The sequence below is a fragment of the Dendrobates tinctorius genome, unplaced genomic scaffold (assembly GCF_039654945.1).
Source record: "Dendrobates tinctorius isolate UK_male_01 unplaced genomic scaffold, ASM3965494v1 ptg000015l, whole genome shotgun sequence".
NCBI lineage: Eukaryota > Metazoa > Chordata > Amphibia > Anura > Dendrobatidae > Dendrobates > Dendrobates tinctorius.
Genome location: NW_027361683.1, coordinates 58,953,308 through 59,025,396, shown reverse-complemented (window position 1 = coordinate 59,025,396; position 72,089 = coordinate 58,953,308).

The window sequence follows — 72,089 nt, the reverse complement described above, 5'->3', positions numbered from 1 at the left end:
TCTACCAAGAAATGTGTGTTCATTGAAACCGCTGGTTTTTGATAGTTTGGGCCCTATTGAATAATGAATGTTTTGAATTTTCTCCAAAAGTAAAGTAGTTGCAAACTCATCCTTTTAGAAACTTGTTTGGGTTGTTGAGAGGAGTAAAAAACCATCACAAATTTCAATCCTGCATGATTCTACCAAGAAATGTGATTCTTCATTCAAGACGCTGGTTTTTGCTATTGGGCTCTATTGAATAATGAATGTTTTGAATTTTCTCCAAAAGTAAAGTAGTTGCAAACTCATCCTTTTAGAGACTTGTTTGGCCTCATGAGACGAGTAGAAAAACATCAAAAATTTCAGTCCTGCACGATTCTACCAAGAAATGTGTGTTCATTCAAACCGCTGGTTTTTGATATTTTGGGCCGTATTGAATAATGAATGTTTTGAATTTTCTCCAAAAGTAAAGTAGTTGCAAACTCATCCTTTTAGAAACTTGTTTGGGCTGTTGAGAGGAGTAAAAAACCATCAAAAATTTCAATCCTGCATGATTCTACCAAGAAATGTGATTCTTCATTCAAAACGCTGGTTTTTGCTATTGGACTCTATTGAATAATGAATGTTTTGAATTTTCCCCAAAAGTAAAGTAGTTGCAAACTCATGCTTTTAGAGACTTGTTTGGGCTCATGAGAGGAGTAGAAAAACATCAAAAATTTCAGTCCTGCATGATTCTACCAAGAAATGTGTGTTCATTGAAACCGCTGGTTTTTGATAGTTTGGGCCCTATTGAATAATGAATGTTTTGAATTTTCTCCAAAAGTAAAGTAGTTGCAAACTCATTCTTTTAGAAACTTGTTTGGGCTGTTGAGAGGAGTAAAAAACCATCAAAAATTTCAATCCTGCATGATTTTACCAAGAAATGTGATTCTTCATTCAAAACCTGATTTTTGCAATTGGGCTCTATTGAATAATGAATGTTTTGAATTTTCTCCAAAAGTAAAGTAGTTGCAAACTCATGCTTTTAGAGACTTGTTTGGGCTCATGAGAGGAGTAGAAAAACATCAAAAATTTCAGTCCTGCATGATTCTACCAAGAAATGTGTGTTCATTGAAACTGCTGGTTTTTGATAGTTTGGGCCCTATTGAGTAATGAATGTTTTGAATTTTCTCCAAAAGTAAAGTAGTTGCAAACTCATCCTTTTAGAAACTTGTTTGGGCTGTTGAGAGGAGTAAAAAACCATCAAAAATTTCAATCCTGCATGATTCTACCAAGAAATGTGATTCTTCATTCAAAACGCTGGTTTTTGCTATTGGACTCTATTGAATAATGAATGTTTTGAATTTTCCCCAAAAGTAAAGTAGTTGCAAACTCATGCTTTTAGAGACTTGTTTGGGCTCATGAGAGGAGTAGAAAAACATCAAAAATTTCAGTCCTGCATGATTCTACCAAGAAATGTGTGTTCATTGAAACCGCTGGTTTTTGATAGTTTGGGCCCTATTGAATAATGAATGTTTTGAATTTTCTCCAAAAGTAAAGTAGTTGCAAACTCATTCTTTTAGAAACTTGTTTGGGCTGTTGAGAGGAGTAAAAAACCATCAAAAATTTCAATCCTGCATGATTTTACCAAGAAATGTGATTCTTCATTCAAAACCTGATTTTTGCAATTGGGCTCTATTGAATAATGAATGTTTTGAATTTTCTCCAAAAGTAAAGTAGTTGCAAACTCATGCTTTTAGAGACTTGTTTGGGCTCATGAGAGGAGTAGAAAAACATCAAAAATTTCAGTCCTGCATGATTCTACCAAGAAATGTGTGTTCATTGAAACTGCTGGTTTTTGATAGTTTGGGCCCTATTGAGTAATGAATGTTTTGAATTTTCTCCAAAAGTAAAGTAGTTGCAAACTCATCCTTTTAGAAACTTGTTTGGGCTGTTGAGAGGAGTAAAAAACCATCAAAAATTTCAATCCTGCATGATTCTACCAAGAAATGTGATTCTTCATTCAAAACGCTGGTTTTTGCTATTGGGCTCTATTGAATAATGAATGTTTTGAATTTTCTCCAAAAGTAAAGTAGTTGCAAACTCATCCTTTTAGAAACTTGTTTGGGCTGTTGAGAGGAGTAAAAAACCATCAAAAATTTCAATCCTGCATGATTCTACCAAGAAATGTGATTCTTCATTCAAAACCTAATTTTTGCTATTGGGCTCTATTGAATAATGAATGTTTTGAATTTTCTCCAAAAGTAAAGTAGTTGCAAACTCATGCTTTTAGAGACTTGTTTGGGCTCATGAGTGGAGTAGAAAAACATCAAAAATTTCAATCCTGCATGATTCTACCAAGAAATGTGTGTTCATTGAAACCGCTGGTTTTTGATAGTTTGGGCCCTATTGAATAATGAATGTTTTGAATTTTCTCCAAAAGTAAAGTAGTTGCAAACTCATCCTTTTAGAAACTTGTTTGGGCTGTTGAGAGGAGTAAAAAACCATCAAAAATTTCAATCCTGCATGATTCTACCAAGAAATGTGATTCTTCATTCAAAACGCTGGTTTTTGCTATTGGGCTCTATTGAATAATGAATGTTTTGAATTTTCTCCAAAAGTAAAGTAGTTGCAAACTCATCCTTTTAGAAACTTGTTTGGGCTGTTGAGAGGAGTACAAAACCATCAAAAATTTCAATCCTGCATGATTCTACCAAGAAATGTGATTCTTCATTCAAAACCTGATTTTTGCTATTGGGCTCTATTGAATAATGAATGTTTTGAATTTTCTCCAAAAGTAAAGTTGTTGCAAACTCATGCTTTTAGAGACTTGTTTGGGCTCATGAGAGGAGTAGAAAAACATCAAAAATTTCAGTCCTGCATGATTCTACCAAGAAATGTGTGTTCATTGAAACCGCTGGTTTTTGATAGTTTGGGCCCTATTGAATAATGAATGTTTTGAATTTTCTCCAAAAGTAATGTAGTTGCAAACTCATCCTTTTAGAAACTTGTTTGGGCTGTTGAGAGGAGTAAAAAACCATCACAAATTTCAATCCTGCATGATTCTACCAAGAAATGTGATTCTTCATTCAAGACGCTGGTTTTTGCTATTGGGCTCTATTGAATAATGAATGTTTTGAATTTTCTCCAAAAGTAAAGTAGTTGCAAACTCATCCTTTTAGAGACTTGTTTGGGCTCATGAGAGGAGTAGAAAAACATCAAAAATTTCAGTCCTGCACGATTCTACCAAGAAATGTGTGTTCATTCAAACCGCTGGTTTTTGATATTTTGGGCCCTATTGAATATTGAATGTTTTGAATTTTCTCCAAAAGTAAAGTAGTTGCAAACTCATCCTTTTAGAAACTTGTTTGGGCTGTTGAGAGGAGTAAAAAACCATCAAAAATTTCAATCCTGCATGATTCTACCAAGAAATGTGATTCTTCATTCAAAACGCTGGTTTTTGCTATTGGGCTCTATTGAATAATGAATGTTTTGAATTTTCTCCAAAAGTAAAGTAGTTGCAAACTCATGCTTTTAGAGACTTGTTTGGGCTCATGAGAGGAGTAGAAAAACATCAAAAATTTCAGTCCTGCATGATTCTACCAAGAAATGTGTGTTCATTGAAACCGCTGGTTTTTGATAGTTTGGGCCCTATTGAATAATGAATGTTTTGAATTTTCTCCAAAAGTAAAGTAGTTGCAAACTCATCCTTTTAGAAACTTGTTTGGGCTGTTGAGAGGAGTAAAAAACCATCAAAAATTTCAATCCTGCATGATTCTACCAAGAAATGTGATTCTTCATTCAAAACGCTGGTTTTTGCTATTGGGCTCTATTGAATAATGAATGTTTTGAATTTTCTCCAAAAGTAAAGTAGTTGCAAACTCATGCTTTTAGAGGCTTGTTTGGGCTCATGAGAGGAGTAGAAAAACATCAAAAATTTCAGTCCTGCATGATTCTACCAAGAAATGTGTGTTCATTGAAACCGCTGGTTTTTGATAGTTTGGGCCCTATTGAATAATGAATGTTTTGAATTTTCTCCAAAAGTAAAGTAGTTGCAAACTCATCCTTTTAGAAACTTGTTTGGGCTGTTGAGAGGAGTAAAAAACCATCAAAAATTTCAATCCTGCATGATTCTACCAAGAAATGTTATTCTTCATTCAAAACGCTGGTTTTTGCTATTGGGCTCTATTGAATAATGAATGTTTTGAATTTTCTCCAAAAGTAAAGTAGTTGCAAACTCATGCTTTTAGAGACTTGTTTGGGCTCATGAGAGGAGTAGAAAAACATCAAAAATTTCAGTCCTGCATGATTCTACCAAGAAATGTGTGTTCATTGAAACCGCTGGTTTTTGATAGTTTGGGCCCTATTGAATAATGAATGTTTTGAATTTTCTCCAAAAGTAAAGTAGTTGCAAACTCATTCTTTTAGAAACTTGTTTGGGCTGTTGAGAGGAGTAAAAAACCATCAAAAATTTCAATCCTGCATGATTTTACCAAGAAATGTGATTCTTCATTCAAAACCTGATTTTTGCAATTGGGCTCTATTGAATAATGAATGTTTTGAATTTTCTCCAAAAGTAAAGTAGTTGCAAACTCATGCTTTTAGAGACTTGTTTGGGCTCATGAGAGGAGTAGAAAAACATCAAAAATTTCAGTCCTGCATGATTCTACCAAGAAATGTGTGTTCATTGAAACTGCTGGTTTTTGATAGTTTGGGCCCTATTGAATAATGAATGTTTTGAATTTTCTCCAAAAGTAAAGTAGTTGCAAACTCATCCTTTTAGAAACTTGTTTGGGCTGTTGAGAGGAGTAAAAAACCATCAAAAATTTCAATCCTGCATGATTCTACCAAGAAATGTGATTCTTCATTCAAAACCTGATTTTTGCTATTGGGCTCTATTGAATAATGAATGTTTTGAATTTTCTCCAAAAGTAAAGTAGTTGCAAACTCATGCTTTTAGAGACTTGTTTGGGCTTATGAGTGGAGTAGAAAAACATCAAAAATTTCAATCCTGCATGATTCTACCAAGAAATGTGTGTTCATTGAAACCGCTGGTTTTTGATAGTTTGGGCCCTATTGAATAATGAATGTTTTGAATTTTCTCCAAAAGTAAAGTAGTTGCAAACTCATCCTTTTAGAAACTTGTTTGGGCTGTTGAGAGGAGTAAAAAACCATCAAAAATTTCAATCCTGCATGATTCTACCAAGAAATGTGATTCTTCATTCAAAACGCTGGTTTTTGCTATTGGGCTCTATTGAATAATGAATGTTTTGAATTTTCTCCAAAAGTAAAGTAGTTGCAAACTCATCCTTTTAGAAACTTGTTTGGGCTGTTGAGAGGAGTACAAAACCATCAAAAATTTCAATCCTGCATGATTCTACCAAGAAATGTGATTCTTCATTCAAAACCTGATTTTTGCTATTGAGCTCTATTGAATAATGAATGTTTTGAATTTTCTCCAAAAGTAAAGTTGTTGCAAACTCATGCTTTTAGAGACTTGTTTGGGCTCATGAGAGGAGTAGAAAAACATCAAAAATTTCAGTCCTGCATGATTCTACCAAGAAATGTGTGTTCATTGAAACCGCTGGTTTTTGATAGTTTGGGCCCTATTGAATAATGAATGTTTTGAATTTTCTCCAAAAGTAAAGTAGTTGCAAACTCATCCTTTTAGAAACTTGTTTGGGCTGTTGAGAGGAGTAAAAAACCATCACAAATTTCAATCCTGCATGATTCTACCAAGAAATGTGATTCTTCATTCAAGACGCTGGTTTTTGCTATTGGGCTCTATTGAATAATGAATGTTTTGAATTTTCTCCAAAAGTAAAGTAGTTGCAAACTCATCCTTTTAGAGACTTGTTTGGGCTCATGAGAGGAGTAGAAAAACATCAAAAATTTCAGTCCTGCACGATTCTACCAAGAAATGTGTGTTCATTCAAACCGCTGGTTTTTGATATTTTGGGCCCTATTGAATAATGAATGTTTTGAATTTTCTCCAAAAGTAAAGTAGTTGCAAACTCATCCTTTTAGAAACTTGTTTGGGCTGTTGAGAGGAGTAAAAAACCATCAAAAATTTCAATCCTGCATGATTCTACCAAGAAATGTGATTCTTCATTCAAAACGCTGGTTTTTGCTATTGGGCTCTATTGAATAATGAATGTTTTGAATTTTCTCCAAAAGTAAAGTAGTTGCAAACTCATGCTTTTAGATACTTGTTTGGGCTCATGAGAGGAGTAGAAAAACATCAAAAATTTCAGTCCTGCATGATTCTACCAAGAAATGTGTGTTCATTGAAACCGCTGGTTTTTGATAGTTTGGGCCCTATTGAATAATGAATGTTTTGAATTTTCTCCAAAAGTAAAGTAGTTGCAAACTCATCCTTTTAGAAACTTGTTTGGGCTGTTGAGAGGAGTAAAAAACCATCAAAAATTTCAATCCTGCATGATTCTACCAAGAAATGTGATTCTTCATTCAAAACCTGATTTTTGCTATTGGGCTCTATTGAATAATGAATGTTTTGAATTTTCTCCAAAAGTAAAGTAGTTGCAAACTCATGCTTTTAGAGGCTTGTTTGGGCTCATGAGAGGAGTAGAAAAACATCAAAAATTTCAGTCCTGCATGATTCTACCAAGAAATGTGTGTTCATTGAAACCGCTGGTTTTTGATAGTTTGGGCCCTATTGAATAATGAATGTTTTGAATTTTCTCCAAAAGTAAAGTAGTTGCAAACTCATCCTTTTAGAAACTTGTTTGGGCTGTTGAGAGGAGTAAAAAACCATCAAAAATTTCAATCCTGCATGATTCTACCAAGAAATGTGATTCTTCATTCAAAACCTGATTTTTGCTATTGGGCTCTATTGAATAATGAATGTTTTGAATTTTCTCCAAAAGTAAAGTAGTTGCAAACTCATGCTTTTAGAGACTTGTTTGGGCTCATGAGAGGAGTAGAAGAACATCAAAAATTTCAGTCCTGCATGATTCTACCAAGAAATGTGTGTTCATTCAAACCGCTGGTTTTTGATAGTTTGGGCCCTATTGAATAATGAATGTTTTGAATTTTCTCCAAAAGTAAAGTAGTTGCAAACTCATCCTTTTAGAAACTTGTTTGGGCTGTTGAGAGGAGTAAAAAACCATCAAAAATTTCAATCCTGCATGATTCTACCAAGAAATGTGATTCTTCATTCAAAACCTGATTTTTGCTATTGGGCTCTATTGAATAATGAATGTTTTGAATTTTCTTCAAAAGTAAAGTAGTTGCAAACTCATGCTTTTAGAGACTTGTTTGGGCTCATGAGAGGAGTAGAAAAACATCAAAAATTTCAGTCCTGCATGATTCTACCAAGAAATGTGTGTTCATTGAAACCGCTGGTTTTTGATAGTTTGGGCCCTATTGAATAATGAATGTTTTGAATTTTCTCCAAAAGTAAAGTAGTTGCAAACTCATCCTTTTAGAAACTTGTTTGGGCTGTTGAGAGGAGTAAAAAACCATCAAAAATTTCAATCCTGCATGATTCTACCAAGAAATGTGATTCTTCATTCAAAACGCTGGTTTTTGCTATTGGGCTCTATTGAATAATGAATGTTTTGAATTTTCTCCAAAAGTAAAGTAGTTGCAAACTCATCCTTTTAGAGACTTGTTTGGGCTCATGAGAGGAGTAGAAAAACATCAAAAATTTCAGTCCTGCACGATTCTACCAAGAAATGTGTGTTCATTCAAACCGCTGGTTTTTGATATTTTGGGCCCTATTGAATAATGAATGTTTTGAATTTTCTCCAAAAGTAAAGTAGTTGCAAACTCATCCTTTTAGAAACTTGTTTGGGCTGTTGAGAGGAGTAAAAAACCATCAAAAATTTCAATCCTGCATGATTCTACCAAGAAATGTGATTCTTCATTCAAAACCTGATTTTTGCTATTGGGCTCTATTGAATAATGAATGTTTTGAATTTTCTCCAAAAGTAAAGTAGTTGCAAACTCATGCTTTTAGAGTCTTGTTTGGGCTCATGAGAGGAGTAGAAAAACATCAAAAATTTCAGTCCTGCATGATTCTACCAAGAAATGTGTGTTCATTGAAACCGCTGGTTTTTGATAGTTTGGGCCCTATTGAATAATGAATGTTTTGAATTTTCTCCAAAAGTAAAGTAGTTGCAAACTCATCCTTTTAGAAACTTGTTTGGGCTGTTGAGAGGAGTAAAAAACCATCAAAAATTTCAATCCTGCATGATTCTACCAAGAAATGTGATTCTTCATTCAAAACGCTGGTTTTTGCTATTGGGCTCTATTGAATAGTGAATGTTTTGAATTTTCTCCAAAAGTAAAGTAGTTGCAAACTCATGCTTTTAGAGACTTGTTTGGGCTCATGAGAGGAGTAGAAAAACATCAAAAATTTCAGTCCTGCATGATTCTACCAAGAAATGTGTGTTCATTGAAACCGCTGGTTTTTGATAGTTTGGGCCCTATTGAATAATGAATGTTTTGAATTTTCTCCAAAAGTAAAGTAGTTGCAAACTCATCCTTTTAGAAACTTGTTTGGGCTGTTGAGAGGAGTAAAAAACCATCAAAAATTTCAATCCTGCATGATTTTACCAAGAAATGTGATTCTTCATTCAAAACCTGATTTTTGCTATTGGGCTCTATTGAATAATGAATGTTTTGAATTTTCTTAAACAATATTTTTATTGAATTTTCAAAATAGTAGAAATACATAAACATACCTCATATATTCATGTTCAAATAAGGTCGAGGTAGTGTACATCAGGACATCATCATATGATATCTGTACATCATATCAGCATTTAGAGTATGTACAATTAGCATTAATTGAAATAAACTTGAAAAGCAATTGCAACAGCACAGGCAGACACCAAATATATGTGAAGTTTTGGCACACAAAAAAAAAACAAAAATCAGGATATAAATTCTTCTTCTATCTTAGATTTGAGTTTCAACCATCTATGCCATCTGTCATCAAATAACTTTATTGACATATTGTCGATGTAATGAATTCTTTCATAAACACAATGTTTATCCACCAACATGATCAGTGTGATAATGTTCGGAGGTTGCTTATTGTTCCAACCTTTCGCTATAAGGTATATTGCAGACATGAGAATGTGGGCAACCAAATACTTTGTTGTTTTGAACCTACAAATATCTATAAGTAGTAAGGCTAAGGCAGGGTGCAACTGAACACGCCAGTTGCATATGATCAAAATCAAGTTGGAGACCTTAAGCCAGTATGGTTTCAATACCGGGCATCCCCAGAAGATATGGAGTAAATCAGCCTGAGATCCGCATCCCCGCCAACACAGATCAGATCCCCCCTCCCCAAAATGTTTAAGCCTGTTTGGAGTCAAGTAATATCTGTGGACTAGTTTGTAATGTGTTTCCAGAATGTTCATGCAATTTGTGGACCTCACTGCAGTTTTAAAAGATAATGTCCACTGGGGGGTATAAATCTGCTTCTGCAGAGTAGTCTCCCATTTTTCAAAGCATCCACCCTTAGAGAAGGTGTATTTGCCAGTCAGGAAGCTATACAGGGGTTTAAGAGAGCTCTTATGCCTGGGGGTTGTGCTAGTTAGGAAATTATAGATGGTATGACTGACCAAAACTATCTTGCAGAAATATCTCTTAAATTTATTATACTCCTCCTTGAGTATGAGGTATTTCATATATTCTGTATTAGGGACTTTAAATTTAGCCTTGACCAGCTCAAAGGGCATGACTTTATTATTATTCAATAAGTCATCCACATAAGCAATGGGGAATGTTTTCCAATTATCAAACATGGGTCTCAGAGAAACCTTGACAGGTGCCAAAAAGTGAAGCCTCAGTCTTTTGGTTGAAATAGGGGAGACATTAAACCTTCTCCTGCACATATGTGACCAACTCTGCATAGAGGCTCTGAGTATTGGGTTTTCTATGTTTCCAATCTCTCTTTTGTGCAGAAGAAAATAGGAAACATAAAGTGTCGGTTCTTTATTAGGCATTAAATCTCTTTCAATTTTTGGCCATCCCAACTCTGTCTGTTCTGTGAACCACATTTTTGTCAACTCAGTTATGGTGGAGAAATAATATGCCTCTAAGTCTGGAAGGGCTATCCCCCCGTTTTCTCTAGATTTAAGTAGTGTGTGTTTTTTTACTCTAGGCTTCTTATTATTCCAAATAAATTTGTTCATTTGATGAGTTAATTTTTGTATAGACTGCATTGATAGAGGCAGAGGAACATTCCTATACAAAAACAGCACTTTTGGAAGGCAGAACATTTTATATAATACTATTCTTCCCAACCAAGTGGCTGGGGTCCTTGACAATTCTCCCAACTTAGTGTCAAGAGACTGTAAAAGGCAATCCATGTTTATCTCGCTCGTGTGTGTGAGGTCGCTTGTGAGCCAAATTCCTAGATACGGGATCTTAGTACAGTCCCAAGTAAAAGGGTACTTATCTTGTAGCTGCTGTTTTATACGGGCTGAAACAAATAGTGACAAAACGTTAGTCTTTTTTACATTGAGTTTATAATATGAGATTGAACCAAACAACTCTATGATGTCCCAAGTCGCCTTCAATGACTCAACAGGGTCTGTCAGTGTGAGTATGATATCGTCTGCATATAAATTTATTTTATGCTCTATATCTCCCAACCGTACTCCCCTCACCTCACTCGAGTCCCTTATCTTTTGAGCCAGTGGTTCCAGACTCAAGATAAAAATAATTGGGGACAGAGGGCATCCCTGTCTTGTTCCGTTCGTTATGTCAAATTTTCCTGACATCGTGCTATTGACCAGCACAGAGGCAGACGGTTGAGAGTACAGAGCCTGAACACTCTTCAGCATCTCCTCACCAAAACCCATCCTCTTTAATACTGCGAATGCATATGTCCAATTGATGCGGTCAAAAGCTTTCTCCGCATCAAGGGCCACAAACAAACTGGGAATTTTTTTCCTGTTACAGAAGTGTATATGGTGCAAGACACTTCTTGAACTGTCAGAAGTTTGTCTAAATTTTACAAAACCCACTTGATCGGGATGTATGAGATATTGGATAACATCCTGCACCCTCTCTGCCAGTATTTTTGCATAGACCTTGATGTCTGCATTTAGAAGGGATATGGGTCTATAGTTTTCTATCTTTGTGGGATCTTTGTCCGGTTTGGGAATTACCACTATAGTGGCTCTCAGCATGTCTGCACTACATGCTCCTCTTGATTTTATAAAATTTAGGGTATTTGTTAGGTGCGGGACCAGATTTTCCTGAAATGCTTTATAATATTCCACAGGGAATCCGTCTGGACCTGGAGCCTTATTACATTTGAGAGTTTTTATTACCAGAGACACCTCTCCCTCAGAGAAGGGTGCATCGAGCATTTCCCTCTGCTCAGGAGACAGGGATCCCAACTCTACTCCTCCCAAGAAATTGTCTATCATCTCCTCTGTAGGAGGGGGATAGGTCCCATTTTTCCCTATATTGTATAAATTTGAGTAATATTTCTCAAAAGCCAAAGCTATGTCCTTTGGCTTTTCTATATTCACTAAGTTCTGGGAAATTTTTTTAATTAAATGCTTTTTATTTATGGGTTTGAATCTGTTTGCCATAGTCTTTGAGCTTTTATTGTTATTTATGTAAAACCCTGCCCTGTTAAACAGAGTCTTTTTTTCATAAATGTTTATGAGAAGATTTCTGAGTTCCAATCTAAGAGAGTATAACTCCTTATACTTATTAAAAAAATTTTCCACTTTGGACTGGTTTTGATTTGTTCAAGTAGCAGCCTCTGTTTGCTTTCTCGTTCCCTCTTTTGTCTTGAGGCCATCTGAATCAAGTGACCTCTAATGACACACTTATGTGCTAACCATAAGGTTTCAGGCGAGATTTCTTGAGAGTCATTTTCTTTAAAATAATTCATTATGGTGTTTTTTATTATTGCTATATTATCTGGGGAGTCCACAACAAATTTGCTGTATCTCCAGTTGTAGTGTCTTTGAGTCGAAGAGGAAACCTGTAGTGTTAATAGAATTGGAGCATGGTCCGACCATGTGATGGGGCCAGTTTGGAAATCTATATACGAATCCAGTAATGAAAAACTGGTAAATAAATGATCTATTCTAGTATAAGATCTGTTGTGTGGGCAGAATCGGGTGTATTCTCTTGAATTAGGGTTCAATATTTTACAACTGTCGTGTAGGTTGGCATCGCTCAACCACTTCCCCAAATTCACACTTCTGTAGTATGGAGCGGAGGATGAGCAATCAGTGTTTGGGTCAACAATACAATTGAAATCTCCCCCCCATATGATTTGTCCCTTGCTAAATTTAGATAATTTTCTTTTGACTTTATTGAGAAAGCTAATTTGTCTCACATTAGGGGCGTATACATTAACCACAGTGTATTCCACACCTTTCAAGGTAAAATTGATGGCTAAATGTCTGCCTTTATTGTCTCTATAAACATCTGAAATAACCACTGGTAGGTCTTTGTGGAAGGCAATGGCCACCCCAGCTTTTTTCTTTCCCTCGTTATTGGAGAAGAAAATCTGAGGATAATCTTTGTTTTTAAATCTATTATTATCAATTTCCAGGAGGTGGGTTTCCTGTATCATAGCAACATTTGCTTTCAATCTTTTGATCTCCTTCCACAAAGCAAACCTTTTAAAGGGACTATTAAGCCCATTTACATTAAATGATAGGATTTTCAACTCCATAATATATGAAAAAGAAAGAAATGTGTTAAATAACTCAATAAGATAGAATAGTCCATCTGGACATATATCCAAAAAGAATGGTATTTCTCTAGAAATTTGTTGTCAGTGCCTGATGTGCCTGTGAATAGAAACATGTTATAACCTAGAATAACCTAAAACAAAACAAAACAAAACAAACTTGTTAACAAGGAAATTGAATTTCTCAAAAGAAATGATACCAAGAGAAATCTCTCAGTTAGTGTTTGGGGATAAAAGTTCAGGCCAAGAGCCAGGGTCAGCACCTACCAAGTCCATTATCTTTTCTTTTGCGTGGTCCAGGACTGTGACAGACGTCTTGGCTGTTGTGAAGAGTTGCTCCTCTCTTGGTTGTAGGATACAGATGAGTTCTTCATTGGAGGAACACCTAGGTCCTGAAAGAATCTATCACAATTATCAATGTTAGACAAGGCAAAAGTAGTGTTTTCCTTCATGACCAATATTTTTGTAGGAAAGCCCCATCTGTATAGCACCCTGTGCTCCCTCAGGTGTGCAGTGATAGGGAAAAAGTCTCTCCTTTTTTGCAACGTGGCTTTTGAAAAGTCTGCAAAGATCTTAATACCCTCATATGGTCTTGGTAAGATGGGTGACTGCTTGCTTTTCCTCAGAATGTCCTCCTTTGTCAGGAAATAGTGAAAATATGCAATAACATCCCGTGGAGCCCTTTCAGGGGCATATTTGGACTTAGGGAGTCTGTGTATGCGTTCTATTAAGAGGTCTCCTTTGGAGGCACCTGGGAGCATTGTATGGAGCATTTTTTGCACATATGAATCAAGATCCCTGTCTTTGACATTCTCAGGTATTCCTCTGAATTTAAGGTTATTTCTCCTACTCCTGTCCTCTTGTTCTATCAGTCTTGACTTTAGGAAGGTAACTTCTTTCTCTAAGGCATAGTGTTCATCTATCAAGTTGTTGTGAGACTTGACTATTTCCTCCATTTTTGACTCCAAGTGATCCACCCTCTGGCCCAGACTGTCTATATTGTTTTGGAGGTTTGTATTATAACCCTCTAGTTGTTTTTGGAATGTCTTTGCAAAGAGGCATAACATATTTTTTATGAATAATTCTGAAGCTGCGCTGCTGGTGGCCTCTACCTCAGTCAAAACATGTAAAATGTTCTCAGGCATAGGGTTATCTGGGGAGCAGAAGTCCTCCATCTGCGTCTCATTTTGCAGCTCAGCCGAGCTGCTGCTTAATCTGCGGCTATTTTGTGAGGCAGGGGACAAAATAGCCGCAGGACTGAAATTTTTGATGTTTTTCTACTCCTCTCATGAGCCCAAACAAGTCTCTAAAAGCATGAGTTTGCAACTACTTTACTTTTGGAGAAAATTCAAAACATTCATTATTCAATAGAGCCCAATAGCAAAAATCAGGTTTTGAATGAAGAATCACATTTCTTGGTAAAATCATGCAGGATTGAAATTTTTGATGGTTTTTTACTCCTCTCAACAGCCCAAACAAGTTTCTAAAAGGATGAGTTTGCAACTACTTTACTTTTGGAGAAAATTCAAAACATTCATTATTCAATAGGGCCCAAACTATGAAAAACCAGCGGTTTCAATGAACACACATTTCTTGGTAGAATCATGCAGGACTGAAATTTTTGATGTTTTTCTACTCCTCTCATGAGCCCAAACAAGTCTCTAAAAGCATGAGTTTGCAACTACTTTACTTTTGGAGAAAATTCAAAACATTCATTATTCAATAGAGCCCAATAGCAAAAATCAGGTTTTGAATGAAGAATCACATTTCTTGGTAAAATCATGCAGGATTGAAATTTTTGATGGTTTTTTACTCCTCTCAACAGCCCAAACAAGTTTCTAAAAGGATGAGTTTGCAACTACTTTACTTTTGGAGAAAATTCAAAACATTCATTATTCAATAGGGCCCAAACTATCAAAAACCAGCGGTTTCAATGAACACACATTTCTTGGTAGAATCATGCAGGACTGAAATTTTTGATGTTTTTCTACTCCTCTCATGAGCCCAAACAAGTCTCTAAAAGCATGAGTTTGCAACTACTTTACTTTTGGAGAAAATTCAAAACATTCACTTTTCAATAGAGCCCAATAGCAAAAATCAGGTTTTGAATGAAGAATCACATTTCTTGGTAGAATCATGCAGGATTGAAATTTTTGATGGTTTTTTACTCCTCTCAACAGCCCAAACAAGTTTCTAAAAGGATGAGTTTGCAACTACTTTACTTTTGGAGAAAATTCAAAACATTCATTATTCAATAGGGCCCAAACTATCAAAAACCAGCGGTTTCAATGAACACACATTTCTTGGTAGAATCATGCAGGACTGAAATTTTTGATGTTTTTCTACTCCTCTCATGAGCCCAAACAAGTCTCTAAAAGCATGAGTTTGCAACTACTTTACTTTTGGAGAAAATTCAAAACATTCATTATTCAATAGAGCCCAATAGCAAAAATCAGGTTTTGAATGAAGAATCACATTTCTTGGTAGAATCATGCAGGATTGAAATTTTTGATGGTTTTTTACTCCTCTCAACAGCCCAAACAAGTTTCTAAAAGGATGAGTTTGCAACTACTTTACTTTTGGAGAAAATTCAAAACATTCATTATTCAATAGGGCCCAAACTATCAAAAACCAGCGGTTTCAATGAACACACATTTCTTGGTAGAATCATGCAGGACTGAAATTTTTGATGTTTTTCTACTCCTCTCATGAGCCCAAACAAGTCTCTAAAAGCATGAGTTTGCAACTACTTTACTTTTGGAGAAAATTCAAAACTTTCATTATTCAGTAGAGCCCAATAGCAAAAACCAGCGTTTTGAATGAAGAATCACATTTCTTGGTAGAATCATGCAGGATTGAAATTTTTGATGGTTTTTTACTCCTCTCAACAGCCCAAACAAGTTTCTAAAAGGATGAGTTTGCAACTACTTTACTTTTGGAGAAAATTCAAAACATTCCTTATTCAATAGGGCCCAAAATATCAAAAACCAGCGGTTTGAATGAACACACATTTCTTGGTAGAATCGTGCAGGACTGAAATTTTTGATTTTTTTCTACTCCTCTCATGAGCCCAAACAAGTCTCTAAAAGGATGAGTTTGCAACTACTTTACTTTTGGAGAAAATTCAAAACATTCATTATTCAATAGAGCCCAATAGCAAAAATCAGGTTTTGAATGAAGAATCACATTTCTTGGTAGAATCATGCAGGATTGAAATTTTTGATGGTTTTTTACTCCTCTCAACAGCCCAAACAAGTTTCTAAAAGGATGAGTTTGCAACTACTTTACTTTTGGAGAAAATTCAAAACATTCTTATTCAATAGGGCCCAAAATATCAAAAACCAGCGGTTTGAATGAACACACATTTCTTGGTAGAATTGTGCAGGACTGAAATTTTTGATGTTTTTCTACTCCTCTCATGAGCCCAAACAAGTCTCTTAAAGCATGAGTTTGCAACTACTTCACTTTTGGAGAAAATTCAAAACATTCATTATTCAATAGAGCCCAATAGCAAAAATCAGGTTTTGAATGAAGAATCACATTTCTTGGTAAAATCATGCAGGATTGAAATTTTTGATGGTTTTTTACTCCTCTCAACAGCCCAAACAAGTTTCTAAAAGGATGAGTTTGCAACTACTTTACTTTTGGAGAAAATTCAAAACATTCATTATTCAATAGGGCCCAAACTATCAAAAACCAGCGGTTTCAATGAACACACATTTCTTGGTAGAATCATGCAGGACTGAAATTTTTGATGTTTTTCTACTCCTCTCATGAGCCCAAACAAGTCTCTAAAAGCATGAGTTTGCAACTACTTTACTTTTGGAGAAAATTCAAAACTTTCATTATTCAATAGAGCCCAATAGCAAAAACCAGCGTTTTGAATGAAGAATCACATTTCTTGGTAGAATCATGCATGATTGAAATTTTTGATGGTTTTTTACTCCTCTCAACAGCCCAAACAAGTTTCTAAAAGGATGAGTTTGCAACTACTTTACTTTTGGAGAAAATTCAAAACATTCATTATTCAATAGGGCCCAAACTATCAAAAACCAGCGGTTTCAATGAACACACATTTCTTGGTAGAATCATGCAGGACTGAAATTTTTGATGTTTTTCTACTCCTCTCATGAGCCCAAACAAGTCTCTAAAAGCATGAGTTTGCAACTACTTTACTTTTGGAGAAAATTCAAAACATTCATTATTCAATAGAGCCCAATAGCAAAAATCAGGTTTTGAATGAAGAATCACATTTCTTGGTAGAATCATGCAGGATTGAAATTTTTGATGGTTTTTTACTCCTCTCAACAGCCCAAACAAGTTTCTAAAAGGATGAGTTTGCAACTACTTTACTTTTGGAGAAAATTCAAAACATTCATTATTCAATAGGGCCCAAACTATCAAAAACCAGCGGTTTCAATGAACAAACATTTCTTGGTAGAATCATGCAGGACTGAAATTTTTGATGTTTTTCTACTCCTCTCATGAGCCCAAACAAGTCTCTAAAAGCATGAGTTTGCAACTACTTTACTTTTGAAGAAAATTCAAAACATTCATTATTCAATAGAGCCCAATAACAAAAATCAGGTTTTGAATGAAGAATCACATTTCTTGGTAGAATCATGCAGGATTGAAATTTTTGATGGTTTTTTACTCCTCTCAACAGCCCAAACAAGTTTCTAAAAGGATGAGTTTGCAACTACTTTACTTTTGGAGAAAATTCAAAACATTCATTATTCAATAGGGCCCAAACTATCAAAAACCGGTGGTTTCAATGAACACACATTTCTTGGTAGAATCATGCAGGACTGAAATTTTTGATGTTTTTCTACTCCTCCCATGAGCCCAAACAAGTCTCTAAAAGCATGAGTTTGCAACTACTTTACTTTTGGAGAAAATTCAAAACATTCGGGGCGTGGCTTGAGCGCTGAAGATGGTGGCAGCTTGAGCGCTGGGCTCCTGTACAGTCATCCCAATAAAGCGACCTTCACGGTGCAACAGAAGACCTTTACCCCAGAGTACCTGAAAAAAATATTCACATACCCCTGAGGACCATCTACCTCCATTTCCAGAGAATTTGAGGAGCTATTTATAGAGTTACAGACCCCTGAAGTTGGCAGTGGTGAGAGAAAAGAAGCGGCGGGAAAAGCCTGCTCACCAGCTGACAGGGAATTACCTCACACGCAGAATTACCTCACACGCAGTGGCGACGAAGCAACAAGATCCAGGAAGCGGCTGTGAGTCGGGTCTGTGGTAAAGAAAGGACGGAGGGACCTGTGGAAGAAAGCAGTGCTCTGGAGACACTGAGCACGGCAAGACAAAAGGAGAAGCCAGAGACCAGACATAAGGCAGGAAAATGGCGGTGACACCTGCTGAATAAGGACCAGAGAGGCTGTGAGTGGCAGCAGCAGAGGCATAACTGAGAGACTGACATTAATCCCCTGTAAATAAACAGAAGGTGAAACAGCTTGGCTGCTTCAGAGTACACTTCTATTGTTAAACCTAGGGTCAGGCAGTGATTGATAAACCATACAATTAAAACTGGTGACCCTGAGGTAGGTTAGGAGATACATAGGAACTGATTTGGCAGGCAGAAATCAGCCTGATTCAGCGTGAGCCAGAGGTCAGCGATATAACTGGACTGAGATAACTAGTATAACACAGCCATACTGTGTTGAATTCATATATTCTATGAACTCCTCATCGTCCCTGGCATATTTACATATATGTGCTTAATAGATCAAGCAGTTAAATAGAGAAAGATATTATTTACAACACTGCCATCTGTTGCAGAAGGATAACATTGAAGTCCTTCTAATTTCTTCGAACTGAACTGTTATTATAGTACTTATATAGTGCCTTTTTACATATACAGTGACTAACTTACTTATTGTAGGATTGCTTTCTCCTAATAAGTGAAATAAGTAATAATCCCCTCCCGCAGTGGTCAAAACATTTATTCTGAAGAAAACCATTGAGTTCCTAGGAATTATATGTGGGGTTTAATGTACTGTTGGAACTATAAGATTTCTAGGACTGTGACTTGCTAAATTGCTTTCAGAAGGAAGACCCTATAAAATAGCTCATACTGTGAACCTGCGACAGGAGCCCTGTAAATGGAAACTGGGGCCAATAGAGTTAAATCCACAAAAAAGAGGGACTCCTCCACTGCTAGGGCTTCAAAATTCAGGGGTCCCAATAATACAAGTCCAACATCAGATTCTTTAAAATCTATTAACTCCTTTAGGTCCAGATCTCCTATAAAAAAAGGAAATATGACCTCTAAAGCCCTCAAAAAAAATTTATATATGACATCTTACAGTAAAGTAATACAAAAAGGGCTGGACCAAAGACCTCTGGACCCAAAATCTCAAAATGAGACACATGGTCCCCCACAAAACGCATGCTCTATAGATATTAATGTAGGGGGGCAGATATCTTTGGAGGAGGAGATGGACAGCTCTAAGTCATATAAAAGGATGGGACCAGAGGAGGCAGCTTTGGGAGGCAGCCCTCGAGCAACGGGTTCAACCTGTGCGTCGCATAGTTGCTCCCCCAACCATAGTCCTACTAAACCACAACCAAAAAGGGGGTGCCCGGAGTCTACTGACTTGGCAGATCCTTCATTTTTACCAATCAATTTTGATAAGTTTTTGACATCGAACAAGGTAGCTACTGAGGGATTCATAGCTAATTTCTGCAAAGCCCTGACCGAGTCTATTAGACTCGGCTTTGAGGCGAACAAAGACTCCCTACAAGACGTATGTAGGAGCTTCACACAGAGGTTTGAAAGCAATGAGGCAAGAATAATAAAAGTGGAAAATAAATCAGAATCCCTGGCAAAAGAAAATTTGGAATTAAAAATGGAGCTCCTATCCCTGAGATCAAAAATAACTGACTTAGAAGATAGGAGCAGAAGAAACAATATTAAGATCAGGGGAATCCCTGAAAATGTCTTGCAGAATGACCTTGCAGATTATGCCAAGTCCCTTTTTAAAAAAACAGCTCCTTCTCTATCTGAGCTACAGCTCACTATAGACAGGATCCACAGGCTGCCGCGTCCACGAGGCATCGCCGCTGACAAACCGCGAGATACTATCTTGCGCTTACATTTTTTCCAAACGAAAGAACTAATCTTGAAATCCATTAGAGAAAAGGGGTCCTTCCCACCTCCATATAACAACCTCAAAATTTACTCGGATTTCTCAAAAGCCACAATGGAGGCTAGAAAGGCTTTTGGAGAAGTAACGTCCAAACTTAGAGATCTGGGAACTCCCTATAGATGGGGATTCCCGACTAAATTGCTGATTTGGCACAAGGGAAAAAATATCCCTCTCTTTACAATAGAAGAGGGTTTAGACTTTGTACACTACCTCCAAGAAGAACTAGCCCACAAAGATAAGGGATGAACACTATGCCTTAATCTCTTTGTAGGTATGGTCTACATGCCTTTGGTCTTATTACGTATAGTGTTGGGGTGACTGGGCGGGTTCTTTTCCACAATTCTTGTTTGTTCCCCCAAACTAGAGAGAGGTCTCACTGGAGGTGTGATCCCTCAGGAGAGCTCTACTCGAGTTGAACAAAGTTTTGTTAGAAATATTACTGAGCAGGTTTAGGCTTAGTTAAGAAAGTCTTTGATATTCTTCTTTGATTGTTCACATCCAGACTGTAATTTATAACTTGTAGGAACGTAGGCAGCAAATATGAAAGTAAAAATTCTATCATACAACGTTAGAGGCTTAAATAGCCCGTACAAACGTTTTGCCACTTGGAAAGAGATAAAACAAACACAGGCTGATATTATTTGCCTCCAGGAGGTCAAGTTAGCCAGGGATGGCCACCCTTACTTCCAACACAAAAACTACCCCCACATGTACAAATCACTTAATGACAAAAAAGGGCAGGAGTTATCACAATTATAAGCAAATATATCCCATTCCAACTGATCAGTGAGGAGATTGATCCTCAGGGTAGATTCCACATCCTGATTTGCAGCCTAAATTGTAAAATATGTACAATAGTCAATGTGTATGCTCCAAGTAAGAGACAATTTCCCTTCTTTAATAAACTTATTAAAAAAATAGAAGCCGCCAAGAGGGGAGAGCTACTAATAGTAGGGGATTTCAATATAGTGCCAAATGGAAATATGGATTCCTCGTCTACCGTACGTCATTTGGCTCCAACTCTAAATAACTGGATCACCCAAAATGAACTTTTCGATGTCTTTAGATGTCTCAATTCAACCTCACGAGAATTTACACATTATTCAGATGTGCATAAAACATCGTCCAGAATTGATCTCTTCTTAACTAATATTTTCTCATTACCTCAATTCAAAAAGCTTGAAATACTAAACAAATCATTCTCTGACCACTCCCCAGTTATGGGGGAATTTATTCTAGGTCCCCCGATAAAAAATACATTTCTTTGGAAAACCAACCTGACATTGCTAAAAATCCCAGAATATAGAGAGATAATTAGGAATACTATTGATAACTACTTCCTTGAAAACTCCTCATCAGATGTTGACCCATTTATACTATGGAAAGCGCACAAAGCGGTCATTAGAGGTTGCTTAATGCAACTTTCAGCTAGGCATAAAAAAAAAAGAAGGGAAAAAATTTCCAACCTGCAATCTCAAATAAAAATAAAAGAGGATCAACAAAATAAATCTGACTATCCATCTCATGCCATTCACTTAGAACTGATGAAGCTAAGGCTGGAACTTAGGGCGGAACTCTTAACAGAGTATGACTCAATTATTCGGGCATCCAAATCTAATGCTTATACGTCCACGAATAAGCCAACTAGATGCATGCTTAACAAACTAAAGCAAGAACGCATACATAGGAGAATAGAGAAAATTAGATCTTCCTCAGGAGATCTTAAACACCATCCTTCGGACATTGCAGATGTATTTGCAGAATATTTTAGCAAGCTCTATAGTCTAAAGTCTGACTCTGCAATGCCTAGCCCAGATCAAGCTGCCATAGACTCTTTCTTCTCTGATCTAAACCTTCCACAGATAACTCCCTCAGATTTAGAGCTATTAAATTCACCTTTCAGTGTGAAAGAAATAGCAGGCACTATAACCAAACTTAAATCACTGAAGTCTCCCGGCCCAGATGGGTTTATAAATGAATATTTTAAAATATTCTCAGATATTATTTCACCTCATTTGAAAACCCTTTTCGACCATGCCTCGAATTTAGGAGCATTCCCTGCAGACATGTTGGAAGCATCTATAATAATGATACCAAAAGATACTGGAGACATGGAAAAAGTCCAAAATTTCAGACCCATATCGCTAATAAATGGTGATATTAAGTTATATGCCAAAGTCCTTGCAGAGCGTCTAAAAAATATCATGCCCTACCTGGTTAGAAAAGACCAAATTGGCTTCATTTCGGGCAGGCAGGCCTCAGATGGGACGCGAAGAATTATAAATTTGCTTAATCTGATAAAGACATCAAACATCCCCTCTATGCTCGTAAGTCTAGATGCAGAAAAAGCATTCGATAGACTGAATTGGCAGTATCTAAAAACTTCTTTATCTAATTTTGGCTTTGATAATAAATCTATCTCCTCAATCTTTTCCCTGTATTCTCAACCGAATGCAAGAATTTATATTAACAACCATCTCTCTACGCAATTCCACATCTCAAATGGCACTAGGCAGGGCTGTCCTTTATCACCCTTACTATTTGCCCTTGCGGTTGAGCCCCTGGCTGAAAAAATTAGGAGTCATAATTCTATATCTGGCATCAAAACACAGCAATGTCAGCATAAGATAACACTTTTTGCTGATGACCTTATCATTTCAATCTCGGATCCAATAAACTCAATAAAAGCTTTGACCCAGGTCCTAGACCGATTCTCAAAAGTTTCTTACTTTAAGATCAATGCAGAGAAATCAAAAATTCTACCCTTCAATCTAAATAACACGGTAATTGAAAAAATCAAAAAGCAATCCAAATTTGTATGGGAAGAAAAGGGAATTACTTATTTGGGTATCACTATTACCACTAAACTTAAATCCATTATCCCCACCAATATAGATAACCTTATTAAAACTATTTCCAAAGATTTCCATAGATTCAAAACTCACGACCTGACCCTACTAGGAAAAATTTTAGTGGTAAAGGTCTTCATCTTACCAAAAATTCTTTATTTATTTAGAACTATCCCTTTAAACATACATGTCTCATTTATAACAAAAATTCAGACTTTAATTCAGCTCTTTGTATGGAAAAATAAAAAGGCAAGGATTGCAGCGGATATTTTATACAAAACAAAGAGACATGGCGGACTCGCTTTGCCCAATATCTGGTCATACCACCAAGCGACACTCATCAAACTCAGTCAGGATTGGTTCAAAGAGAGTTTGCATCCGGCATGGCTGGATATAGAAAGAGCCCAAATAAATTATAATTCCATTCCAAAACTTCTTTTCAGTTACTTATTGGAATCTCGGCAGAAGGAGCACCACCATCCAATCCTCCAGGCCATATTCTCGGCCTGGAACATTCTGACTAAGCTACACAGGAAAGAGAATAAGGAGGATATGATTAGAAGACTCCCTCTCTCCTTCTTGGCCCAGATTTACAATTTCTCAATACCAGATACCTGGGATGAGGTAGGCATAAAAAATGTTGGAGACTTATGGGATGGGAAAGAGTTTAGTACTTTTAGTGAGCTTAAATCCAAATATCATCTGCCCTCGTCAGAAATATATTCTTTTTTCACGGTAAAAGAGAATATAAAAAAGCTGTTACGCAGCAGGGCTAAGAATCTGGAAATTGTCTCTTCATTACTAGTTAATATTAATCATCAGTTTAAATGGAGTATTAAAAATATCTACTCACATTTTAACAAAGATACATCCTTTTCAAAAAACAATTATATGCACAAATGGGAGCTTGATTTAAATATTATAGTTCAACCAGAACAATGGGAGTACGCCATTAGGCATACCTATAAGTCTACTATTTCTATGGCCTTGCAGGAGTCCTTTTATAAAGTAATGAATAGATGGTACTATACGCCTATACGGCTATCCCATATTAATCAGGAGATCTCATTTTAATGTTGGAGAGGATGTGGAAACCCTGGCAATTTATATCATATCTTTTGGAGCTGTCCAAAACTAAAAATCCTCTGGAAGGAAGTCAAAATCCATATTAATACTTTACATGATAGTGAAATTACTGTAACCCCGCAGATGGTACTTCTCTCTTTAGATCTGGAGAGTATCAATCCTTCAACCAAATATATAATGATTCACATCTTTCTAACTATAAAAAATTCATTAGCATTTTTTTGGAAAAAATCAGATATCCCTTCCTTATCAGATATTCTAGACACATTACGTTTCCATAGCTCTACAGAAGAAAGATTTGCTTTTAATAGCAACTCTTTGAATAAATACCACACAAAGTGGGCTCGGTGGAACTCAAAATTTTTGTAGTTACAATAAGCTGCTTATGGTTCCTACAGGAATGCGACTCAGGTTAAGCTTTAAGTCTGGATTGGTAGTAGTGTTAGGTTAGTTTATTCTTTAGTTTAATACTATTAAGATAAATACAACAGTAAAATGTTTAATGTTTACGAAGTATATTGTATGACATGTTTTGCAAAGCATCTATTATAAAAGAGTTCTCTAAGTTTTATATTATTCCCTTTTCTTTTTTGTTCACCCTTCCTTCCCTTATGAAAAATTAATAAAAATTATTTGAAAAACAAAAAAAAAACAAAAAAAAAACATTCATTATTCAATAGAGCCCAATAGCAAAAATCAGGTTTTGAATGAAGAATCACATTTCTTGGTAGAATCATGCAGGATTGAAATTTTTGATGTTTTTTTACTCCTCTCAACAGCCCAAACAAATTTCTAAAAGGATGAGTTTGCAACTACTTTACTTTTGGAGAAAATCCAAAACATTCATTATTCAATAGGGCCCAAACTATCAAAAAACAGCGGTTTGAACGAACACACATTTCTTGGTAGAATCGTGCAGGACTGAAATTTTTGATGTTTTTCTACTCCTCTCATGAGCCCAAACAAGTCTCTAAAAGGATGAGTTTGCAACTACTTTACTTTTGGAGAAAATTCAAAACATTCATTATTCAATAGAGCCCAATAGCAAAAATCAGGTTTTGAATGAAGAATCACATTTCTTGGTAGAATCATGCAGGATTGAAATTTTTGATGGTTTTTTACTCCTCTCAACAGCCCAAACAAGTTTCTAAAAGGATGAGTTTGCAACTACTTTACTTTTGGAGAAAATTCAAAACATTCATTATTCAATAGGGCCCAAACTATAAAAAACCAGCGGTTTGAATGAATACTCACATTTCTTGGTAGAATCGTGCAGGACTGAAATTTTTGATGTTTTTCTACTCCTCTCATGAGCCCAAACAAGACTCTAAAAGGATGAGTTTGCAACTACTTTACTTTTGGAGAAAATTCAAAACATTCATTATTCAATAGAGCCCAATAGCAAAAATCAGGTTTTGAATGAAGAATCACATTTCTTGGTAGAATCATGCAGGATTGAAATTTTTGATGGTTTTTTACTCCTCTCAAAAGCCCAAACAAGTTTCTAAAAGGATGAGTTTGCAACCACTTGACTTTTGGAGAAAATTCAAAACATTCATTATTCAATAGGGCCCAAAATATCAAAAACCAGCGGTTTGAATGAACACTCACATTTCTTGGTAGAATCGTGCAGGACTGAAATTTTTGATGTTTTTCTACTCCTCTCATGAGCCCAAACAAGACTCTAAAAGGATGAGCTTGCAACTACTTTACTTTTGGAGAAAATTCAAAACATTCATTATTCAATAGAGCCCAATAGCAAAAACCAGCGTTTTGAATGAAGAATCACATTTCTTGGTAGAATCATGCAGGATTGAAATTTTTGATGGTTTTTTACTCCTCTCAACAGCCCAAACAAGTTTCTAAAAGGATGAGTTTGCAACTACTTTACTTTTGGAGAAAATTCAAAACATTCATTATTCAATAGGGCCCAAAATATCAAAAACCAGCGGTTTGAATGAATACTCACATTTCTTGGTAGAATCGTGCAGGACTGAAATTTTTGATGTTTTTCTACTCCTCTCATGAGCCCAAACAAGACTCTAAAATGATGAGTTTGCAACTACTTTACTTTTGGAGAAAATTCAAAACATTCATTATTCAATAGAGCCCAATAGCAAAAATCAGGTTTTGAATGAAGAATCACATTTCTTGGTAGAATCATGCAGGATTGAAATTTTGGTTTTTTACTCCTCTCAACAGCCCAAACAAGTTTCTAAAAGGATGAGTTTGCAACTACTTTACTTTTGGAGAAAATTCAAAACATTCATTATTCAATAGGGCCCAAAATATCAAAAACCAGCGGTTTGAATGAACACACAATTCTTGGTAGAATCGTGCAGGACTGAAATTTTTGATGTTTTTCTACTCTCATGAGCCCAAACAAGACTGTATGAGTTTGCAACTACTTTACTTTTGGAGAAAATTCAAAACATTCATTATTCAATAGAGCCCAATAGCAAATATCAGGTTTTGAATGAAGAATCACATTTCTTGGTAGAATCATGCAGGATTGAAATTTTTGATGGTTTTTTACTCCTCTCAACAGCCCAAACAAGTTTCTAAAAGGATGAGTTTGCAACTACTTTACTTTTGGAGAAAATTCAAAACATTCATTATTCAATAGGGCCCAAAATATCAAAAACCAGCGGTTTGAATGAATACTCACATTTCTTGGTAGAATCGTGCAGGACTGAAATTTTTGATGTTTTTCTACTCCTCTCATGAGCCCAAATAAGACTCTAAAAGGATGAGTTTGCAACTACTATACTTTTGGAGAAAATTCAAAACATTCATTATTCAATAGAGCCCAATAGCAAAAATCAGGTTTTGAATGAAGAATCACATTTCTTGGTAGAATCATGCAGGATTGAAATTTTTGATGGTTTTTTACTCCTCTCAACAGCCCAAACAAGTTTCTAAAAGGATGAGTTTGCAACTACTTTACTTTTGGAGAAAATTCAAAACATTCATTATTCAATAGGGCCCAAAATATCAAAAACCAGCGGTTTGAATAAATACTCACATTTCTTGGTAGAATCGTGCAGGACTGAAATTTTTGATGTTTTTCTACTCCTCTCATGAGCCCAAACAAGACTCTAAAATGATGAGTTTGCAACTACTTTACTTTTGGAGAAAATTCAAAACATTCATTATTCAATAGAGCCCAATAGCAAAAATCAGGTTTTGAATGAAGAATCACATTTCTTGGTAGAATCATGCAGGATTGAAATTTTTGATGGTTTTTTACTCCTCTCAACAGCCCAAACAAGTTTCTAAAAGGATGAGTTTGCAACTACTTTACTTTTGGAGAAAATTCAAAACATTCATTATTCAATAGGGCCCAAAATATCAAAAACCAGCGGTTTGAATGAACACACAATTCTTGGTAGAATCGTGCAGGACTGAAATTTTTGATGTTTTTCTACTCTCATGAGCCCAAACAAGACTGTATGAGTTTGCAACTACTATACTTTTGGAGAAAATTCAAAACATTCATTATTCAATAGAGCCCAATAGCAAATATCAGGTTTTGAATGAAGAATCACATTTCTTGGTAGAATCATGCAGGATTGAAATTTTTGATGGTTTTTTACTCCTCTCAACAGCCCAAACAAGTTTCTAAAAGGATGAGTTTGCAACTACTTTACTTTTGGAGAAAATTCAAAACATTCATTATTCAATAGGGCCCAAAATATCAAAAACCAGCGGTTTGAATGAATACTCACATTTCTTGGTAGAATCGTGCAGGACTGAAATTTTTGATGTTTTTCTACTCCTCTCATGAGCCCAAATAAGACTCTAAAAGGATGAGTTTGCAACTACTTAAATTTTGGAGAAAATTCAAAACATTCATTATTCAATAGAGCCCAATAGCAAAAATCAGGTTTTGAATGAAGAATCACATTTCTTGGTAGAATCATGCAGGATTGAAATTTTTGATGGTTTTTTACACCTCTCAACAGCCCAAACAAGTTTCTAAAAGGATGAGTTTGCAACTACTTTACTTTTGGAGAAAATTCAAAACATTCATTATTCAATAGGGCCCAAAATATAAAAAACCAGCGGTTTGAATGAATACTCACATTTCTTGGTAGAATCGTGCAGGACTGAAATTTTTGATGTTTTTCTACTCCTCTCATGAGCCCAAACAAGACTCTAAAAGGATGAGTTTGCAACTACTTTACTTTTGGAGAAAATTCAAAACATTCATTATTCAATAGAGCCCAATAGCAAAAATCAGGTTTTGAATGAAGAATCACATTTCTTGGTAGAATCATGCAGGATTGAAATTTTTGATGGTTTTTTACTCCTCTCAACAGCCCAAACAAGTTTCTAAAAGGATGAGTTTGCAACTACTTTACTTTTGGAGAAAATTCAAAACATTCATTATTCAATAGGGCCCAAAATATCAAAAACCAGCGGTTTGAATGAATACTCACATTTCTTGGTAGAATCGTGCAGGACTGAAATTTTTGATGTTTTTCTACTCCTCTCATGAGCCCAAACAAGACTCTAAAAGGATGAGTTTGCAAATACTTTACTTTTGGAGAAAATTCAAAACATTCATTATTCAATAGAGCCCAATAGCAAAAACCAGCGTTTTTGTCCTCACCCAAAAAAAATCTAGATAACAATCTTGCAACACACACGACCAATGGGACGTCAGTGGCGGTGTGGTATGTTAATATATAGACCCTGTCTACAGTATTCTTCACATTCAACTTGGATTTGGATATCGCGATGACTAGGGCATATGCAGTTGCTTGCCATGAACAAAGGAAGAGAGAGAGACAGCGAAGACGGCAGCGGCGGCATATGTGGATACATCCGATTGTTGAACTCCGGGAGAGCCATGGGGCATACCACACCCTCTACAGTGAGCTACAGACAAACCCGGAGAAATTTACAGATTACATCCGGATGTCCCAAGAAAGCTTCAGGGATTTGCTTGCTCATGTCCAAGAATCCATCCGGAGACAGGACACACAGCTCCGTCATGCGATTCCTCCTGAGGAACGGCTCCTGGTGACATTACAGTACGTAATATTTAAAAAGCAAGGGGTGGGGCCTGATGGGGGTTTTTTTACATGTACTATTCAAAACCTGGGCTAATTATTTTTCGTGAATGTACTAATTTTTTATTTTATAGTTTTAAAAAACAATATACAGAAATATTAATTTTACTTCTTTCTCTGTTTCGCAGATTCCTGGCAACTGGAGAGACCCTATCTTCACTATACTTCCAGTACAGAATTGAAATCTCTACCTTGTCTGGAATTGTTGCGGACACCTGCCGGGCTCTCTGGAGCGTTATTTGTCCAGAATTTATGCCCCTGCCCACCACTGAAAAGTGGATGGAAATTGCTGACAAATTCTGGACAGTCTGCAATTTCACCAACTGTTTGGGAGCTGTTGATGGTAAACACATACGGCTCATCAAACCCAAAAGAACTGGATCTGAGTACTATAATTACAAAAAGTACTTTTCAATAGTACTCATGGCCATTGCGGATGCCGGATGTATGTTTGTAGCAGTGGACATTGGAGCATTTGGCCGTGGTAATGACTCCCAGGCTTTTAAAAACTCAGACATGGGCCGGAGGTTGTATGGCAACCAATTTAATTTCCCTATGCCACGGCCTCTTCTCCACACCAAAGCTCCGCCACTGCCCTTTGTAATGGTTGGGGATGAGGCTTTTCAAATGTGCGCAAACCTACTGAAACCCTACTCCAGCCGTGACTTGGACCACACCAAAAAAATCTTTAATTACAGGCTGACCAGGGCCAGAAGAACTGTAGAGTGTGCTTTTGGGATTCTTGTCTCCAGATGACGAATTCTCGGCACAGCCATTAATCTTAAACTTGAAACAGAGGATGAGGTGGTGAAGGCGTGTGTGGTTCTACATAATTTTGTGATGGCTAAAGAGCACCCGACCTTTGAACTGGATGATGCTGCTCCTAACCCATTGCCTGAATTCACGCAGCACCCTCTCAGGTCATCCGTTGAAGTTGGCCAAATGAGGGACCAATTTGCGGCCTACTTTATCTCTGATGTAGGACGGGTGCACTGGCAAGATGAAATGGTGTAAAAATGATTTCGTGTGTGTATGTTAATAAAAAACCTGTTTTGATACCAGTACCGAGTGCACTATGTTTTTTGCACTCCAATAAAATAAAAAACTTCCCATGTATACCTGTGAATTCATGATGTTCTCACACCTGGGCAGGTAAATACACATATGAGTTAAACTGCAGCATCGCTAGTCTGCGTGAAATATATTGGTACGTAAGCAACACTGCAGGTTAAATATGATATGTGTATTAACCAGGCCATGATTGATAAATAGTTATGATTAGAGTTGAGCGACTTTGGTAGGATCGGGTTTCATGAAACCAAATTCATTTCAATTGAAACTGGTCCGACTAGTGGGAAAAAAAGTCGGAGTTTCGTTCAAAACCCGACCCCAATGCAAGTCAATTGGGAATAAAAGTCTGCATTGAGTGGATGAATGTAATCCGCTCAATGCCAACTTATATTTCCCATTAACTAACATTGTGGTAGGGTTTCGAACGAAACTCTGACTTTTTTTTGCCCCAGTTTGACCAGTTTGTGTTTCATGAAACCAGATCCTAGTCGGTCAACTCTACTAATTATACTAGGCCTTGGTATTTCACATATGACGTGTATTTTACCCATCAGTAGATTCAACACACACGTAATAAGAGTATGTTGTTAATTACAAGGTATATCAATAATCCCCCTTGCCTAGTATCACAATAAGTGAAATGAGGATGGTAAAAACAGCCAATCCTCAAAACACTTTTTATGACAACTTGCAAAGTTTAAGGCGCATTGTGTGTACGGTGCAGTGTGTGTAGGCGGCGCCAAAAACATTAATCAAATTTTGTTATGGTGAACCAGAAATTTAAATGTATTTTTAACCAAAAAAATTATAAAAAACTTTATTTTTTTCTGCGTTTGGGGGCAGATGGTTGCAAGTTGGGGGTGTGCAGTGAAGATGAACAGCTTATAGTCGATGAAGGTGTTCTAGGGGATGGGGCAACAAAATTTGTTGGGGAAGGGAGTCCAGTTATGGGAATGGAACTAGACACACTAGGAGGAGAGGACAGAGGTTCAGCTACAGTGGTCCTAACTGATTGTCTCCTTAAACTGGCCTGCCTGGACCTACTTGGGCCCAATGCCCGCCTTGATTGTTGGCGCTGCCTGGAACTTGGGGCAAATAAAGAATGTGGGTCCCCCGTCTGCTGCTGTGGCTGCTGCTGTGCCTGCTGTTGTGCATGCTGCTGCTGCTGTGGCTGCTGCTGCTGTGGCTGCTGCTGATGCTCTGTGGTGGCAGTGGCAGTGCTCGTCCTTGCAGGAGGACTGGTGGCAGCAGTGATGGTCCAGGTTTGCGGACTGGTGGTGGCAGGGCTATTACATGTTGTAGTGTTTGCGGCAGGGCTCTTCCACATTTGAGGAGTGGTTACTGTCGCTGTGCTCCAAGCATGCATGGGGTGGCGGTGGTGCTCCAGACAGGAGCAGCGCTTGCCATGGTGGTGTCGGTGAAGTGACCAGCAGCACTCAGACTTGTGATGGTGTAATGGTGGGTGCCCTGGCTTTGAATAGAGGTGTCCGTGCAGTGGTATGCAGCACAAGTCGGTAGTGAGGTGAAGCGAGTCAATGGTGGCATAGTTGGAAATGACACCACTGACTGCTGCCCTTACCGATTATGCTGCATAGCCTGTAAGAAAGCATTGTTGCAGGCCTGCAGCATACTCAGCTGTTGCTCAGGACTAAGGTGTTCCGCCATGCCCTTTTCAATCTTACTAAAAAAAATGGTGCACTGGTCTGTTGAGGTCGGCCTCGAGACGGTCAAGGCGCTGTTCGACAGAATGGAAGCGGTGTTCCGTGTGGTTAAAACCACGTTCCATGAGTGAAAAACCACTTTCCACTCTGTCTGACAGCGACTTGAGGCTGGCATTAAAGGCCTCGCTCAAGTGCATAAACTCAGGCAAGACATTCCTGTCCAAGCCCTCTGCCGCTGGTGGGTAGTGCCCGCATAACCAGTGGCAGAGACCTGGGACAGGGGAACACCTGATGGACCAGCTTCCTGGTCACCAACTGTCTGTGTGGCTGACCTACAAGGTGCTTCCTGGCTGTCGGATGGCTGGGACGGGTCAGAGGACGTCCGATGAAGGACCGCTCCAGGGCCAGGTTGCAGGGTGCTGCTCCAGGTGCTGTGGAAGAAAGGAAAATCATTACTATTATGCCTTTACAAGAAGCATGAGCTGTGGATTAGAAAAACACAGATTAATAAAAATAAAAAAACAAAAAATTATATTACTTACGATCTGGTGGCAAGGACCGGACTTAGGAACTGCAACGCTTGATAGTACCAGTATCTTTTTCTTGTCCTTGACGCTGAACCACTGCAAACCTGGCCCTCAGCGTGAACATCACTGCTGAAGCGGTCCTTGATCGAGCACCAACGTGTTTGGACTTTGTCCACTGTTGGAAAAAAAAAACAAACAACATTTAACAATTGTGTTTGATGCACGACATATGCTATCACTAAACCCAACAGTGCCATCATGAACAAGAGTCAATGCGGCACAATACAGCAATACAATACCCAAAGCAGTCACTGTTGAGCCAGATGACACTGTTGGATTTCCTGCTAGAATATATCTAGCACGAAACCCACAGTGCCATCAAGGACAATAGTCACTGCGGCATACAGAGGAGGGAAATACTTACTAAACGCCTTTTTGGAGGATGCAGTGGTGCTGTCCCAGCCATCCATCAATGCTGCGGCCGCCTCATTCCATAGCCGCCGGGTCACCACATTGTCCTTGTACAGCTGGTCACGGCTGTCCCACAACGGGGCACGCTCCTGGACCAGGCAGATAAGGTGCTCATTATCCAGGTAGACTTCTTCATCCCGTTGTGGAACCTAGACAAAACACATTCATTAGAATATTCGAATTTTGTGTGAATAAAAAGTTACAAAAAAGATACAGAAAAGAAGAAATATAGAAGATAAAAAATAAAGAACATTAGAAATCATTTGATACTTGCATTCCGTATCACCACCGGGACTTGGCTTGGCTGTTCATGCTGTTCGCCCTCACTAGTCGCGTCTGCTGAAGATGACGATGTCTGAAAAAAAAACAACAAACATTAGAGATTTTGAGAAGCAGCACATATACTTACCAAACGCACGAAAATAATCACCTCACGGTCTGCTTGCGCCAGTTCCTGCCGGGATGGTGAATATTCCCATTCCGAAGACATACTGCATGTAAAAATAATACAAAGCATTAGTACATATACAATTTAAAAGGACAGGCATACATTTTTTAGCTGTAATAATACTCACATTTTTGCCGCTGAAGCTGGAATTGAAAATGGGGTCTTCTTTTGCAGTCTTTCTGCTCTCCAGGCTGTCTCTATAGTTATGGTACAGTGCTGGCAGACACCTCCTTTTCTATAGACATGAAGTTTTTTTAGGTGGGGATTTTTATAACTAGTCTAACCAATGGACACCAAAAAATGCATGCGCAAAAAAACGCATACATGCGCATGCCAATGTGCACGCATGTGCACCCATAGACCATAATGGTAATTTTTTGCGCAAAACGTGCGCATATGTGCGCATGCTTTTTTTAAGCGGTTGGGCGGACCAAAAAATGCAACATGTAGCATCTGGAAATTAAGGAAGCACACCATAAAAAACGCAGCGCACGAAAAACGCATACGTGCGCATGCCAACGCGCATGCCATGTTAAATATAGGGGGAAAACGCATGCGCACATATGCGCAAAACGCAGCGCAAAATAACACAAATGTGAAACCAGCCTAACAAACCTTTCATCCTCAAGGTTGATGCTTCAGCAACCGGGGCTGGAGCAGTGCTTTCTCAAAGATCCTCCTCTGGCCGGCTTGTTACGTGCGGTTTCTTTTCCAAGACATTCTCCACTTCAGAACAGAACTATTCCATCGGAGATAGGGAACTGCTGGCCATCAAGTTAGCCCTGGAGGAGAGGAGGTACTTACTGAAGGGAGCCGTACATGTTGTGAGTTCATTTTCCCCTTCCCCTTCACATCACTGTTGATGTCTGATGAACTCCCTCTGCTGGTGAAGAGAAGTAGTGAAATTCATTGGGTTGGGAAGAACCTGTCATCTGAACAGGTGGAGCCTGATAGGACACCCGGAATTACTGAGTGGATATAAGGCAGCCGACGCCCTACAGGGGCGCTGGTGATCCTTTCTGCTCTGAGCTCTTGCAAACCAGTTCAGTACCTGTCTTCTGAAAGCTAAGTATTTGCTCTCTTATTTTTCCATGAGATATTGTCTGTTTACTTAGTGTTTGTGTTCTGCCTGCCCTTGTTAGTACAGGCTGAGCTCTATTTTTGTCTCTAGTCAAGTTGATCTTTTGCTCAGTCTTCAGAATATGCCTGAGTGCTGATATAGTGTTTTTGAAGTCTACTGACTTCAGGACCTTTTTTCTAACAGACGTGTTGGACATTATTTTGGTAGAATTTTTGCGGATTGCAGCCAGCATCTTTTCTGTCCTTTCCTATTTAGTTAGTTGGGCCCCATCGTTTGCTCAACCTGTCTTTCTGTCTGTGTTTGTGTTTTCATCTGCTTTTCACCAACAATACATGTTGGGGGCTGTCTATTGCTTTGGGGTCTGCTCTGGGGCAGTTTAGATTTCCCCTTTTTTTCTTTAGGCTTATTTAGTTCTCCGGCTGTGAATGAGAGGTCTAGGGCACCGTAGGAACCCCCCACGGCTACTGTTAGTTGTGTGAATAGGATCAGGGGTCTGCAATCCGATAGCTACCAACCTCTCCGGTTTTCTGGACTTAGCTTGTATTTTTGTTTTTTCCTCCTTCGGTGACTCATTCATAACAGAATCACCAGCCATACCGCAGATTCTAGGGTACTCAATAGCAGGAAAGAATTGTAAAAAAAAAAAAAAAAAGTGTCAATTTTTTTTTTTTTGTGTATATTTTTTCCTCTATGTCTTTGAGGCCGTAGCGGGAATTTTTTTCTTCTCAATCGAGATGAAGCAATTGTCTGATCGTGTGGAGCAGCTCGCTGCTGAAGTGCGGGGAATTTCCACCTATCTTGCTCATTCACATGTTGCTGAACCAAAGATCCCTACTCCTGATGTGTTTTTTGGGGATCGGTCTAAATTTTTGAACTTTAAGAATAATTGTAAATTATTTTTTGCCTTGAAGCCTAACTCATCAGGGAGCTCCGCGCAGCAGGTTAAAATTGTCATCTCTTTGCTGCGCGGCGATCCTCAGGATTGGGTGTTTTCTTTGAAGCCTGATGATCCTATTCTAGTTAATGTCAACGCATTTTTTCAAGCCTTAGGGCTGTTGTATGATGAACCTAATGCTATTGATAAGGTGAAAAGGTCCTGTTGGCATTGAGCCAGGGTCAGGATTCTGCAGAGTTGTACTGTCAAAAATTCCGAAAGTGGGCGGTCCTTACTACTTGGAATGATGGTGCCTTGGCAGCTCTCTTTCGGAAGGGTTTGTCAGAAACCGTAATAGATACTATGGTGGGATTTCCTGTTCCCTCTGGTCTTGATGATTCTATGTCATTAGCCATTCAGGTTGATCGGCATTTGCGCGAACGCAAAACTGCACGAGAGGTGTTGCCACCTGTTGAACAAATGTCTGAACCTATGCAATGTGATAGAGTTTTGTCTAGGGCGCAAGGTCAGGAGTTCAGAAGGCGTAATAAGCTATGTTTTTTCTGTGGAGATGCCTCGCATATTATTGCTGTCTGCCCTAAACGAGAGAAACGTTTTGCACACACATTTGCTGTGGGCGGTGTTCAACCTAAGTTTCTTCTGGCAATTACTCTGATCTGCTCCCTGTTCACATTTTCCACAAAGGCTTTCGTGGATTCGGGAGCAGCTCTGAACCTGATGGACTTGGATTTTGCTAAACGTTGTGGATTTCCTATGACACCTCTGCGGACGCCTATCCCTTTGAGGGGTATTGATTCTACTCCTTTGGCAAAGAATAAACCTCAGTTTTGGACCCAGGTGGTAATGCGGGTCGCCCCAGATCATCAAGAAAATTGCAGATTCTTGGTGTTGCATAATCTGCATAATACCATTGTTCTGGGGTTTCCCTGGTTACAAATCCATAATCCAGTTTTGGATTGAAAATCTGTGTCTGTGGTGAGTTGGTGTTTTCGGTGTGCCCTTAGTGACGCTCCTGTTTTCTCCACCTCTCCCCAGTCGCATGATGTTCCTGACTATTTGGCTGATTTTTATGATGTATTTAGTGAAAATGAGTCTGTATCTTTGCCTCCTCATAGGAGTTATGACTGTGCAATTGAACTGAGCCCTGGGTGTAAATTTCCCAAGGGTCGACTTTTCAATTTATCTGTACCCGAGCACGAGGCTATGCAATCCTATAGCATATTATCCATAGGATAACATCACTCCCTAAGTTGCCATCTTCCTCAGAGTTGGTGCTCTTGTTTTTGCAACAGGTGGTTCGCTTGCACGGGATTCCTGAGAACATTGTATCTGACAGAGGAGTTCAGTTTATTTCTAGATTTTGGAGGACTTTCTGTTATCCTATGGCATGGACTTTCTGTTATCCTATGGCATATCCTATAGCATATTATCCTATATATTAAGGAGTCGTTGGAGAAGGGTCATATTAGACCATCCTCTTCATCCTTAGGTGCTGTTTTTTTTTTCGTGTCCAAGAAGGATGGTTCATTAAGGCCTTGTATTGACTATCGTTCCCTCAACAAAATTACTGTTAAATATCAGTATCCGTTACCCCTGACTACTGATCTATTCTCCAGAGTTAAAGGTGCTTGCTGGTTTACCAAGCTTGACCTCAGGGGGCGTATAATCTTATTCGCATTAAACATGGGGATGAATGGAAGACGGCGTTTAATACTCCAGAGGGACATTTTGAGTACCTGGTGATGCCTTTTGAGCTCACTAATGCCCCTTCTGTCTTCCAGTGCTTTATGAATGATATTTTCCGAGACTTTGTGGATACATTTTTGATCATCTATCTGGATGATATTTTGATCTTTTCCAGGGATTGGGACTCTCATGTGGAACATGTTCGGACTGTGTTCCGGATTTTGAGGGAGAATTCCCTGAATGTCAAGGGATCGAAATGCCTTTTTGGGGTACAGAGGATTTCTTTTTTGGGATTTATTTTGTCTCCGTCAACTATTGAAATGGACCCGGCCAAGGTACAGGCCATTCATGATTGGGTTCAGCCCGATTCTTTGAAGGCCCTCCAGAAGTTTTTGGGTTTTGCTCATTTTTATCGTAAATTTATAGCTAATTTTTCTGGTATTGCCAAACCATTGACTGATTTGACTAAGAAGGGTGCTGATGTGCTGAATTGGTCTCCGGAGGCTGTTTCTTCCTTTCAGGAGCTGAAGCGAAGGTTCACTTCTGCTCCGGTTTTGCGGCAACCTGATGTCTCACTCCCGTTTCAGGTAGAGGTGGACGCTTCTGAGATTGGTGCAGGAGCTGTTTTGTTCCAAAAAGATCCGGTAACATCTAAGATGAATCCCTGTGCTTTCTTTTCCCGAAAGTTCTCCCCATCTGAACATAAGTATGATGTGGGATATCGGGAACTGTTAGCCATGAAATGGGCATTTGAGGAGTGGAGACATTGGTTGGAGGGAGCTAAGCATCAAGTTGTGGTCCCTACTGACCACAAGAATTTGATTTACCTGGAGTCGGCCAAACGCTTGAATCCTAGACAGGCTAGGTGGGCCTTGTTTTTCACACGTTTTGATTTTGTGGTCTCTTTTCTTCCGGGCACTAAGAATGTCAAGGCAGATGCCCTCTCTAGGAGCTTCTTTGCTGATTCTCCCGTGGTGACCAAGCCTGCTACCATCTTAGGTGAGGGGGTAGTTCTTTCTGCCATCTCGCCCAATTTGAGACGTGCTCTGGAAGAGTTTCAGGAGGACAAACCTGAGCGTTGTCCCATTGGAAAATTGTATGTTCCTGACCAGTGGAGGAAGAGAGTGATGTCTGAAGTTCATTGCTCTGCATTGGCTGGTCATCCAGGTATTTTTGGTACTAGAGATTTGGTGAGTCGGTCTTTTTGGTGGCCCGCCTTGTCTCGTGATGTCAGGAGTTTTGTGCAGTCCTGTGGGACTTGGTCCCGGTCTAAACCTTGTTCTCGCTCTAGTGGGTTGCTGATGCCTTTGCCGGTGCCCAGGAGGCCATGGACCCATATTTCAATGGATTTTATCTCTGATATGCCTGTCTCTCAGAGAATGACTGTTATTTGGGTGATTTGTGATAGATTCTCTAAGATGGTCCATCTTGTACCACTCCCTAAGTTGCCATCTTCCTCAGAGTTGGTGCCCTTGTTTTTGCAACAGGTGGTTCGCTTGCACGGGATTCCTGAGAACATTGTATCTGACAGAGGAGTTCAGTTTATTTCTAGATTTTGGAGGACTTTCTGTTCCAAGCTGGGAATTCAGTTGTCCTTCTCCTCTGCGTTTCACCCTCAGACCAATGGGCAGACGGAGAGAACAAACCAGACTTTGGAGTCGTATTTGAGATGTTTTATTTCTGCTGATCAGGATGACTGGGTTTCATTTTTGCCCTTGGCCGAATTTGCTTTAAAAAATAGAGCTAGTTCTGCCACTTTGATGTCACCTTTTTTTTGTAACTTTGGGTTTCATCCTCGATTCTCTTCAGGGCAGGTGGAGTCTTCTGCCTGCCCAGGTGTTGACACTGTGGTGGAGAGAATGCACCAGATCTGGGACCAAGTGGTGGATAGGTTGTCTCTCTCCCAGGAAAAGGCCCAGCGGTTTTCCAACCATCATAGGACCATTGGTCCCCAGTTTAAGGTGGGTGATATGGTTTGGTTGTCATCAAAGAATATCTCTATGAAGGTGGCTTCTCCAAAGTTTAAACCTAGATTTATTGGACCTTACAAGATTTTGGAGATTCTTAATCCTGTCTCTTTTCGATTGGCTCTTCCTGTTACATTTAAGATCCATAACGTGTTTCATAAGTCTCTGTTAAAGAGGTTGGTTGAGCCAGTAGTTCCTGTGGTGGCACCTCCTGACCCTGTATTGGTGGTATTGGTCTGGCTAGATGGAGACTCCAGTATTTGGTTAAGTGGAAGGGTTATGGCCAGGAGGATAATTCTTGGGTCCCTGCATCCGATATTCATGCCGAAAGATTGGTTCGTGCTTTTCATTGGGCCCATCCTGAACGTCCTGGTGGCGTGGATGAGGGTTCGGTGACCCCTCCTCAAGGGGGAGGTACTGTTTGAGTTCATTTTCCCCTTCACCATTGATATCTGATGAACTCCCTCTGCTGGTGAAGAGAGGTAGTGAAATTGATTGGGTTGGGAAGAACCTGTCATCTGAACAGGTGGAGCCTGATTGGACACCCGGAATCACTGAGTGGATATAAGGCAGCCGACGCCCTACAGGGGTGCTGATCCTTTCTGCTCTGAGCTCTTGCAAACCAGTTCAGTACCTGTCTTCTGAAAGCTAAGTATTTGCTCTCTTATTTTTCCATGAGATATTGTCTGTTTACTTAGTGTTTGTGTTCTGCCTGCACTTGTTAGTACAGGCTGAGCTCCGTTTTTGTCTCTAGTCAAGTTGATCTTTTGCTCAGTCTTCAGAATATACCTGAGTGCTGATATAGTGTTTTTGAAGTCTACTGACTTCAGGGCCTTTTTTCTATCAGACGTGTTGGACATTATTTTGGCAGAATTTTTGCGGATTACAGCCAGCATCTTTTCTGTCCTTTCCTATTTAGTTAGTTGGGCCCCATTGTTTGCTCAACCTGTCTTTCTGTCTGTGTTTGTGTTTTCATCTGCTTTTCACCAACAATACATGTTGGGGGCTGTCTATTGCTTTGGGGTCTGCTCTGGGGCAGTTTAGATTTCCCCTTTCTTTCTTTAGGCTTATTTAGTTCTCCGACTGTGAACGAGGGGTCTAGGGCACCGTAGGAACCCCCCACGGCTACTGTTAGTTGTGTGAATAGGATCAGGGGTCTGCAATCCGATAGCTACCAACCTCTCCGGTTTTCTGGACTTAGCTTGTATTTTTGTTTTTTCCTCCTTCGGTGACTCATTCATAACACGTACATCTATTTACAATCTACATGGACCATAAGAACCTAGCTTACATCCGATCGGCACAGAGACTCAATCCCCGGCAGGCCAGGAGGTCCCTGTTCTTCGGCCGTTTCGATTTTGATCTTCACTTCCATCCTGGAAACAAAAACCTCAAGGCTGACGCTTTGTCCAGGTCTTTTTTGTCTGCAGATACTGAGGAAGAACCCACGCACATCTTGGACCCTTCCAGGCTCATCACGGTGGCACCTCTGACGCTAACTTCGCCATCTCCTGGTAAAACTTTCGTGCCAGAGAATATCCGGAGGCGGGTCTTAAGCTGGGGGCATGCCTCCAAACTTGCAGGTCATGTCTTTCCAGCCTGCGGAGGGGGTCGCGTAGGGAGGGGGGTACTGTCACGCCGCAGCCTCTGCCGCGGTCACCGCCGGCTCTCACATCGCTGCCGCGGCCGCCGCCAGCCTCACCGCTGCTCCCCGCTCCCCGGCACACTTACCCATTGTGCGCTCCCGCTCTGTCTCCTGCTCCCCGACAGGTGCATGCTCCCGCTCTGCTTCCTGCTCCCTGGCGGGCACGCACTCACTCTGTCTTTAGGAGCGCACGCGCACTCGGTCCTTCCTGAAGGGCACGCGCTCCTGTCACTCTGCCCTGTGGGGGTCATGACCCGGAAGTCCTTGGCACATTCCACATATCAGGCCGCCTCTTCTTCCTAACGGTGCCTGTTTGTCATTTGTGCCTAACAAGTGATTCTGGCCCCACGTCCCGCTGCGCGTGTCCCTGCCTGCAGCTTTTGCCTGTATCTTACCCACTCTCTCCGTTTTCCTTTCTCCTAGTGCCTGGCTGTCTGAGGTTCCGTCCTGTCTTGTTCTGGTGTCCCAGCTGTGTCCTCCAGCTCGTGCCTTGACCCTGCTGCCTTGTCCGTGTTTCCAGTCCTGCCCGCCGACCGCGTTCCTGTCCTTGTGTGGTCCTCCGCCATCCTCTCCGGTCTCCCATTGTGACCCCTGAGTCTTTCCCTGGGTACCAGCTGCCGTGGTGATAGTCTCCTATGGGTCTGCCCCTAACGCTCCCTGTATAGGGGGTGGTCCACCTGGTCAGCTCGCCCGTGGGAGGTTCGTTGCCACGGTCCAGCGGGTCGACTCCAGAAGTACCTCCAAGAGACTCACACAGTGACCCAGTATATGAATGTTTTGCAGGAACTGTTTTTAGCCATTGAAAGGAAGGATGAAGTCGGCGTGGCGACCGTGAACGTAACATTACGTGACCTGTTAGTGACCGGGTTACGAGACACCCTGACAAGACAGGCTTTGCGAGAGCGGATGCGAGTGGACCCACATCTGACCTTTTCAGAAATAGGGAAGGAGGCACGTATTCGGGAACAGGAGGAAGAGGTGACAGTCCCCGTGGGGATGGCTCGGAGTATTGAAGTATCCGTAAGTGCCCTGGGCAAACCCCACTGGGTACAAGAGGTGAAGCAAGAGATACAGAGTATTAAAGGTGAATTGGCCGAAGCCAAGAAAGAGGCCACAAGGAGTCGGCCAGGGCCGGGTAAAGGAGGCATGAACCATCGCGGCCCTCACCCAAGTCGGACCCCACGACCATTTGCCTGTTACGATTGTGGAGAATTGGGACACTCCGCCCAAGAGTGCCCACGTTCCAGGGGAAACCCGCCCTGCTGGCCAAGAAGAGCAGAGGACCCTGAGCCGTGGAGACGCCGCCCGGAGCCGGAACCCACCACACGGGGTGGAGGAAGTCACGAAGACCTGGTCGCGTGTTGCCCAGTGGTATGGGCAGAGATCGAAAGCCGTGGCATACGATGCCTAGTAGATACGGGATCGCAAGTAACGACCATGCCAGAGACTTATTTTCAGCAGCATTTTCCCAAAGCAGTGAGACCTCAGTGGGGGTCCGTGATAAAGGTGGTAGTCGCCAACCAGCTACCAGTTTCTGTCGTCGGAATAGCCTGGATGCAGATTTTGATAAGCGGCAAATCACTCGGCCACCGGGGAGTGGTCCTTGCCCAGGGAGACACAAACAGCAAACATCCGGTTACTCTGGGTATGAACATACTACGAGAGTACGGCAATCTCCTCCTCAATGAGCCCACACAAGAGACTCTGAGCCACTGGGGTTCTCGCACGGCTCAAGGGCAGGTCTTCCAGTGGTTGGTGCGGGAGGCGCAAGTGCTCCAGGAGTGCCAGGAGGGTGAGGCGCTGGGCAAAGTCATCGTGCCGGCAGCTCGTCTGCTCGTGCTTCCTCCAGGGCAGATGGTGGTGGCCCTGCTGATCCATGCCCCGATGCCACTGGAGGGCGTGGAGGTGCAAGTGGAACCATGCTACTCAGAGCGCCTGCACCCTGGCATACTGGTAGCCTGCTCCCTGGCCATGGTGCAGGAAGGGACCGTCCTGGTGCGTTGTGTCAACCTGGAAGACCAAGATATCGCCTTGAAGCCCCGGGCCGAAATGGCCAAACTAGTAAAGCCTTTGGAGGAGATGCTGCCGGACCCCACGGTCCAGTTGAAGGTGCAGCCCGAAGATCCTTGGGTAGTAACAATACGGACCCTACAGACTGCCGTATCCTCGACCCAGGAGAAAGGTCGAGCCATCCTGGAGAGAATGCGGGCCAAAGTTTTCGGCCTAGCGCCAGCCCAACTTCTCCAGGTAGAGACACTTCTCGGACAATATTACAGTGTCTTCACCAGTCATGAGGATGACTTAGGATATACCATGGCCATCACGCATGGGATCCCCACGGCAGGAGCGGCCCCCATCCGGGAACGATATCGGCAAATCCCACCGCAGCTATACCAGGAAGTGAAAACCCTATTAGCTCAAATGCTTCAGAAGGGGGTCATACGAGAAAGCCAGAGACCCTGGGCGGCCCCCATTGTACTGTTTCGCAAAAAAGATGGTACTCTGCGTTTTTGTGTGGATTACCAAAAGTTGAACGCCTGCACCATCAAAGACTCGTATCCACTGCCCCGCATAGAAGAGTCTCTATCCGCCTTTGGGAACGCAACTCAACTCTAGACCTGGCCAATGGGTACTGGCAGGTGCCGATGTCGGAGGAAGACAGAGCCTATATAGCATTTATCCTTCCCATGGGACTGTTCGAGTTTAATCGGATGCCGTTCGGGCTGGCCAACGCCCCAGGAACCTTCCAGCGGTTGATGGAGCGGTGTCTGGGAGACCTCAACTTTGAGGCCACGTTGATATACCTGGACAATATAATCATCTATTCCGCCATGTTCGAGGACCACCTGCAGCGGTTGGAGCAGGTTCTCGGCCGTCTGCAGAAGTATGGGTTGAAGGTAAAGCCCCAGAAATGCCACCTGTTCCGCACTCAGATCGAATATCTGGGGCATGCCGTCTCAGCGGAGGGTGGCAGACCATCCCTGTAAAACTGTAAAAGGATGCTGCCATCCCTGGATGGTGGCATCCAGGTGGCCTAACCCCGAGACGGTGAAAGACGTGCGGGCCTTCCTGGGGTTGGCCGGCTAATACCGTCGGTTTGTGAAGAATTTTGCACGCCGAGCCTGAGCCCTGCAGGACCTACTGAAGGGGACTCCTGCCGGGGCGAATGGACGGAAGGTCCAGTGGCAGCAATCGCAAGACGATGCGTTTCAAGATCTCAAAGCTGCACTCTCGGAAGCCCCGGTATTGGTGTATGCGTATTTCTCGCAACCGTTCATCCTGCATACTGACGGGAGCCTCCAGGGACTAGGAGCTGTGTTGTCACAGGTGCAGGATGGCTGAGAGAAAGTGATCGCCTATGGTAGCCGGTCGCTGCATGACTCCAAATGCAACCCGGACAATTACAGCTCCTTTAAGCTTGAGCTCCTCACGGTCGTGTGGGCAATGACAGAGCTGTTCGCAGAGTATATGGCGGGCTCCGAGGTAGTGGTGCGGACTGACAACAACCCACTAGCCCATTTGGAGAATGCCAAACTGGGGGCCCTGGAGCAGCGGTAGGTGGCTCGGATGGCCAAGTTCAACTACTAGATCATCTGCAAAAGAGGGGCTGAAAACGTGCACACTGACGCATTCTCCAGAATCTGACACACCACCCCAGGGAGGAATTGAGATGATGAATTAGGAGAAGAGACGCTGTTCGCCCTCACCACCGCCGCGCTTACAGATACCATGCAAGAAGCGCCTCATCCGGGACCCTTAGGGGGAATGCTGGAACAGCTACGCGACAAGTGGATCCAGCAGCAGCAGGAAGATGGAGAAATTGGACTCCTGCGCCAATGGGAAGCCACCGGCAAATTGCCCACTGGCTCACAGAGACAGACTTTGACCCACGATATGTTGCTGATGTTGCGCCAGTGGGAGAGACTAGTCATCAAAAAGGGACTTTTACATCTGAGAGCCATGTCACGAACAACGTCTGCTACAATATGGCAGGTGATCGTGCCCGGAATCCATCTCAGCCAACTGGCTCGGGAAGCCCACGAAAAGGGGGCTCACTTTGGTGCTCAGAAGACTTTGCAATGGTTGCAGCAGATAGTGTACCATCCATGCTTGCACGCTGCTGTGGAAGAAGTTTGCCGAACCTGCCGCCCGTGCGAGCTCACTAAACCTCCCGCGCAACGAGCCCCGGGGCAGACAATTGTAACATCAGCTCCCCTTGAGCTCCTCACGGTGGACTATCTGACCATAGGTCCTGCCTACCAGGGGTATGAACATTGTCTCGTTATGGTGGATCATTTCACCAAGTTCGCCGTGGTCACCCCCACCCGAGACCAGACAGCGGAGTCGGCCGCCTGTGCGATTTGTAAAAACTTTATCCAAGTGTACGGCTGCCCGCAACGAATACATTCGGACCAAGGAGCATGCTTCCTAGGAAGAGTCATGGAAGAACAAGATCATCTCTACGGTATCGATAAGTCTCGGACTACACCATACCACCCACAGGGAAACGGAGCCTGCGAACCAATCAATCGGACACTAATCCAAATGCTGCGTACCCTGGAGAGTGACCGAAAGGCCCGCTGGCCTGAATAAAGTACGTTCCTGAGCTGGTGTGGGTATATAATAACCGGGTGCACCGGGTGACTGGTTGCACCCCCTACTCATTGCTGTTTGGACGGGAAGGCAAAGGAATCACGGAAATGGAGTTAAACCCGGAGGAACTCTAACCCTGGACCGGAGTAGCCTCGTGGGTCCGAAACCACCGGCACCGGCTGCAGACCCTCCACCGAATCGTCCATACAAAGCTCCAGGATCTAGAACACCAGGGGGCGTGCTGCCCCCACCAATTGACTTCCAGACTGGGGATCGGGTACTTGTACTAGATCAATGCCCCCAAAACAAGTTAGAACCACGGTGGGAGGAGAACCCGAACCAAGTGTTGCGCCGGATAAGCCCCGACGGGCCTGTGTATGAAATACAATCCGAAGGAAACGATGCACCTCTCACTTATACTGTGCACCGAAATATGTTGCGCCCTGTGCATCCACTGATCCCATGCGACCCGAGCCGATCCCTCAGGTCCCCAAACCCCCGTCAACGGTCTGGGACCTGGATGACGAAGAGGACTTCCCAGCCACAACCGCGGGCCCTCCAAGTAGTGACATTGCAGCAGACCCAGTTAGCCCACCAGAATCGACCAACCTACCACCATCCACCACCCCAGAAAGCTCCACCACAATCGAACTTAGACGCTCCGAGCGGTCAACAGCTGGCAAACCCCCTGAACACTACGAACAGGACAAGTTCGTATGGCGACAAGAACTGTCATCTCCAAAGACTAACTCGAGTCTACTAAAGCCATCACCCGAGGACTGGCCAGCATACAGGCTGGGGGTCCCCTCCGAGTGTCCGGGTCGGAACCAAGGTGACCACCACCTGGGTTCCGGGGGAAACTGTTTCCGGGGGACAGAGTTCAGGGACGGACCATGGAGACAGACAGGAGAGCTGGGGGAGGAGCCAATATAAGAGGGGCGGGGAACGCGAGTCACAGTGCATCAGCAGAATGAGACAGAAGGAGCAGGAGACCATGGGAGCGACTGAGAGCCAGAGTGACTCACCGAAGCCAGGAAGGAGGCCAGAGACAGGAGAGATACTCCCCCTGGAAATCAGTGGGACGGCGCCGAGACGACTGTCCGAGAACCGCTGCCCCGCGTCGACCAGCGGCCGCTGCCGCCTTCTTCCAGCCAGCGGCTGCGGCCTGCCCGCGGTCACTCACGGCCGTTGCCGCCTCGCTCCTGCCCGCGGTTGCGGCCTGCCCGCAGACACCAGCGGCCGCTGCCGACTCACTTCAGCCCAAGGCTGTGGCCTGTCTCCTGCCGCCCGCAGCCGCCCTGCTTCTACCCGTGGCCACGACTAGTTCTGTGCCGTCTGCGGCCACCACTGTCCCGCTCCAGTCCACGCTAAGGGCCGGGCCGTTGCTCGCCGCGGGTCCTCCGTTGCAGTTGCTGGCTGTCCGGGGGCTGCAGCCCATCTGTCCAAGGACTCCTCCAGGGCCTTTTGTGCCCCTGATTCACCGGAGCATTGGAACGCTCGAAGACTATGAAAGATCTTCAGCGGCTGGGCCCAGCGGCTGCTACGCTGAAGAAACATCGTCCAGGACGCCGAGCCGGTTAAGTGACACTATATAGTTAAGGACCCGTAGTCGGCCATACCGCGGCCCTATAGTGACCGGCTTTGCCGGACTTAGTCGTGTTCTTAGATTTCCGTGTTGGCTTGTAATGAGTCCCTGCGAGGACAATTCCTGTTATTTTGGTCAGTTGCTTAGACTATCCCTACGGATAGTTACCTATAAACCTATAAAAGTTGTTACCAAAAGTACAAAACTGTCTCGCATCTCAACACTGCATCTTGCGTACCTGCTAGTACCACACAGATGCTGTAGAAATAGCCACTGAATACTACAATCCTCTCTCCAAAAAGTACTGTGTACCTCAGAGAGTATACAGATATACAGGTGCTGTAGAAATAGCCATTGAATGGTAGAGTCCTCTCTTCAGAAAGTACTGTGTACCTCAGAGAATATACAGGTATACAGGTGCCATGGAAATAGCCACTGAATAGTTGAGTCCCCTCTCCAGAAAGTACTTGTGTATCTCAGAGAGTATACAGGTGCCGTCGAAATAGTAGCTGAATAGTAGAATCCTCTTTTCAGAAAGTACTTGTGTACCTAAGAGAGTATACAGGTGCCATTGAAATATCCACTGAATAGTAGAGTCCTCTCTCCTTAAAGAACTGTGTACCTCAGAGAGTATAGAGGAATACAGGTGACATAGAAATAGCTGCTGAATAGTAGAGTCCTCTCTCCAGAAAGTACTGTGTACCTCAGAGAGTATACAGGTGCATTCGAAATAGCCGCTGAGTAGTAGAGTCCTCTCTCCAGAAAGTACTTGTGTACCTCAGAGAGTATACAGGTGCCGTCGAAATAGTCGCTGAATAGTAGAGTCCTCTCTCCAGAAAGTACTGTGTACCTCAGAGAGTATACAGGTATACAGGTGCCATAGAAATAGCCTCTTAAATAGTAGAGTCCTCTCCTCAGAAAGTACTTGTGTACCTCAGAGAGTATACAGGTATACAGGTGCCGTAGAAATAACCGCGGAATAGTAGAGTCCTCTCTCCAGAAAGTACTTGTGTATCTCAGAGTATTCAAATATACAGGTGCCGTAGAAATAGCCAGTGAATAGTAGAGTCCTCTCTTTAGAAAGTACTGTGTACCTCAGAGAATATACAGGTATACAGGTGCCATGGAAATAGCCACTGAATAGTAGAGTCATCTCTCCAGAAAGTACTTGTGTACCTCAGAGAGTATACAGGTGCCATCGAAATAGTAGCTGAATAGTAGAGTCCTCTCTCCAGAAAGTACTTGCGTACCTCAGAGAGTATACAGGTATACAGGTGCCGTCGAAGTAGTCGCTGAATAGTAGAGTCCTCTCTTCAGAAAGTACTATGTACCTCAGAGTGTACAGTATACAGGTGCCGTAGAAACAGCCGCTGAATAGTAGAGTCCTCTCTCCAGAAAGTACTGTGTACCTCAGAGAGTATACAGGTGCCGTAGAAATAGCCACTGAATACTTCAGTCCTCTCTCCAGAAAGAACTGTGTACCTCAAAGAGTACAGTATATAGGTGCCATAGAAAAAGCCACTGAATACTACAGTCCTCTCATCAGAAAGTACTCTGTACCTCAGAGTGTATGCAGGTATACAGATGCCACAGAAGTAGCCGCTGAATAGTAGAGTCCTCTCTCCAGAAAGTACTGTGCACCTCAGAGATTATACAGGTATAGAGGTGCCGTAGAAATAGCCGCTGAAAAGTAGAGTCCTCTCTTCAGAAAGTAGTTGTGTACCTCAGAGAGTATACAGGTATACAGGTGCCGTAGAAATAGCCGCTGAATAGTAGAGTCCTCTCTCCAGAAAGTACTGTGTACCTCAGAGAGTATACAGGTGCCGTAGAGAGAGTCGCTGAATAGTTCAGTCCTCTATCCAGAAAGAACTGTGTACCTCAAAGAGTACAGTGTTGTGAGTTCATTTTCCCCTTCACCATTGAGGTCTGATGAACTCCCTCTTCGGGTGAAGGAAGGTAGTGAGGCTGATTACCAAGCACCTGGATATGATGATGATGACTGGGTGACGGGAATTGCTGACTGGATATAGGTCAGCCGACGCCCTTCTGCCTTGCTGGTGATTTCTCTCTGAGGGATTCTAGGAGACCAGTCTGATTCCTGCTCCTCAAAAGCTAAGTTTTCTGCACTGCTTTTTGCATTTGTGTTTTGTTTTGTTTTGCCTTGTTTTTCTGAATTTCTGCCATTCCCTGCTGGGATGAGTTGAATTCTTTTTGCTCTGTCTTCAGAAAATACCTGAGTGCTGATATAGTCTTTTTGAAGCCTAGCGTCTTCAGGGCCTTTTTCCCTATCAGCCTGTTGGCCCTTGTTTTGATAGGGTTTTTGGCGGATTGCAGACAGCAGCATTCCTATCCTGTCCTATTTAGTTAGCTTGGGCCCCATCATTTGCTCAGCCTATCTTTCTATCTGTGTGAGTGTTTTTTCATCTTGCTTCACCGTCATTATATGTTGGGGGCTGCCTATTGCTTTGGGGTCTGCTCTGGGGCAGTTTAGATTTCCCTTTCTGTCTTTAGGCTATGTAGTTCTCCGGCTGTGATCGAGGGGTCTAGGGCACCGTAGGAACCCCCCACGGCTACTGCTTGTTGTTGTTGATAGGTTCAGGGGTCTGCAATCTGATAGCTGCCAACTTCTCTGGTTTTCTGGACTTAGCTAGTATTTCTGTTTTTGCCTCCTACTGTGACTCATTCATAACAGAATCACCAGCCATACCGCAGATCCTAGGGTACTCAATAGCAGAAAAGAATTGTAAAAAAAAAAAAGTGTGTATATTTTTTCCTCTATATCTCTGAAGCCGTAGGGGGAATTTTTTTTCCTCTCAATGGAGATAAAGCAATTGTCTGATCGTGTGGAGCAGCTCGCTGCGGAAGTGCGGGGAATTTCCGCCTACCTTGCTCATTCACATGCTGCTGAACCAAAGATCCCTACTCCTGATGTGTTTTTTTAGGATCGGTCTAAATTTTTGAATTTCAAAAATAATTGTAAATTATTTTTTGCCTTGAAGCCTAACTCGTCAGGAAGCTCCGCGCAGCAGGTTAAAATTGTCATCTCTTTGCTGCGTGGCGATCCCCAGGATTGGGCGTTTTCTTTGAAACCAGATGATCCTATTCTGACTAATGTGAACGCATTTTTTCAAGCCTTGGGGTTGTTGTATGATGAACCTAATGCTTTTGATCAGGCTGAAAAGACCCTGTTGGCATTGAGCCAGGGTCGAGATTCTGCAGAATTGTACTGTCAAAAATTCCGAAAGTGGGCGGTCCTTACTACCTGGAATGATAATGCCTTGGCAGCTCTCTTTCGGAAGGGTTTGTCAGAAGCCATAAAAGATACTATGGTGGGATTTCCTGTTCCCTCTGGTCTTGACGATTCTATGTCATTAGCCATTCAGGTTGATCGGCGTTTACGTGAACGCAGGACTGCACGAGAGGTGTTGCCACCTGTTGAACAAGTGTCTGAACCTATGCAATGTGATAGAGTTTTGTCCAGGGAGCAACGTCAGGAGTTCAGAAGGCGTAATAAGCTGTGCTTTTTTTTGTGGAGATGCCTCGCATATTATTTCTGTCTGTCCTAAACGAGAGAAACGTTTTGCACACACGTTTTCTGTGGGTGGTGTTCAACCTAAGTTTCTTCTGGCAATTACTCTGATCTGCTCCCTGTCCACATTTTCCGCCTAGGCTTTTGTGAATTCGGGAGCAGCCCTGAACCTAATGGACTTGGATTTTGCTAAACGTTGTGGATTTCCGATGACACCTCTGCGGACACCTATCCCTTTGAGAGGGATTGATGCCACTCCTTTGGCGAAAAATAAACCTCAGTTTTGGACCCAGGTGGTAATGCGGGTCGCCCCAGACCATCAAGAAAATTGCAGATTTTTGGTGTTGCATAATTTGCATGATACCATTGTTCTGGGGTTTCCCTGGTTGCAAATTCATAATCCAGTTTTGGATTGGAAATCTGTGTCTGTGGTGAGTTGGGGTTGTCGGTGTGCCCTTAGTGAGGCTCCGGTTTTTTCCAACTCTCCTCAGTCGCATGATGTTCCTGACTATTTGGCGGATTTTTATGATGTATTTAGTGAGAATGAGTCTGCGTCTTTGCCTCCTCATAGGAGTTATGACTGTGCAATTGAACTGAGCCCGGGGTGTAAATTTCCCAAGGGTCGGCTCTTCAATTTATCTGTACCCGAGCATGAGGCTATGCGATCCTATATTAAGGAGGCGTTGGAGAAGGGTCATATTAGACCATCCTCTTCACCCTTAGGTGCTGGGGTTTTTTTCGTGGCCAAAAAGGATGGTTCATTAAGGCCTTGTATTGATTATCGTGCCCTCAACAAAATTACTATTAAATATCAGTATCCGTTACCCCTGATTTCGGATCTATTCTCCAGAGTTAAAGGTGCTTGCTGGTTTGCCAAGCTTGACCTCAGGGGGGCGTATAATCTTATTCGCATTAAGCATGGGGATGAATGGAAGACGGCGTATAATACTCCGGAGGGACATTTTGAGTCCTGGTGATGCCTTTTGAGCTCACTAATGCCCCTTCTGTCTTCCAGTGCTTCATGAACGACATTTTCCGAGACTTTGTGGATACATTTTTGATTATCTATCTGGATGATATTTTGATCTTCTCCAAGGATTGGGATTCTCATGTGGAACATGTTTGGACTGTGTTCCGGATCTTGAGGGAGAATTCCCTGTATGTCAAAGGATCGAAATGCCTTTTTGGGGTACAGAGGATTTCTTTTTTGGGATTTATTTTGTCTCCGTCAACTATTGAAATGGACCCGGCCAAGGTACAGGCCATTCATGAATGGGTTCAGCCCACTTCTTTGAAGGCCCTCCAGAAGTTTTTGGGTTTTGCTCATTTTTATCGTAAATTTATAGCTAATTTTTCTGGTATTGCCAAACCATTGACTGATTTGACTAAGAAGGGTGCTGATGTGCTGAATTGGTCTCCGGAGGCTGTTTCTTCCTTTCAGGAGCTGAAGCGAAGGTTCACTTCTGCTCCGGTTTTGCGGCAACCTGATGTCTCACTCCCGTTTCAGGTAGAGGTGGACGCTTCTGAGATTGGTGCAGGAGCTGTTTTGTTCCAAAAAGATCCGGTAACATCTAAGATGAATCCCTATGCTTTCTTTTCCCGAAAGTTCTCCCCATCTGAACATAAGTATGATGTGGGGAATCGGGAACTGTTAGCCATGAAATGGGCATTTGAGGAGTGGAGACATTGGTTGGAGGGAGCTAAACATCAAGTCGTGGTCCTTACTGACCACAAGAATTTAATTTACCTGGAGTCGGCCAAACGCTTGAATCCTAGACAGGCTAGGTGGGCCTTGTTTTTCACACGTTTTGATTTTGTGGTCTCTTTTCTTCCGGTCACTAAGAATGTCAAGGCAGATGCCCTCTCTAGGAGCTTCTTTGCTGATTCTCCTGTGGTGACCAAGCCTGCTATCATCTTAGGTGAGGGGGTAGTTCTTTCTGCCATCTCGCCCGATTTGAGATGTGCTCTGGAAGAGTTTCAGGAGGACAAACCTGAGCGTTGTCCCATTGGAAAATTGTATGTTCCTGACCAGTGGAGGAAGAGAGTGATGTCTGAAGTTCATTGCTCTGCATTGGCTGGTCATCCAGGTATTTTTGGTACTAGAGATTTGGTGAGTCGGTCTTTTTGGTGGCCCGCCTTGTCTCGTGATGTCAGGAGTTTTGTGCAGTCCTGTGGGACTTGCTCCTGGTCTAAACCTTGTTCTCGCTCTAGTGGGTTGCTGATGCCTTTGCCGGTGCCCAGGAGGCCATGGACCCATATTTCAATGGATTTTATCTCTGATATGCCTGTCTCTCAGAGAATGACTGTTATTTGGGTGATTTGTGATAGATTCTCTAAGATGGTCCATCTTGTACCACTCCCTAAGTTGCCATCTTCCTCAGAGTTGGTGCCCTTGTTTTTGCAACAGGTGGTTTGCTTGCACGGGATTCCTGAGAACATTGTATCTGACAGAGGAGTTCAGTTTATTTCTAGATTTTGGAGGACTTTCTGTTCCAAGCTGGGAATTCAGTTGTCCTTCTCCTCTGCGTTTCACCCTCAGACCAATGGGCAGACGGAGAGAACAAACCAGACTTTGGAGTCGTATTTGAGATGTTTTATTTCTGCTGATCAGGATGATTGGGTTTCATTTTTGCCCTTGGCCGAATTTGCTTTAAATAATAGAGCTAGTTCTGCCACTTTGATGTCACCTTTTTTTTGTAACTTTGGGTTTCATCCTCGATTCTCTTCAGGGCAGGTGGAGTCTTCTGCCTGCCCAGGTGTTGACACTGTGGTGGAGAGAATGCACCAGATCTGGGACCAAGTGGTGGATAGGTTGTCTCTCTCCCAGGAAAAGGCCCAGCGGTTTTCCAACTGTCATAGGACCATTGGTCCCCAGTTTAAGGTGGGTGATATGGTTTGGTTGTCATCAAAGAATATCTCTATGAAGGTGGCTTCTCCAAAGTTTAAACCTAGATTTATTGGACCTTACAAGATTTTGGAGATTCTTAATCCTGTCTCTTTTCGATTGGATCTTCCTGTTACATTTAAGATCCATAACGTGTTTCATAAGTCTCTGTTAGGCTGGTTTCACACTTGCGTATTTTTTTGCGGGATTTTAGCTAGGGTTTTTAGTTAGGGTTAGCTAGGGTTTAGGGTTAGGGTCAGGGTTAGGGTTAGGGTTAGGGTTATGGTCAGGGTTAGGGTTAGGGTTAGGGTTAGGGTCAGGGTTAGGGTTAGGGTCAGGGTCAGGGTTAGGGTCAGGGTTAGGGTTAGGGTCAGGGTTAGGGTTAGGGTCAGGGTTAGGGTTAGGGTTAGGGTTAGTAAAGTCATGGTTTGGGTTAGTGTGAGGGGCCACCTAATGTTGGAAAAAAACGCAAACGCGGTAAAAACGCACTAAAAACGCATACAAACGCATAAAAACGCTGCGTTTTTTTCATGCATGCTCATAAAAATGCTTGAAAAAAACGCAGCATTTGTATGCATTTGTATGCGTTTTTTCTATGCGTTTTTTTGCGCTAAAAACGCGCTGAAAAAAAAAGCAAGTGTGAAATTAGCCTTAAAGAGGTTGGTTGAGCCAGTAGTTCCTGTGGTGGCACCTCCTGACCCTGTATTGGTGGAAGGTAATGTGGAATATGAGGTTGAGAAGATACTGGATTCTCGCCTGGCTAGACGGAGACTCCAGTATTTGGTTAAGTGGAAGGGTTATGGCCAGGAGGATAATTCTTGGATCCCTGCATCCGATATTCATGCCGAAAGATTGGTTCGTGCTTTTCATCGGGCCCATCCTGATCGTCCTGGTGGCGTGGATGAGGGTTTGGTGACCCCTCCTCAAGGGGGAGGTACTGTTTGAGTTCATTTTCCCCTTCACCGTTGATGTCTGATGAACTCCCTCTGCTGGTGAAGAGAGGTAGTGAAATTGATTGGGTTGGGAAGAACCTGTCATCTGAACAGGTGGAGCCTGATTGGACACCCGGAATCACAGAGTGGATATAAGGCAGCCGATGCCCTACAGGGATGCTGGTGATCCTTTCTGCTCTGAGCTCTTGCAAACCAGTTCAGTACCTGTCTTCTGAAAGCTAAGTATTTGCTCTCTTATTTTTCCATGAGATATTGTCTGTTTACTTAGTGTTTGTGTTCTGCCTGCCCTTGTTAGTACAGGCTGAGCTCCATTTTTATCTCTAGTCAAGTTGATCTTTTGCTCAGTCTTCAGAATATACCTAAGTGCTGATATAGTGTTTTTGAAGTCTACTGACTTCAGGGCCTTTTTTCTATCAGACGTTTTGGACATTATTTTGGCAGAATTTTTGCGGATTGCAGCCAGCATCTTTTCTGTCCTTTCCTATTTAGTTAGTTGGGCCCCATCGTTTGCTCAACCTTCTTTCTGTCTGTGTTTGTGTTTTCATCTGCTTTTCACCGACAATACATGTTGGGGGCTGTCTATTGCTTTGGGGTCTGCTCTGGGGCAGTTTAGATTTCCCCTTTCTTTCTTTAGGCTTATTTAGTTCTCCGACTGTGAACGAGAGGTTTAGGGCACCGTAGGAACCCCCCACGGCTACTGTTAGTTGTGTGAATAGGATCAGGGGTCTGCAATCCGATAGCTACCAACCTCTCCGGTTTTCTGGACTTAGCTTGTATTTTTGTTTTTTCCTCCTTCGGTGACTCATTCATAACACGTACATCTATTTACAATCTACACGGACCATAAGAACCTAGCTTACATCCGATCGGCACAGAGACTCAATCCCCGGCAGGCCAGGAGGTCCCTGTTCTTCGGCCGTTTCGATTTTGATCTTCACTTCCATCCTGGAAACAAAAACCTCAAGGCTGACGCTTTGTCCAGGTCTTTTTTGTCTGCAGATACTGAGGAAGAACCCACGCACATCTTGGACCCTTCCAGGCTCATCACGGTGGCACCTCTGACGCTAACTTCGCCATCTCCTGGTAAAACTTTCGTGCCAGAGAATAACCGGAGGCGGGTCTTAAGCTGGGGGCATGCCTCCAAACTTGCAGGTCATGTCGGCCTTAAAAAAATGCTTGTCCTTGTGTCCCGCTAATACTGGTAGCCTACCCTTCTCCAGGATGTCCGAAGTTTTGTCGCCTCTTGTCCATCCTGTGCCAAGAACAAGGTTCCTAGGCAGCTGCACTCTGGTCTTCTACATCAGCTCCCAGTCCCTTCGGCTCCCTGGCAGCACGTCGTCATGGACTTTATTACCGATCTACCTAAGTCTGCAGACTGCACCCTCATCCTTGTGGTTGTAGACAGATTTTCCAAGATGGCACACTTCATCTCTCTCCCTGGGTTACCCTCAGCGCCTGACTTGGCGAAAGTTTTCATCCACCATATCTTTCGTCTCCATGGGCTGCCTCAGCATATTGTTTTGGACATAGGAGTCCAGTTCACCTCTTGTTTTTGGAGAGCTCTATGCCTGTCTATGAGGTCACATTTGATTTCTCCTCATCGTACCACCCACAGTCCAACGGTCAAGCGGAGCGGACTAAACAGAGTTTGGTGAATTATCTCCGGCATTTCTCCAATGCCCACCAGAATGACTGGTCTGATTTACTCCCGTGGGCTTGATTCGCTTATAGCAGTCATATCAGCGAGTCCTCTGCCAAGTCGCCTTTTTTTGTTGTCTACGGGCAACATCCGGGTGTCCCTCTACCGGTTCCTCCTGTCTCGGGTGTACCGGCGGCCGATCTTCGGTCCGGGGATTTCTCCAGGATCTGGCAGGAGACCAAGACCGCTCTCGAGTTAGCACGTGACAGCGTGAAAAGACACGCCGACAAGAGGCGCTTGGATTCCCCACTATATCGTCCAGGTGATAAGGTTTGGTTATCCTCCAAGTTCATTCGCCTAAAGATCCCTTCGCATAAACTGGGCCCCCGTACATTGGACCCTTTGAGGTCTTGGCTCGCATCAACGATGTCTCCTACAAACTGTGGCTTCCCACCTTGCTCCGCATCCCTAATTCCTTTCATGCGTACCTTTTAAAGCCTGTCATCCTCAATCAGTTCCATGCCTCTACTACCCAGTCACCTCCGCCTGTCTCCGCTGATGATGTGTTTGAGGTTAAAGACATTTTGGCCATGAGAAAGCAAAGAGGGAGGGCCTTTTTTCTGGTTGATTGGAAGGGCTTTGGTCACGAGGAGAGATCCTGGGAGCCTCGGGAGAATATCCAGGCTCCTCAAATCTTTGCTAGGTTTCTTTCCAGCCTGCGGAGGGGGCGCGTAGGGAGGGGGGTACTGTCACGCCGCAGCCTCTGCCGCGGTCACCGCCGGCTCTCACATCGCTGCCGCGGCCGCCGCCAGCCTCACTGCTGCTCCCCGCTTCCCGGCACACTTACCTGTTGTGAGTTCATTTTTCCCTTCAACACTGAGGCCCGAGGAACTCCCTCTTCTGGTGAGGAAGGGTAGTGAGCCTGATTATCAGGCATCTGAGACTAATGATGATGACTGGCTGAGTGGAGTCTCTGACTGGATATAAGGCGGACGACGCCCTTCTGCCCTGCGGGTGATTTCTCTGTGGACTTCTAGGACACCAGTCTGATTCCTGCTCTCCTAAAGCTAAGTTTTTTGCTTTGCCAGTTGCATTTGTGTTTTGTTTTTGTTTTCCTTGCTTTTCTGGATTCTGCCATTCCCTGCTGGGGTGAGCTGATTCCCCTTGTGCCTATAGCTCTGTCTTCAGTATTTGCCTGAGTACCGACATAGCTTTTTGAAGCCTAGCGTCTTCAGGGCCTTTTTTACTGTCAGTCTGTTGACTCTTATTTTCTTAGGGTTTTTCACGGATTGCAGACAGCAGCCTTCCTGTCCTTTCCTATGTAGTTAGTTTGGGCCCCGTCTTTGCGCAGCCTATCTTTCTGTCTGTGTTAGTGTTTTCATCTTGCTTCACCGTCATTATTTGTGGGGGGCTGCCTATTGCTTTGGGGTCTGCTCTGGGGCAGTTTAGATTTCCCCTTTCTTTCTTTAGGCCTATTTATTTCTCCGGCTGTGATCGAGGGGTCTAGGGCATCGTAGGTACCCCCCACGGCTACTGCTAGTTGTGTTGATAAGTTCAGGGGTCTGCAATCCGATAGCTGCCAACTTCTCTGGTTCTCTGGACTTAGCTAGCATTTCTGTTTTTGCCTCCTACGGTGACTCAATCATAACACTTACCCATTGTGCGCTCCCGCTCTGTCTCCTGCTCCCCGACGGGCGCATGCTCCCGCTCTGCTTCCTGCTCCCTGGCGGGAACGCACTCAGTCTGTCTTTAGGAGCGCACGCGCACTCGGTCCTTCCTGAAGGGCACTCGCTCCTGTCACTCTGCCCTGTGGGGGTCATGACCCGGAAGTCCTTGGCACATTCCACATATCAGGCCGCCTCTTCTTCCTAACGGTGCCTGTTTGTCATTTGTGCCTAACAAGTGATTCTGGCCCCACGTCCCGCTGCGCGTGTCCCTGCCTGCAGCTTTTGCCTGTATCTTACCCGCTCTCTCTGTTTTCCTTTCTCCTAGTGCCTGGCTGTCAGAGGTTCCGTCCTGTCTTGTTCTGGTGCCCCAGCTGTGTCCTCCAGCTCGTGCCTTGACCCCGCTGCCTTGTCCGTGTTTCCAGTCCTGCCCGCCGACCGCGTTCCTGTCCTTGTGTGGTCCTCCGCCATCCTCTCCTGTCTCCCATTGTGACTCCTGAGTCTTTCCCTGGGTACCAGCTGCCGTGGTGATAGTCTCCTAAGGGTCTGCCCCTAACGCTCCCTGTATAGGGGGTGGTCCACCTGGTCAGCTCGCCCGTGGGAGGTTCGTTGCCACGGTCCAGCGGGTCGACTCCAGAAGTACCTCCAAGAGACTCACACAGTGACCCAGTATATGAATGTTTTGCAGGAACTGTTTTTAGCCATTGAAAGGAAGGATGAAGTCGGCGTGGCGACCGTGGACGTAACATTACGTGACCTGTTAGTGACCGGGTTACGAGACACCCTGACAAGACAGGCTTTGCGAGAGTGGGTGCGAGTGGACCCACATCTGACCTTTTCAGAGATAGGGAAGGAGGCACGTGTTCGGGAACAGGAGGAAGAGGTGACAGTCCCCGTGGGGATGGCTCGGAGTATTGAAGTATCCGTAAGTGCCCTGGGCAAACCCCACTGGGTACAAGAGGTGAAGCAAGAGATACAGAGTATTAAAGGTGAATTGGCCGAAGCCAAGAAAGAGGCCACAAGGAGTCGGCCAGGGCCGGGTAAAGGAGGCATGAACCATCGCGGCCCTCACCCAAGTCGGTCCCCATGACTATTTGCCTGTTACGATTGTGGAGAATTGGGACACTCCGCCCGAGAGTGCCCACGTTCCAGGGGAAACCCACCCTGCTGGCCAAGAAGAGCAGAGGACCCTGAGCCGTGGAGACGCCGCCCGGAGCCGGAACCCACCACACGGGGTGGAGGAAGTCACGAAGACCTGGTCGCGCATTGCCCAGTGGTATGGGCAGAGATCGAAGGCCGTGGCGTACGATGCCTAGTAGATACGGGATCGCAAGTAACGACCATGCCAGAGACTTATTTTCGGCAGCATTTTCCCAAAGCAGTGAGACCTCAGTGGGGGTCCGTGATAAAGGTGGTAGCCGCCAACCAGCTACCAGCTCCTGTCGTCGGAATAGCCTGGATGCAGATTTTGATAAGCGGCAAATCACTCGGCCGCTGGGGAGTGGTCCTGACCCAGGGAGACACAAACAGCAAACATCCGGTTACTCTGGGTATGAACATACTACGAGAGTTCGGCAATCTCCTCCTCAATGAGCCCACACAAGAGACTCTGAGCCACTGGGGTTCTCGCACAGCTCAAGGGCAGGTCTTCCAGTGGTTGGTGCGGGAGGCGCGAGTGCTCCAGGAGTGCCAGGAGGGTGAGGCGCTGGGCAAAGTCATCGTGCCGGCAGCTCGTCTTCTCATGCTTTCTCCAGGGCAGATGGTGGTGGCTCTGCTGATCCATGCCCCGATGCCACTGGAGGGCATGGAGGTGCAAGTGGAACCATGCTACTCAGAGCGCCTGCACCCTGGCATACTGGTAGCCTGCTCCCTGGCCACGGTGCGGGAAGGGACCGTCCTGGTGCGTTGTGTCAACCTGGAAGACCAAGATATCGCCTTGAAGCCCCGGGCCGAAATGGCCAAACTAGTAAAGCCTTTGGAGGAGATGCTGCCGGACCCCACGGTCCAGTTGAAGGTGCAGCCCGAAGATCCTTGGGTAGTAACAATACGGACCCTACAGACTGCCGCATCCTCGACCCAGGAGAAAGGTCGAGCCATCCTGGAGAGAATGCGGGCCAAAGTTTTCGGCCTAGCGCCAGCCCAACTTCTCCAGGTAGAGACACTTCTCGGACAATATTACAGTGTCTTCACAAGTCATGAGGATGACTTAGGATATACCATGGCCATCACGCATGGGATCCCCACGGCAGGAGCGGCCCCCATCCGGGAACGATATCGGCAAATCCCACCGCAGCTATACCAGGAAGTGAAAACCCTATTAGCTCAAATGCTTCAGAAGGGGATCATACGAGAAAGCCAGAGACCCTGGGCGGCCCCCATTGTACTGTTTCGCAAAAAGGATGGTACTCTGCGTTTTTGTGTGGATTACCAAAAGTTGAACGCCTGCACCATCAAAGACTCGTATCCACTGGCCCGCATAGAAGAGTCTCTATCCGCCTTTGGGAACGCAACTCAACTCTAGACCTGGCCAATGGGTACTGGCAGGTGCCAATGTCGGAGGAAGACAGAGCCTATATAGCATTTATCCTTCCCATGGGACTGTTCGATCGGATGCCGTTTGGGCTGGCCAACGCCCCAGGAACCTTCCAGCGGTTGATGGAGCGGTGTCTGGGAGACCTCAACTTTGAGGCCACGTTGATATACCTGGACAATATCATCATCTATTCCGCCATGTTCGAGGACCACCTGTGGCGGTTGGGGCAGGTGCTCGGCCGGCTGCAGAAGTATGGGTTGAAGGTAAAGCCCCAGAAATGCCACCTGTTCCGCACTCAGATCGAATATCTGGGGCATGCCGTCTCGGCGGAGGGTGGCAGACCATCCCTGGAAAAGGATGCTGCCATCCAGGGGTGGCCTAACCCCGAGACGGTGAAAGACGTGCGGGCCTTCCTGGGGTTGGCCGGCTAATACCGTCGGTTTGTGAAGAATTTTGCACGCCGAGCCTGAGCCCTGCAGGACCTACTGAAGGGGACTCCTGCCGGGGCGAATGGACGGAAGGTCCAGTGGCAGCAATCGCAAGACGATGCGTTTCAAGATCTCAAAGCTGCACTCTCGGAAGCCCCGGTATTGGTGTATGCGTATTTCTCGCAACCGTTCATCCTACATACTGACGGGAGCCTCCAGGGACTAGGAGCTGTGTTGTCACAGGTGCAGGATGGCTGAGAGAAAGTGATCGCCTATGGTAGCCGGTCGCTGCATGACTCCGAATGCAACCCGGACAATTACAGCTCCTTTAAGCTTGAGCTCCTCACGGTCGTGTGGGCAATGACGGAGCGGTTCACAGAGTATCTGGCGGGCTCCGAGGTGGTGGTGCGGACTGACAACAACCCACTAGCCCATTTGGAGAATGCCAAACTGGGGGCCCTGGAGCAGCGGTAGGTGGCTCGGATGGCCAAGTTCAACTACAAGATCATCTACAAAAGAGGGGCTGAAAACGTGCACGCTGACGCATTCTCCAGAATCTGACACACCACCCCAGGGAGGAATTGAGATGATGAATTAGGAGAAGAGACGCCGTTCGCCCTCACCACCGCCGTGCTTACAGATACCGTGCAAGAAGCGCCTCATCCGGGACCCTTAGGCCTGTTTCACACTTCCGTTTTTTCAAATCCGTCAAAATCCGTTGTTTTCCGTAAAAAAACGGATCCGCCATTTTTTGCAGGATCCGTTTTTTTGTCCCATAGACTTCCATTACGGTTACCGCGGATCCGTCAAAAAAACGGATCCGTTTTTAAAAAAACGGATCCGTTTGCATCAGTTTCCGTCAAAAAAACGGAAACGGATCCGTTTGGCGGACACAAAAACGGAAGTGTGAAACAGGCCTTAGGGGGAATGCTGGAACAGCTACGCAACAAGTGGATCCAGCAGCAGCAGGAAGATGGAGAAATTGGACTCCTGCGCCAATGGGAAGCCACCGGCAAATTGCCCACTGGCTCACAGAGACAGACTTTGACCCACGATATGTTGCTGATGTTGCGCCAGTGGGAGAGACTAGTCATCGAAAAGGGACTTTTACATCTGAGAGCCGTGTCACGAACAACGTCTGCTACAATATGGCAGGTGATCGTGCCCGGAATCCATCTTAGCCAACTGGCTCGGGAAGCCCACGAAAAGGGGGCTCACTTTGGTGCTCAGAAGACTTTGCAATGGTTGCAGCAGATAGTGTACCATCCATGCTTGCACGCTGCTGTGGAAGAAGTTTGCCGAACCTGCCGCCCGTGCGAGCTCGCTAAACCTCCCGCGCAACGAGCCCCGGGGCAGACAATTGTAACATCAGCTTCCCTTGAGCTCCTCATGGTGGACTATCTGACCATAGGTCCTGCCTACCAGGGGTATGAACATTGTCTCGTTATGGTGGATCATTTCACCAAGTTCGCCGTGGTCACCCCCACCCGAGACCAGACAGCGGAGTCGGCCGCCTATGCGATTTGTAAAAACTTTATCCAAGTGTACGGCTGCCCGCAACGAATACATTCGGACCAAGGAGCATGCTTCCTAGGAAGAGTCATGGAAGAACAAGATCATCTCTACGGTATCGATAAGTCTCGGACTACACCATACCACCCACAGGGAAATGGAGCCTGCGAACGAATCAATCGGACACTAATCCAAATGCTGCGTACCCTGGAGAGTGACCGAAAGGCCCGCTGGCCTGAATAAAGTACGTCCCTGAGCTGGTGTGGGAATATAATAATAACCGGGTGCACCGGGTGACTGGTTACACCCACTACTCATTGCTGTTTGGACGGGAAGGCAAAGGAATCACGGAAATGGAGTTAAACCCGGAGGAACTCCAACCCTGGACCGGAGTAGCCTCGTGGGTCCGAAACCACCGGCACCGGCTGCAGACCCTCCACCGAATCATCCATACAAAGCTCCAGGATCTAGAACACCAGGGGGGCGTGCTGCCCCCACCAATTGACTTCCAGACTGGGGATCGGGTACTTGTACTAGATCAATGCCCCCAAAACAAGTTAGAACCACGGTGGGAGGAGAACCCGAACCAAGTGTTGCGCCGGATAAGCCCCGACGGGCCTGTGTATGAAATACAATCCAAAGGAAACGACGCACCTCTCACTTATACTGTGCACCGAAATATGTTGCGCCCTGTGCATCCACTGATCCCATGCGACCCGAGCCGATCCCTCAGGTCCCCAAACCCCCGTTAACGGTCTGGGACCTGGATGACGAAGAGGACTTCCCAGCCACAACCACGGGCCCTCCAAGTAGTGACATTGCAGCAGACCCAGTTAGCCCACCAGAATCGACCAACCTACCACCATCCACCACCCCAGAAAGCTCCACCACAATCGAACTTAGACGCTCCGAGCGGTCAACAGCTGGCAAACCCCCTGAACACTACGAACAGGACAAGTTCGATGGCGACAAGAACTGTCATCTCCAAAGACTAACTCGAGTCTACTAAAGCCCTCACCCGAGGACTGGCGAGCATACAGGCTGGGGGAGTGTGGGATAGGGGGTCCCCTCCGAGTGTCCGGGTCGGAACCAAGGTGACCACCACCTGGGTTCCGGGGGAAACTGTTTCCGGGGGATAGAGTTCAGGGATGGACCATGGAGACAGACAGGAGGGCTGGGGGAGGAGCCAGTATAAAAGGGGCGGGGAAAGCGAGTCACAGTGCGTCAGCAGAATGAGACAGAAGGAGCAGGAGACCATGGGAGCGACTGAGAGCCAGAGTGACTCACCGAAGCCAGGAAGGAGGCCAGAGACAGGAGAGATACTCCCCCTGGACATCAGTGGGACGGCGCCGAGATGACTGTCCGAGAACCGCTGCCCCGCGTCGACCAGCGGCCGCTACCGCCTTCCTCCAGCCAGCGGCTGCGGCCTGCCCGCGGTCACTCACGGCCGTTGCCGCCTCGCTCCTGTTCTCGGTTGCGGCCTGCCCGCAGACACCAGCGGCCGCTGCCGACTCACTTCAGCCCAAGGCTGTGGCCTGTCTCCTGCCGCCCGCAGCCGCCCTGCTTCTACCCGTGGCCGCGACTAGTTCTGTACCGTCTGCGGCCACCACTGTCCCGCTCCAGTCCACGCTAAGGGCCGGGCCGTTGCTCGCGGCGGGTCCTCCGTTGCAGTTGCTGGCTGTCCGGGGGCTGCGGCCCATCTGTGCAAGGACTCCTCCAGGGCCTTTTGTGCCCCTGATTCACCGGAGCATTGGAACGCTCGAAGACTATGAAAGATCTTCAGCGGCTGGGCCCAGCGGCTGCTACGCTGAAGAAACATCGTCCAGGACGCCAAGCCGGTTAAGTGACACTATATAGTTAAGGACCCGTAGTCAGCCATACCGCGGCCCTATAGTGACCGGCTTTGCCGGACTTAGTCGTGTTCTTAGATTTCCGTGTTGGCTTGTAATGAGTCCCTGCGAGGACAATTCCTGTTATTTTGGTCGGTTGCTTAGACTCTCCCTACGGATAGTTACCTATAAACCTATAAAAGTTGTTACCAAAAGCACAAAACTGTCTCGCATCTCAACACTGCATCTTGCGTACCTGCTAGTACCACACAGATGCTGTAGAAATAGCCACTGAATACTACAATCCTCTCTACAGGTGCCATTGAAATATCCACTGAATAGTAGAGTCCTCTCTCCTTAAAGAACTGTGTACCTCAGAGAGTATAGAGGAATACAGGTGACATAGAAATAGCTGCTAAATAGTAGAGTCCTCTCTCCAGAAACTACTGTGTACCTCAGAGAATATACAGGTATACAGGTGCAGTCGAAATAGCCGCTGAGTAGTAGAGTCCTCTCTCCAGAAAGTACTTGTGTACCTCAGAGAGTATACAGGTGCCGTCGAAATAGTCGCTGAATAGTAGAGTCCTCTCTCCAGAAAGCACTGTGTACCTCAGAGAGTATACAGGTATACAGGTGCCATAGAAATAGCCTCTTAAATAGTAGAGTCCTCTCCTCAGAAAGTACTTGTGTACCTCAGAGAGTATACAGGTATACAGGTGCCGTAGAAATAGCCGCGGAATAGTAGAGTCCTCTCTCCAGAAAGTACTTGTGTATCTCAGAGTATTCAAATATACAGGTGCCGTAGAAATAGCCAGTGAATAGTAGAGTCCTCTATTCAGAAAGTACTGTGTACCTCAGAGAATATACAGGTATACAGGTGGCATAGAAATAGCCTCTTAATAGTAGAGTCCTCTCTCCAGAAAGTACTTGCGTACCTCAGAGAGTATACAGGTATACAGGTGCCATCGAAGTAGTCACTGAATAGTAGAGTCCTCTCTTCAGAAAGTACTATGTACCTCAGAGTGTACAGTATACAGGTGCCGTAGAAACAGCCGCTGAATAGTAGAGTCCTCTCTCCAGAAAGTACTGTGTACCTCAGAGAGTATACAGGTGCCGTAGAAATAGCCACTGAATACTTCAGTCCTCTCTCCAGAAAGAACTGTGTACCTCAACGAGTACAGTACAGGTGCCATAGAAAAAGCCACTGAATACTACAGTCCTCTCATCAGAAAGTACTCTGTACCTCAGAGTGTATGCAGGTATACAGATGCCACAGAAGTAGCCGCTGAATAGTAGAGTCCTCTCTCCAGAAAGTACTGAGCACCTCAGAGAGTATACAAGCATACAGGTGCCATAGAAATAGCCGCTGAATAATAGAGTCCTGTCTCCAGAAAGTACTGTGTACCTCAGAGAGTATACAGGTATAGAGGTGCCGTAGAAATAGCCGCTGAAAAGTAGAGTCCTCTCTCCAGAAAGTACTGTGTACCTCAGCGAGTATACAGGTATACAGGTGCCGTAGAAATAGACGCTGAATAGTAGAGTCCTGTCTCCAGAAAGTACTGTGTACCTCAGCGAGTATACAAGCATACAGGTGCCATAGAAATAGCCGCTGAATAGTAGAGTCCTGTCTCCAGAAAGTACTGTGTACCTCAGAGAGTATACAGGTATAGAGGTGCCGTAGAAATAGCCGCTGAAAAGTAGAGTCCTCTCTTCAGAAAGTAGTTGTGTACCTCAGAGAGTATACAGGTATACAGGTGCCGTAGAAATAGCCGCTGAATAGTAGAGTCCTATCTCCAGAAAGTACTGTGTACCTCAGCGAGTATACAGGTGCCGTAGAGAGAGTCGCTGAATAGTTCAGTCCTCTCTCCAGAAAGAACTGTGTACCTCAAAGAGTACAGTGTTGTGAGTTCATTTTCCCCTTCACCATTGAGGTCTGATGAACTCTCTCTTCTGGTGAAGGAAGGTAGTGAGGCTGATTACCAAGCACCTGGGTATGATGATGATGACTGGGTGACGGGAATTGCTGACTGGATATAGGTCAGCCGACGCCCTTCTGCCTTGCTGGTGATTTCTCTCTGAGGGATTCTAGGAGACCAGTCTGATTCCTGCTCCTCAAAAGCTAAGTTTTCTGCACTGCTTTATGCATTTGTGTTTTGTTTTGCCTTGTTTTTCTGCATTTCTGCCATTCCCTGCTGGGGTGAGTTGAATTCTTTTTGCTCTGTCTTCAGAAAATACCTGAGTGCTGATATAGTCTTTTTGAAGCCTAGCATCTTCAGGGCCTTTTTCCCTATCAGCCTGTTGGCCCTTGTTTTGATAGGGTTTTTGGCGGATTGCAGACAGCAGCTTTCCTATCCTGTCCTACTTAGTTAGCATGGGCCCCATCATTTGCTCAGCCTATCTTTCTATCTGTGTGATTGTTTTTTCATCTTGCTTCACCGTCATTATATGTTGGGGGCTGCCTATTGCTTTGGGGTCTGCTCTGGGGCAGTTTAGATTTCCCTTTCTGTCTTTAGGCTATGTAGTTCTCCGGCTGTGTTTGAGGGGTCTAGGGCACCGTAGGAACCCCCCACGGCTACTTCTAGTTGTTGTTGATAGGTTCAGGGGTCTGCAATCCGATAGCTGCCAACTTCTCTGGTTTTCTGGACTTAGCTAGTATTTCTATTTTTGCCTCCTACGGTGACTCATTCATAACAGTACAGTATACAGGTGCCATAGAAAAAGCCACTGAATACTACAGTCCTCTCTTCAGAAAGTACTCTGTACCTCAGAGAGTATGCAGGTATACAGATGCCACAGAAGTAGCCGCTGAATAGTAGAGTCCTCTCTCCAGAAAGTACTTGTGTACCTCAGAGAGTATACAGGTATACAGGTGCCGTAGAAATATCCGCTGAACAGTAGAGTCCTCTCTCCAGAAAGTACTGTGTACCTCAGAGAGTACAGTATACAGGTGCCGTAGAAAAAGCCACTGAATACTACAGTCCTCTCTTTAGAAGGCACTATGTTCCTTAGAGAGTATACAGGTATACAGGTTCCATAGAAATAGCGGCTGAATAGTAGAGTCCTCTCTCCAGAAAGTACTGTGTACATCAGAGAGTAGAAATAGCCGTTAAATTGTAGAGTCCTCTCTTCAGAAAGTACTGTGTACCTCAGAGAGTATACAAGTATACAGGTGTCATAGAAATAGCCGCTGAATAGTAGAGTCCTCTCTTCAGAAAGTACTGTGTACCCCAGAGTATACAGGAGCCGCAGAAATAGCCGCTGAATAGTAGAGTCCTGTCTCCAGAAAGTACTGTGTACCTCAGAGAGTACAGTATACAGGTGCCGTAGAAAAAGCCACTGAATACTACAGTCCTCTCTTCAGAAAGTACTATGTTCCTTAGAGAGTATACAGGTATACAGGTTCCATAGAAATAGCAGCTGAATAGTAGAGTCCTCTCTCCAGAAAGTACTGTGGACATCAGAGAGTAGAAATAGCTGCTAAATTGTTGAGTCCTCTCTACAGAAAGTACTGTGTACCTCAGAGAGTATACAGGTATACAGGTGCCATATAAATAGCCGCTGAATAGTAGAGTCCTCTCTTCAGAAAGTACTGTGTACCTCAGAGAGTATACAGGTGCCGTAGAAATAGCCGCTGAATAGTAGAGTCCTCTCTCCAGAAAGTACTGTGTACCTCAGAGAGTATACAGGTATACAAGTGCCGTAGAATAGCCGCTGAATAGTAGAGTCCTCTCTCCAGAAAGTACTGTGTACCTCAGAGAGTACAGTATACAGGTGCCGTAGAAAAAGCCACTGAATACTACAGTTCTCTCTTCAGAAAGTACTATATTCCTTAGAGAGTATACAGGTATACAGGTTCCGTAGAAATAGCGGCTCAATAGTAGAGTCCTTTCTTCAGAAAGTCCTGTGTTCCTCAGAGAGTATACAGGTGCCGTAGAAATAGCAACTGAATAGTAGATGTAAATAGGAGATGTAAACACAGCCAATCACATCAGCTGCTAGCGGTATTCAAATCTGGCGCCAATATCGCTAGCGGCTGATTGGTCACCAGCCTTGGCGTGAGATTCAAATCCCGAGCGGCACGCTCATTGGCTCAGCCGGCGGGTGGCTCAGCCAATGAGCGGTGCCGCATGGGATTTAAATCCCCCGCCAAAACTCCTATCCTGGTATGCATGGTCCTCTTACCCCCCTCTCCTGGTATGCATGGTCCTCTCACCCCTCTATCCAGGTATGCATGGTCCTCTCAACCCCCAATCCTGATATGCATGGTCCTCTCACCCCCCGAATCCTGATATGCATGGTCCTCTCACCCCCCAATCCTGATATGCATGGTCCTTTCACCCACCCATCCTGATATGCATGGTCTCCTCACCCCGTATCCTGGAATGCATGCTACCTCTCACCCCCCCTATCCTGAAATGTAGGGTCTTCATCCCTATTAAACTGCACAGATACAAAAAAAAAACATTTATACTCACCTTTCTTCCCTATGCTCCAGCGCTGTCCCATTTTGCTGGAGGCTGGGGGAGGAGCGCCGGAGTACGCGCATGCTCTTACTGCACTGTCTGGCACCATATTGCTGAAGGCACACTGCAAATGTGTCTTCAGTAAAATGGCGCTGGATAGCGCTAAGCCTATGCACGATTCCGACACCACACTCCTGCCCTGGTCTCTGGTGAGAAGAGAAGCGCCGTGGCAACGTTCCTCCCGGTTAGGTAAGTATGTAAGTAATCCCCCACCCCACCGGCTGAGCCAATGAGCAGCGCCGCACGGGATTTGAATCTCCCGCCAAGCCTCAGCCGGCGAGCGGCTCAGCCATTGAGTGGAGCCGCGCAGCTTTGGTGGGGGATTTGAATCCCGCGCCGCTCATTGGCTGAGGCCAGGGGCACGGCTTGGCAGGGGATTCAAATGCCGCATGGAAACGCTCATTGGCTCAGCCGGCAGGGCGGGCGATATGAATCCCGGCCACCATATCGGAATATCCATAACTTGGGTGCAGTGGCGTAACTACAAAGTTATGAGCCCCGCTGCGAACTTTCAAATGGGGCCCCGCCATGCCAAAATATAAGCACATCTCTGCTCTGTCCACCTCTCGCGCACATGGCTCTCCTCCGTCCACCTCGCATGCGCGTGGTTCCGCTCCTTCCACCTCGTACATGCGTGGTTCCGCTCAGTTCAACTCGTATGCACACAGCTCCACTCCGTCCACCTCACATGCATGCATCTCCGCTCTGTACACCTTGTACCCACGCTGCTCTGCTCCATCCACCTCATACCCACGCGGCTCCACTCCATCCACCTTGTACACACGCAGATCTGCTCCGTCCACCTCGTATACACGCGGCTCCTCTCCGTCCACCTCGTACACACACGGCTCCACGCCGTACAATTCGTACACATGCGACTTCTCTCCGTCCATCGTGTACACACGCACTCCGCTCCGTACACTTCGTACACACACAGCTTCTCTCCATACACCGCGTACACACGTGGCTCTGCTTCATACACACATGGCTTCGCTCACCTCATACACACACGGCTGCACTCCATACACTTCGTACACACACGGCTCCACTCCACACACCTTGTACACACATGGCTCCGCTCCGTACACCTTGTAGACACGCGGCTATGCTCCATACACCTCGCACACACGGCTGCACTCCGCACACCCCGTACACAAACGTTTCTGTTCCCTACACTTTGTGCACACGCGGCTCTGCTCCATACACCTCGTACACACATGGCTCTACTCCGTACACCTCGTACACACATGGCTCCGCTCCGTACACCTCATGCACAAGTGGCTGTGCTCCATACACTTCGTACACACGTGGCTGCGCTCTGCACACCCCGTACACATGCGGTTCTGCACTGTACACCTCGTACACACATGGCTCCGTACCGTACACCTTGTACACATACGGCTCTGCTAAATCCACCCTGTAAACCCCTCCTGATCCCACACATAAACTTCCCCTCATCCAGCACCATGACAACCAACACAGCAAAGTCCTGCACATACCGAGGCCCCGATCATGTGACCCCTGACTCGTCCCCTCCTATGACCTCATTACAGCTACTGGCCACACAGAGCAGCCTTCGCGTCAGGTCAATTGCAGCCTAGCAGCCACGGAGCTGCACAGCCAAATAGCGGCTGCAGCTCCACTATCGGGCCCCTACCACCGCTGCGACCGTGGTAGAATCATAGAATCATAGAATCGTAGAGTTGGAAGGGACCTCCTGGGCCATCTGGTCCAACCCCCTGCTCAAAGCAGGATCCGCTAAATCATCCCAGTCAGATGTCTGTCCAGCCTCTGCTTGAAGACTTCCATTGTAGGAGAACTCACCACTTCTCGTGGCAGCTTGTTCCACTCATTGATCACTCTAACTGTCAAAAAGTTTTTTCTAATATCTAATCTGTGTCTCCTCCCATTCAGTTTCATCCCATTGCTTCTAGTCTTTCCTTGTGCAAATGAGAATAAAGTTGATCCTTCTACAATGTGACAGCCCTTGAGATATTTGTAGACAGCTATTAAGTCTCCTCTCAGTCTTCTCTTTTGCAAACTAAACAATCCCAAATCCTGCAACCTTTCCTCATAAGACAGGGTTTACAGACCGGTCACCATTCTGGTTGCTCTTTTCTGAACTTGCTCCAGTTTGTTGATGTCTTTTTTAAAATGTGGTGCCCAAAACTGGACACAATATTCCAGATGAGGTCTGACCAAAGAGGAGTAGAGAGAAATAATGACTTCACGTGATCTAGACTGTATGCTTCTGTTAATACATCCTAGAATTGCATTTGCCTTTTTTGCTGCTGCATCACACTGTTGACTCATATTCAGTCTGTGATCTATTAGTATACCCAAGTCTTTTTCACATGTGCTGTTGCTTAGCCCTATTCCTCCCATTCTGTATATGCTTTTTTCATTTTTATTGCCCAGATGTAGTACTTTGCATTTTTCCCTGTTAAAAACCATTCTGTTAGTTGCTGCCCACTTCTCCAGTTTATTTATATCTTTTTGAATCCTCTCTCTCTCTTCTCTAGTATTAGCTATCCCTCCTAGCTTTGTGTCATCAGCAAATTTAATCAGTTTACCCTCAATTCCTTCATCTAAATCGTTGATAAAGATGTTGAACAATACAGGGCCCAGGACAGAACCCTGTGGTACCCCACTTGAGACATTCTTCCAACTGGATGTGCAGCCATTTACGACCACTCTTTGGGTCCGATCACTAAGCCACTTATGAATCCACCTAACAGTTGCCTTGTCCATTCCATACTTAGTCATTTTTTCAATTAAGATTGTATGAGATACTTTGTCAAATGCTTTGCTGAAGTCAAGATATACTATATCTACAGCATTTCCTTGATCCACCCAATCAGTGATTCCATCATAGAAGGAAATTAAGTTAGTCTGACATGACTTATTAGTTACAAACCCATGCTGACTCTGTTTAATCACTTCATTCTTATCCAGGTACTGACATACATGTTGTTTAATAATTTGTTCAAAGATCTTTCCTGGTATAGAAGTCAGACTCACCGGCCTATAGTTGCCTGGGTCCACCTTCTTCCCCTTTTTGTAGATAGCCCCTGCTTGAGTGTTCCAATATGGCGGTCGGCTCTGCCGTGGTAGATTGTGGGAAAGCGACACAATCGCCGGAAGCTGTGACAGAGCTGATTGGCAATTATATAGTAGAAGATTTGGCATACAATATGCTGTGACTTGTCATTAACCAGTGTTGTATATCTACCTGACCTTAAGAATATTGCTACTTGGTATGCCTATAAGGTCCTTTGGGCGGTCTATTGGTCTTTGGGTGAAGTATTTGGTAACTATTTGGTAAGGGCTAGTGGCCCTTATATATGTATGTGCTTGAATAATTTATAACCTGATCACTGTGTTTTGCTTATTCATACTATGATTGGTGTGATAGATTCATTAACAAATGTGAACGTCATCCAACGCTTTCATAGGTACTAATCTCAAATCTATGTATAACAGTTTTGAGGATTAATATTGATTAGATAACAGTGATTGAGGCTTTGCCTTACCTTTGTTTTTTGTACATATCATCTTGTAACAGTAGGTAGCACTATTATCTTTGTGAATATATAACTACCTTGTCTAGGAATATGCCATGATTTGGCAATAAAAAGTGTTGTATGTCTACCTGATACAAAGAATATATTTACTTGATGCGCATATAGGGCCCTTTTGGCTATATATTGATCTGTGGGTAATGATCAGTAGTTTGAAAGTGCATTGAGCAGCAGGGTGGTGTGCTGGTAAAAGGGAAAAAAAATCTCTTTTAAATAATCTGCCTGAGCGAGTGTGAATGAGCTGAGTGTGACCTGAGCGTAATTGCGGACTGTGGTAAGAGTGTGACTTGTGATTCAGTGACTTTGGATTCAGGGAGTTTCAAGGGAGGTATTACTGAATTGCTGTTGTATTTTAGTAATACTTTTTATTTATTTTTGCTTATATTTTCTGTCTGGAGCAATCCCCATTAGAATGTGCTCCACTATTGCCAATGCCATCCAGTGCACATTTCTCAAAAGTCGGGTCGAACGAAATCGGCCGACTGTAACACGAAACCCAATGCAAGTCAATGGGGAAGCAAAGTCGGCATTGAGTGGAGAAAAG